General features: G+C 37.1%; 6 protein-coding genes and 3 pseudogenes across 17 annotated transcripts; 2 read left to right on the forward strand and 7 right to left on the reverse strand.

Moving 5' to 3' along the window:
* Positions 1–5,173: 5,173 nt before the first annotated feature.
* Positions 5,174–7,519, reverse strand: LOC137713078 (uncharacterized). The gene has a single exon (XM_068452329.2). It carries the CDS (start codon positions 7,283–7,285, stop codon positions 5,441–5,443), a length of 1,845 nt encoding a protein of 614 aa, XP_068308430.1. The 5' UTR covers positions 7,286–7,519; the 3' UTR covers positions 5,174–5,440.
* A 987-nt stretch (positions 7,520–8,506) lies between these two features.
* Positions 8,507–11,921, reverse strand: LOC137711882 (DNA repair protein XRCC3 homolog pseudogene; annotated as a pseudogene). Of its 7 annotated transcripts, XR_015955462.1 has the most exons (5): positions 10,013–11,911; positions 9,675–9,771; positions 9,300–9,429; positions 8,939–9,176; positions 8,507–8,811 (listed from the first exon to the last, which is right to left on the reverse strand). The product of XR_015955462.1 is annotated as a DNA repair protein XRCC3 homolog pseudogene, transcript variant X5 (transcript). The 7 variants fall into 7 exon arrangements; XR_015955459.1 differs by having other exon boundaries at positions 9,300–10,193; positions 10,474–11,921; XR_015955463.1 differs by having other exon boundaries at positions 9,300–10,621; positions 10,715–11,911.
* Positions 11,922–12,494: 573 nt separating this feature from the next.
* LOC137713187 (spermidine copper dependent amine oxidase 2) lies at positions 12,495–17,701 on the reverse strand. Its single transcript, XM_068452455.2, has 12 exons — positions 17,128–17,701; positions 16,023–16,132; positions 15,626–15,931; positions 15,364–15,476; positions 14,941–15,271; positions 14,650–14,865; positions 14,302–14,538; positions 13,779–13,964; positions 13,516–13,656; positions 13,113–13,381; positions 12,936–13,017; positions 12,495–12,828 (listed from the first exon to the last, which is right to left on the reverse strand). The coding sequence occupies exons 1-12, from the start codon at positions 17,357–17,359 to the stop codon at positions 12,694–12,696; spliced, it is 2,358 nt and encodes a 785-aa protein (XP_068308556.2). The 5' UTR covers positions 17,360–17,701; the 3' UTR covers positions 12,495–12,693.
* Positions 17,702–30,138: 12,437 nt separating this feature from the next.
* On the reverse strand, positions 30,139–34,411 carry LOC137712519 (DEAD-box ATP-dependent RNA helicase 30). Of its 3 annotated transcripts, none has more exons than XR_011065229.2 (10): positions 34,083–34,306; positions 33,332–33,939; positions 33,057–33,236; positions 32,802–32,963; positions 32,565–32,719; positions 32,085–32,177; positions 31,885–31,970; positions 30,989–31,793; positions 30,616–30,846; positions 30,139–30,519 (listed from the first exon to the last, which is right to left on the reverse strand). XR_011065229.2 is itself a non-coding variant. In XM_068451593.2 (10 exons), the coding sequence occupies exons 1-10, from the start codon at positions 34,136–34,138 to the stop codon at positions 30,413–30,415; spliced, it is 1,905 nt and encodes a 634-aa protein (XP_068307694.2). In that variant the 5' UTR covers positions 34,139–34,411; the 3' UTR covers positions 30,139–30,412. The 3 variants fall into 3 exon arrangements, 1 of the variants encoding a protein (XP_068307694.2); XR_015955702.1 differs by having other exon boundaries at positions 30,919–31,793; positions 34,083–34,301; XM_068451593.2 differs by having other exon boundaries at positions 31,567–31,793; positions 34,083–34,411.
* A 2,334-nt stretch (positions 34,412–36,745) lies between these two features.
* LOC137712348 (uncharacterized) lies at positions 36,746–37,342 on the reverse strand. Its single transcript, XM_068451443.2, has one exon. It carries the CDS (start codon positions 37,340–37,342, stop codon positions 36,746–36,748), a length of 597 nt encoding a protein of 198 aa, XP_068307544.1.
* Positions 37,343–41,679: 4,337 nt separating this feature from the next.
* LOC148691108 (uncharacterized) lies at positions 41,680–43,170 on the reverse strand (annotated as a pseudogene).
* Positions 43,171–53,908: 10,738 nt separating this feature from the next.
* LOC137712347 (ferric reduction oxidase 8, mitochondrial-like) lies at positions 53,909–54,932 on the forward strand (annotated as a pseudogene).
* Positions 54,933–56,050: 1,118 nt separating this feature from the next.
* On the reverse strand, positions 56,051–58,429 carry LOC137713506 (L-type lectin-domain containing receptor kinase S.1). The gene has a single exon (XM_068452808.2). The coding sequence runs from the start codon at positions 58,295–58,297 to the stop codon at positions 56,267–56,269; it is 2,031 nt and encodes a 676-aa protein (XP_068308909.2). The 5' UTR covers positions 58,298–58,429; the 3' UTR covers positions 56,051–56,266.
* An 8,603-nt stretch (positions 58,430–67,032) lies between these two features.
* LOC137713391 (uncharacterized) lies at positions 67,033–69,052 on the forward strand. 3 transcript variants are annotated; one of them, XR_011065299.2, is made up of 3 exons: positions 67,033–67,303; positions 67,433–68,243; positions 68,364–69,052. XR_011065299.2 is itself a non-coding variant. In XM_068452682.2 (2 exons), exons 1-2 carry the CDS (start codon positions 67,159–67,161, stop codon positions 67,954–67,956), a joined length of 669 nt encoding a protein of 222 aa, XP_068308783.2. In that variant the 5' UTR covers positions 67,043–67,158; the 3' UTR covers positions 67,957–69,052. The 3 variants fall into 3 exon arrangements, 1 of the variants encoding a protein (XP_068308783.2); XR_011065300.2 differs by having other exon boundaries at positions 67,043–67,303; positions 67,433–68,276; XM_068452682.2 differs by having other exon boundaries at positions 67,043–67,303; positions 67,433–69,052.
* Positions 69,053–71,177: the final 2,125 nt, after the last annotated feature.

The following is a 71,177-nucleotide window of genomic DNA, read 5'->3' on the forward strand; positions in this document are numbered from 1 at the left end:
TAGCAGATATTCACTTTCTGATCGAGCTCAAATTTTCCCACATGTATGTATATATATGGCAGAGTTTTATCAGGCATTCTTGCTTATAATTAAGCTCCATATTAGTTAAATAATGCATTTTTATATTAGTTTATGGTTTAATAATGGAAGGATGTATGGAAATATGAAGATAAGAATGGTTTGTTGGACTGTGATCTTAGGCACAATAAATGGGCAAAACTATTGTGTGGTAATCAAACATGGCCAAGTAGTATATCCAGTTCACTCATATTAATTATAATATATGAGTTGATGATTAATATTGAACTTGTGATTATGCACGACTTGATTAATTGTAACCTGTGATTATGCATGAGTACTTTTCAATACTTAAAACCCAATAACCATATTAATTGTAACTCGTGGTTATATATGTTACAATACGTAAACCCTAGTATAACCATATTAATATTGTAACCCGTAATTATACATAAATTGATTAATTGTAGCGTTATAATATATAAACACTTATGAATTCACTAATTTTATTATAGATGAACTGATTATACCACGTGATATGTTCTAGTACCATATATATAAAGGAAAACTAATGAAAAAAATTTCATAACTCTGAATTTTAACAAAAAAAAAATATTTATTAACTTTATTTAATAGTAAGAACATAAGAGAAAGTGAGAAAAAAATAAAAATAAAAAAGGGAGTTTTAACGAAAAGCCTGTGATACTGTTCACTTTAACAAAAAACCATATTTTTACACTAAAAAGTCAATCCTGGTACTATTCACTTTATCTTTTATTTTATCCTTATCGTTAAAACTCAAAGTTTCTAAACAATTTTCATTAGTTTTCTAATAAAAAAAACCTTAACTAAAAGCGCGTGAGCACACCAACCCCTTTACTTCTCTCTCCCCGTCGTCTCCAACATTTGCTGCACACCATCAGAGGAAATTACAGCCAGCTTGAAAACGAACGCGAAAAGCAAACAATGACTGGGCAATTAAGTCCTATGGTGTTTGCTGCTGAATCATGATCCATCTTTTTCTCCTTGTGTGGTTTCCACTATTTACGTCGTTGCTGTGTCTTCGTTTTCCATCACAAATAAAGTAAAAAGTGGAACAAGTTAAAGTGCAAGAGACCTATATAAAGGAGGATGGGAATCTGCATCTTCTTGTCTGCAAATATATTGGAATATTATAATTTAGTTATGATCATTTTGCAAATATATTGGAATCTACAAATGTCGGTTGTTTTGCAAGAAATTGATAATTTAGTTGTTCTTGTCTGTGTTTTGGAGGAGGTAAAAATGACTGGAAAGGTTTGGGAATTCCAATAGTTAACGAAATTAAAAATAGCTCCTTATGACGGTATTTATGAAACTAAACTAAGAAATAAATACTTTTTATGAAACTATACCAATTACTATACACTATTTATGAAACTGGACAAAAACTAGACACTCTTTTTAAAACATGACCAAGAACTAGGCACTACATATGAAAGTAGACCAAGAACTAGGCACTATTTATGAAACTCGACCAAGAATGAGACATTATTTATGAAACTATACCAATTTCTATACATTATTTATGAAATAGAACCCAATAATTAGACATTATTTATGAAAATGAATCAAGAATTAGACACTATTTATGAATTAGGACCAATAAATAGTGTAGTACCGTTCAGTTTAATAAATAGTTTTCAGTTTCATAAATAGTGAAGTATTTTAAGTTGCATAAACATTATAGTATTGTTCAGGCGCGGATCGCGCTCATCAATTTTTTTTTTAAAATTAAAATTGTGTTATTTTCATTAAAATTTAAGTTCTTTTGTTCTTTTTATTAAAATTTAAAGGTTTTTCATTAAAATTTAAAAATTTTTTATTCAATAAAGTTATAGCATGATTTTTTGTTAAAATAAACTTAGCTCAAATCTTTTTCATGAAAGCTCCCTATATATAAACTACCAACCCAAAAACATAAACTAATTATATAAGATAAAGTCTCAACTACTTTTCAAATGCTAACATGAGGTTAATTGCTACTTAATCCTCTTATGGCACTGAATAATTATTGAACTTTTCAGATTACGGTGGCGAATTTGTTGGAGGGTATGAATTAACCAGCTCAGGCAACATTTCTTTTTTTTTTTTGGAAAAATTGTATAGGCATGCTGTTGGAGACTGCAATTTCAAAGGCTACATAATTTGCAGTTTGGCTCATCAGTAATAGTAATTATGATAGGATTAAGATTAAACTTAATAAATTAGAACATAAAGTGCTTATTGCTTAATTCTAAAGCTTCATCATGTTCATAAATAGCTTCTCATCAAAGATAATTAAGCTAAAATTAATCTCTTCCGAGAGTCATCAGAGATAGTGGTGGTTTGATGTCTCAATTGGTTGCCACTTTCATGGTTTGAATTGAGGAGCAACTAAGGACACGCTTAATGATTGTCTGCTCTCTTCTCTGCAATAAGGTGGGTTAGAAATACGAAATTAGAATAGCTGTCCCTCTCAGTTTGAATAATTCGGGTTTTGTGGCATATATATGGCTTGGTTTAGACTTTAGAGAAGGTAGGTAGGTACAAGACTGGAACTGCAACTAGAATTTCACTTTAATTTGGTTAGTTCGAATCAATTAGAAGCCCAAAAAGTGCAGCTAAAAACCTCATAAGCTAGCATTGATCTTTTGCCTAACTACTACAGAATTTGAACCTCAAAGCTTCTTATACTGGAGAAGCTTATGAACTCTTTAACATTCGGAAAAGAAGTACACTACTAGTTCATATAGAGACTAAACGGGATCGAAAACCAAGAAGTGGGTTATTTATTAGCCAAGCATTCTTCTTACAGCTAGATCCAATCTCTTGGTCTCTGTAGAAAGGAAAAAGAATTTCACGTTCTTCCCTTTAGGAAGGGAGGATTAGGAAAGCCCTATAGATTGCAGCTTTCTCCAAACTTTGGGAAAAACATGAGAAAAAAAGTTCAAATGGTACAATCCTTTCGTCACCCCCAAAATTAAAGGGGCAATCTCGTAGTTCTTGGTCTACCACTAGTTCATATAAAGAAATATTTGGATATTTGTATAATCAATATTTCTACACTAGTTCGACAATCGAAACCATTTAGGCCTTGTTTGGTAGCCCGTATAACAGACGGATAAGATACCTAATATGGTTCTAGGTGTTTGGTGTTGTTTTGTACTAAATAATACCCAGACTAATTATACTAACCCCACACCTTTTATACGGTGTAGACCTGGTAAATTGTCCAACCAAAAAGCTCCTGTATTATTAGTCCGGTAGTCTCTTGCCCTCTCCGTTCCTCTCGTTGCTCGCTCTAGTCCTCTCACATCGCTTGCTCTCTCCTCTGAATCCAAGGTTCTTCCTCCTCTCTTTTCCTCCCTCCTATTTTTCTTGCAATTTTTCTTCTTCTCTCTTCGTTCTGCCCTCCGATTTTTCTTCCAACTTTTTTTTTTTTTTCAATCAGATTGAATCTGATTGTTGTTTTTCTCTCTAATTTCGCAATTGATATTATAAATTTTCAATTGCTAAAGAACCCATCTGCCTCCTTTGGGTCATATCCTTCAGAACCATTATACTTTTGCTGGGCTGATTTGTAGCTAAAAAAAAAAGAGAAGGATTGGAATAAAAAACGATGAGAATTTGGAAGGTGGGTTTTGCTGGGTTTCTTGTTGCTACCTTTGTGGTGGGATTTGGTTCAGGGGAGCAGACGAAGAAGAAGAAGAAGGGAGAGAAAGGGAGGGATTTGGTGCCGGGGGGGGGGGGGGGCGCGGCGGAGAGATCTGGGGAACAAAAGAGATATCAGTTTTTTTTTTAATTTTATTTTAAGTTTGATTCTCCTATCCGGTATAATACCAAACATAATATAAATAACACGGTCATTAGTTTAATATTGCACCAAACATCCGATTAATTTAGTCAGTACTATCCGATGGTTATTTATCTTATCCGATAAAAATAATCAGTAGAGTTCAAGCTGCCAAACGAGACCTTAGATTTTGTGCCACCATTTTAAGGTCACTATTTTTTTTTTGAAGAACTTTTAAGGTCACTATTTGATCATCTAAAATGTGCCAAAGACGCGGCTTGTTATATAAAGCTGAAACAAAAATACGAATAATCCAACAACTACCAAATTGTATGATTTAGCTGATTTTGGCATAAATACTTATAAGGGAAGGAAAAAGCTAAACGGTTCTGATCGTTGACACTCTATAACTAGAATTCTTATTTTTCTATAGGGTGGAGTTATCTGCACATCTAATTTTACTTCTCATACACCCCTTTCAATTTTCAACAATCAAATCAAATAAATAGAAGAAGATCAATAGACAAAAATTAACAAGTGTGTGGAGAAGTAAAAAATGGTGTGTGAATAATGCTCCCCTTTCCTATAACAAGGGCATCATCATCAATGTCGAAAGTTTGTCCAATGGATAGTCTAATGTACTCGTTTTGCCACTTAGTACTCTGGTCTAATGATATTCCCCTTCACTTGTGAGAGGTCTTATATTCAATTCTTGCCAAAATCGAATTTGAACCACATTATTGCTAGCCCATTGTGAGGTGTAGCTACTCCCCCACCCCTTTAGTATGGATAATATCGTTTGTAAAAAATAAAAATAAACAATGTGCCCGTTTTATTTTCTTTTTGTTGGATTTTTTTGGGGTCAATGTTGGATTATATATTAGCTCTTGCTCCTTTTGGATTAGGCGTTACTGGTTTCAGCAAACATTAACCATTTAGGTCTTTCATTCAATTACGTTCACGGAAGGGATCCCTCTACTTGCAGAGGGGTGATGAGGCTGTATTTCTCTTCCTCCCTGCAATTGAACAACAAAAGGTTGCCAAACACCCACACCAGAACTCAAGGTAGTAGAAATACTAGGGTAGTTTGGTCGTGTTAACGTATTAAGTGCCTGACGAAGAGCGTTATTGCCCTCAAGAAAATTGTTAATGATCCTGTCCGGGAGGCAGATTCAAGCGGTCTCATCATCATACGGGAGCGAAACCATTTGTACAGACAAGAGTTATGACTACAAGCAGCATTCCAATCTTGTAGAAAACTAGAACCTGATTACAAGTAGCAATCTGCTAAAGAAAATCATGTTGCTGCAATGAACATTGCATAGGCACGCTTAGAAGACGGGAAGAAACAAAAGTTTGATGCTTTATCGAAACAAGAAGATACCTATACCTTCAAACTATGTGGAACAGATTGCCGATACATGCCTAAACATCCACTCATCTAGTCAAATACAACAGCTGACACAGTTCTAGGGTGATCACACATCTATAATACAAAATAACTATTTCGTGCACCATTCAATTTTCGATTTGTTTTGGTGGCGATAAGTCAATTTGTCTATCTATGTTACAAATACAGGAAACTCACATGACAGAAACTGCAAGCGCTTACGGCATGAAGGTTTGCCTGTGGGGATGAGCTCCAGCCTGATAAAGAGTGAGATTGTGTATAGCTTTGGCTAACAAATCCCTCAAGTCGGGATATTGAGCTACAACAGAACGAGCTCCACCCTCAAGAGTATTCAATGCCCGCGCTTGTTCAAGAGCCTTGCTGTTGCCGACATGCAATGCTAGGTAGCATAGTAGTACTAAGCAATTGACATGACCCCGTTCATTAGTTCGATCAGTCGTCCGTAGCAATCTCATCAGAGAAGGAACGCCATCAAACTCAATAATCGTCTTGGAATGCTCCACACAATTGAAATTCTCCATACACACAAACTTCCCTAATGCATCGGCAGCCTCCGTTGCCACATCCACATCCACACTGCCAAGCCGAGCAACCAGAGGACCAACTATCCGGGTCTCCCTAGCAGGGAAAGTTCTTGCCAATGACCCAATTGCTTTAATGGCAGGAATTTGCAATTCCAGATTAGCCTCTTCCTGAATCACTCTCAAAAGCTGATCCAGAACCGCCTTTGCAGCCGGAGAGTTGAGCTTAAACGCCGCTCTTCTAAGGTCGGTATTGGACTCAGCCACTGCGGCTATTTCCATCACAGTCATCAAGCAATTGAGCTGCAATTCCCCTGCTTCCTTCTCAATAATCTTCGCCAAACAAATCAACCCTTTTGTCTCTGTAACTTTTCGACTATTCAACAAACACCCTTTACACAATTTCCACAATGCCTTTGCGCAACCGGCTTTCAGCTCAAGCTTCACCTCAGGATTGGACTCTGCCTCTCTCTCCCTCTCTTTCCGATGAAGACCGCCACCTCTACTACTACCATCCGAATGATAATGATTCGAAAAGGAAGACGAACGGCTATTCGGATTCAAACCACTTGCAGCTAACTGCTTATTAATCTGCACGAGATTATGAATGCTAGGCTTACCTGGTTGCACCTTCGGATCATCCAGAACCGTATCCATTGCCAGCAGAGACACCAACGGTCTAGTCACATTCTCTCTGCCGAACTCCTCCTGCGCCACCGGGTCAAGCTCCGCCATTTCCGACACCAATCTCACCACGCACACCTGAACCTTCATCGGTGAATCGCCCAAAACCGAAACAACAACGTTAATTCCCAACAAATCAATTATAATTCGGACCCTTTCTTGATCAGTGGCGATGTGAAACAGAGCATTAGCAGCCGCGATTTGGGCGTCCGGAGAAGAACCTTCTTTCAGAAGCTTTAGCAGCGGTGTCACGCCTCCTTCGTCGACGATTATCTTCTTGTTCCGGTCGTTGTCCCGAGCGAGTGAAACGAGAGAGTTCGCCGCGTCGACTCGGTCCCTGAGTTGACCCATTTGAATAGTCGCGATGTAGGACCACACCCAGCTCAAAATCGGGTCGTTGCTGGCGATCGGCGGCAGGGAGAGGTTGGCGCCGTCGGACTCAAACACCGAGAGAAGCCACTTCATGTCCCCAATCGAAGATTCCAGGAGGTTCGAGACTTTTCTGAAATCAGCAGTGGTGGTGATGGAGAACACCTGCCGGAGGACCCCACTGTGCTTGCATTTCCGGACCAGGGTCAACGCCCGCTCAAGGTTCTTCGCCACGTCGGCGACGATTCGGCGGACTGGCCGCTCGTAGAGGGACTGAGTGGTGGCGGCAATTCGGACGGCGGATCGGAGCATCTGGGAGAGGCGGTCGACTTGCTTGGCGAGGTCAGCGCAGTCGAGTTTGGAGGACTCGGCCTCCTGGGCCGATTTGATGACCCGATCGGCGAGGAGGATCGGGAGGGAGAGTTCGTCGTGAAGGGTCTTTTCGTCATTTTCCGGGTTCGCCGCCATGACTACGTGGGGAGTGGAAGACTTGTCGGAGGTCAGAGGGAGAAGGAGGCAACGAAAATCTAGGAGGTCTGGCGGGCGCAGAGGTTGTTGGGGTTTCTGAGAATCTGTGCCGCCGCGACGCTCGAATTTCAGAAAGGAATAATCGGCGACGCGGAATGAATGGTTGTGATTTAGCGCATCAGGGGATTTAGATTTTTTTTTTTTATATTTTAATTTCCACAGTACACGAAATATATATAATTCCACATTTCTGAGGCTTTCTTCTTATATTCTTTTTCTAAACTTTAGCCTCGAAATATGACGTGGCATGAGATTTTTGCAGTCTCAAACAAATTTATTTTTTTTCCTTTTCTTGTAAAAGAAATTTAGCAGCATTATCATTGTAATACAGTGACGAAAAACAATCATGTCTATGCATTTTGCTGCGAGTTCAATTCCACCGATTCCTCTCCACTCTAACAACTAACAATTTAACACGTTAACGCTATCGTGTCAGTTAAAAAAAATATAAGAGCCGCCCAATAAGTTTCTAATAAAATTTTGTTAGTGGGTTCCACCCCTAAGTTCAATATAATAATTGAAAACACATATCTCACAAATATAACAACAACAAAGTCTTTTCCCACTAAGTTGGGTCGGCTATATGAATCTTAAAACGTCATTGCGCTCGGTTCTATGTCATGTCCTCCGTTAGATCCAAGTACTCTAAGTCTTTTCTTATAGTCTCTTCCAAAGTCTTCCTAACTCTTCCTAATCACATCTTCTAACCGAAGCGCCAATAGAACTTCGTTGCACATCTTGAATTTGTCTCGATGATATTCCTTGGTGTACGTTTTTCGCAGACGATATAATGTTGATAAATGAAACTCAAGAAGAGTTAATTCATATCACAAATATAAAATTATACTTAAATGTAATTTTCAAAGAAAGAGTCGATATTATATAATCTATGATTAAAATTTCACTATATAAAGAATTTGGAATTATAAAATCGATCATAGTTGAAGGATTAGGCGAGAAAAACTTCTTTTATAGACTGACCTACAAAAGTAAAGCTTACTCTTTCGCTCGAACGTCGAACGGATGGAGAGAATTGAGACCCCAAAGCTGGGGAGGGAAATTTTTTCAATGTGATTGTTATACTGTAACATGATTTAGATATTCAATTTATTATATATATATATATATATATTTTTTTTTTTGGCAATATATTCTTATAGGTTATAGATCAGTTAAGTACTTAGTATTAATATTATATACCCTAATGTATTTATTAACACTAATGTGACAATTTAATATCTCCAATAAAAAGAATAGACGATCAAGAACAATTCAAAACCACACTCGTTCTGCAGCATTGGCCTCCAATTCACAAGCACTTGGTGGAAGATCCACCGCAGGAGCGCAGTTGAAAAATCTCCGAGGCTGCTGCATCCACAAACATCAACAACCGAAAAGGCGGCACCAAACGCTCGCACGACAGGCAGTCCTCTACCCGAGGTACATCTGTTGTTCTGAATACTCACCTGCAACCGTCACGAATACTTGTTTACAACTACCAGCTTAAACAGTTACATGTATACGACTCACACCAAGGAGGCAAGGAGGCAATTCGATATCATGGACATGGAAAACCCAAGAGAGGGCACAAACCAGAGAACAATGTCAGTTTCTTCCAAAGATCGATTATTCATAATCCGTGTGGCCAATCCATCACTAACACATGGATTTTAATTTGGAAACTATCCTCCAGTAATCATCTCATCGCGTGCATATGGATTGAACCAAAGATTGTGTCTTGGCATCATAACCAGCCAATGGCAAACGTAACCAGGTACGAGCTTGTAACTGTTAACTGTCCGGTCCTATTAACAGTTCATTTTCTCCTTACCTGGACCACAAACAAATTAATCAGTATGATCATGGCCAGACACAAGAACCACACCACATATCTAAACACTGAAGGAAATCATTATGCAGGACCAGCTGCAAAATCATGGTAACAATGTCTTACAATCCAATGGCGAGCCATCAAAGGATTACAGTCGCAGTGCCAGCAATTCAGTCCTGAGAAGTCTCTCTTCAGCATAAAATGCATTGCTGTGGACATTATTCTCCCCTGGTTGCTCATCAAGCTCAACAAACTACAATAAATAATTTGGAGGGAAAAAAAAAAGTTGATATAAGATTTGAACAGCAGAAAAGCATTTTGATCATTACAACTCTACGGAATAAAATTCCTTGGTTACAGCGTGCAAGAAAATGTTATGATCGGGAGCAAAAATGAGTAAAAAAGTTCTCAGTCACACTCTACAAAAATCTTGAAATTTTCTCGAGGAGTTCTAGAGATTTAAGCATCTGATAAGAGCAGGGGGTTGAACATACATACCTTCCTGCCTCACATCTTAGATTTCCAGGTTTGGAGGGGGATTTCACAGTTCCTGTAGAAAAAGATGTTTCTACAGGATAGGAAGCAGCTAGTAATCCTGGGGTAATGTACAACGCATCAAACTAAAACATAATTCACATTTATCATCTAACCAGCGATCTAATGGGTGCTCAAACATCCATCGGTTACTTTTATAATCAAAGTTGTAATATGCTCTGTCATTCACTTCGAAGGTAATTCAGCATGAAGGCATGTTCATGTGCTCATCTATAAGCAAGAAAACAGAGGCTATCAATCCAAAAGCACAATGCTTGATGGTAAGACATTAGCTAGCATACCTGATTCTAAGTTTTCCCCATGTTTACAATCAACAGTCATATTCATACAAGCAACAAAAAAATTGTTAATGAACTGGTGCGCACAGCCCACGTGCAATCACAGCAACATATTTTTAACTTCTCCAAGTTGCAGTGAACCCAAGCCAAGTATTAGTTTAACTTCAGCTTCAAACTTTCCGTCCTGCAAACAGCATAACATTAGCTTCACCAGTAGCTAATTACAACAGTGATAAAACAGACAGGTAGCTTATGAAAGATAAGCAAGTGAATACTGCATGGAAACCCTCAAACGGAGCTGGAACTGATGCTTAATGAGCAGAAAATGTTCACATCATACAGTTAGCAGATAATTTCAAATTCTCAAAGTATCCTAAAGCCATACTGTTGTGCCAATGACAGAGAATCATAAAATATTCATGACGGGAGAATCTAAATTATTTATCCAATAGATGCATTATTACCAAGGCCATCTTCCCCCACATCATTTTTTCTGCGATGTGAATCATTTGGATCTCCATATGGCACCCACCATTTCCACCGCTACAGCCTACAGGCCTTCGCCCTTTACTGCCATCAACATATGCCACATAATATATATCCAGTCTCTCCCTGCGAGTGAATCCAATAAGAGAGTTCCACTGCCAACCCTTCAACAACACATATATTTTTTATTTGGAAACTCTCCTCCAGGAAACATCTTACCATGTGTGTATAGTGTAACCCAAGGATCGTGTTTCAAGAAATCCTCCTTCCGCAAAAACTTGGCCTCAGAATAAATTGATCTCATGACAAGTGAATCTAAAACCAATGGTGTAGTAATCCAGTCTTCACTTTTTTTTTGGCGGAAGCCTACAGACAAAATGAAACACTAGAAATAATATAAGCAAGCACAGGGCCACTTCAATCAGTGTCAGATCCATATGCCAACTCACTCAACTCCAAATACTCCTTGTTGTGTGATGACAAATTCACACGATGCTTGGGGCAAATGAGGCACAAAAAGAATATCAAGTCGCCTCTTTGTTTGCCTACAAAAACCATCATCCAGCTCATTGCTATTCCCTTCGCCAACAACCATCTCATTTCTCGACAAGAACACCCTTGAATTCACGCAATTCGCCCAAGCAAGTCCCAGAGCAGGGCAAACCCGTCTTCCCAACGAGTGCAATGAGCCAAAGTTGCCCACTTTGACCCCATTCGCCCCATCACTTGCCCCCATAAAATCAACCACCTGGTTCGTCACCACCACCGCTGATCGGAACCTGTTGGCCAAAGACTTTAACTTCCCGGAAATCTTGAAAAACAGCGACGACCTCCGCTTAAGATCCAAAGGGGTGTTGTTAAATTCAGTCCGGAACAGCGCCGCGATGGAATCAATCACAATTAGCCTGACAGGCAACCGGGGTTTCTCGCTCTCAATAAAAGACTCTATCTTGGGCATTATATCAAGCATCTGGTGCGCGTTGTGCACAGCATCAACATACACATCTTCCCAGGGGTTAATGGCTACGAGGTTAGCATGTGAGGATCGAAATGCTTGGGAGAGTTGGTGGAGGCGGCGAAAGGGGAAAGGGAATTCGGTGTGGAGGTAAAGCGAGGAGGCGGAGAGGGCGAGTTGGAGGCAAAATTGAGTCTTGCCGCAACTGCTCTCGGCGACGAGCTCCGTTATTGAACAGCAAGGGAGCCCGCCGCCGAGGCGGCTGTCGAGGAGTGGGCAACCCAGCGTTAATTTCTCGGCGATGAGAGGACGGGTTAGGAGATTTTCCGATGTCATTGGTTTTTCGGTTGATCAATTTTTTCTCGCGCCTTGTTCGTCCGTGGCCAGCTTAAATGTGGAAAAGGGCGGGAAATTGAAAGGTGGGAATGAAATTAGACATATTTTAGAGCTTTTTCTAAACTTGGAACGAGCACATTTTAATGCTAAAATTGGAGAAAATTGGACTAAATTTTGAATTTTTACGTGATATTACTACTTTATATTTTTTTATAATACAAATATATATTTCAAATTATTTTTTTTAAATTGTGTTTTAAAGAACATTATTCTCTCCCGTCGTATAAAATTTTGAACTTTAAAATTTTCATTTAGGTTATGATATCGCTAGAATTAAAACTCAGCATCCAAAAGTAGGTTTCTACTCAACAGTAACTGTAAATGAAGGATTTAATTACATGAAAACTAAAAGTTTACTCAACTTATGTTAAAAGATTATTTACAGATTAAAGTCCTAAACCAAAAATACTAATGGAATGCAGTTTCATTCAGGAAGAGAAATCAAAATCCTATCACACCTAGGGTGATTTTCGGTCGGATCGGATCAGAAACAAGTATTTCAATGCCAATTAAAAATATTTCAGAATTTTGAATGATCGAAATTTATCAAAAATTTCGGAATCGAATTATGTTACACTCGTTATTATTATATATGATTAAATACACAAAATACAAAATAAAATATATCTAACAACATCACAATAATCATGATAAAATAAGATTATGCATAATTTTATTTTATAGTATTAAGTTTTGAGAAATTTCGGATCGGGTACTTACATTCCTATTACCATCCAAAGTTTTCGGAAATTTTGGGAATCGAAATATTCAGACTCGGAACAGAAAACTTAAAACCCGTGTAGCTCGATCATACTAAAAGATAATGCAAACAAGAAAACATGTTTTTTCAGAGCTTTGCTAGCAACCCGTTCTGAACGGGCTTGGCTACTCCGCTGTCTTTGACATCATTTTCCTTGGCTTCCAACTCACATGCACTCGGTGGAACATCCACTGCCGGAGAGGCGTTGAAGAATCCGTGAGGCTGCAACCACAAAAATCAACCACAATTGCGGGATCACAAAGCAAGACAATAACACGACAAACCGTCGAGCGTAAAAGGTGCGTAAACGAGATTTATCGCGTGAGTACCATGAGCATAAATCCAATGCGCTCCACCGGCATGACAGGCCAGTCTTCCAACCGTGGTACGTGTGTGATTCCGAATACATACCTGCAATCATCATCACGGTTAGTTGTTAACATCTACCAACTTAACAAGGCAAAAGATATGATCGTGGACATGGAGAAACTAAGACGGAAACCAACCAAAGAACTATGTCAGTTTCTTCCAGAGATCGATTTTTCTTAACCCAAGTGGCCAATCCTTCGCCAGCACGTGGATTTTGATTTGGAAACTCTCCTCCGGGAAACATTTCATCACGTGAATATTGTGTCACCCATAGATTATGCTTCAGGAAAGCTGCTCTTCGCAAAAACTTGGCCTCGGGACCAGCTAATGGCAAACAGTTTGAACCCGGTACGAGCTTGTAGCCTGTTAACTGTCCAGTCCTATTAACAGTTCGTGTGTTCCGTACCTGGACCATAAACAAATTTCAAATCAGCATGAGCATGATTAGACACAAGAATCACACCGCACACTCTAATCTTAAACAACGGAAGGAGATCATTAAGCAGGACCAGTTGCAAAATCATGGTAACGGTGCCTTACAATCCAATGGCGAGCTGTCAAAGGATTACAGTCACGCATTGCCTCTGATTCAGTCCTGAGAAGCGTCTCCTCAGCATAAAATGCATTGCTGTGGACATTATTCTCTCCAGGTTTCTCAACCTTAACATCCATCTCCACAACCTACAACACATAGTTAGGGAAGAAATATGATTTTAAGACTCGGGTTTAGAAGTGGATTTAACAGTTGCTATAGGATAAGATGTCTCCACAACCGGGGCAACGTAAGACCTTTGGCAGCATACCTGATTGAAAGTTTCCCCAGGCTTGCAATCAACAGCCATATCCATACGAGCAACAAAAAAGTGTTGATGAACTGGTGCATATAGCCCGGGTGCAATCACAGTTCCATATTTTCTAACTTCTCCAGGTTGTAGTGCTCCCAAGCTGAGAACTCCTGTAAGTTTAACTTCAGCTTCAATTTTTCCATCCTGAAAACAGCACAACATTGACTTCGCCATTAGACAGGTAGCACGTGAAAGACAAGCACGAAAACCCTCGAGAAGGATCTGGAACTAATGATTATACAGTTGGCAGATAATTCAAATTCTCTAAGCATCCTAAAGCCATATTGTTGTATCTATGACAAAGAACCATAAAATAATTATAAAGGGAATTGAAACTAATTATCCAACCAAACTTTTCTTCAGTCCTCCAGTTCAACAGGGATACTGGGCAAGTAAACATTAACTGAAAAGAACATTAAATGGAAAAGAACATGCACTACACTTGATCCTAAAAAAGGCGAGAAAGTTACGTGAAACTTGCCTGATAAAAGTGCCAAAAGAACCCATACTCATAATTAGCCACAGTACATACAAATGACACTGTTAGCCTTCTTGACCTGCGCACTTCTGCTAAGCCTGTTCTCCAGTCCTGATGCTTCCACAGAATTCCATGATCTTCTTCGTGCAAACATACACAATTTTCGATATTTTCAACACCTCCAGTGAAGTTCGTAAAGTGTGCATCAAAGTATTTGATTAAGCCCAAACAATCACACCCCTGTCATGGTGGTTTAATTTCAGCCCAACATGGATAAAATATACAAGAGATATGCAAGATATTAAGAAAACACTTATATACCAAAACTGAGCCAATAATTAGTCCTCAAACCTTCTTTAGAGAATGTGCATTTTTACCAAGGCCATCTTCACCTGCATCAAAAGCATTTTTTCGATAATGTGGATCATTAGGATCTCCATATGGCACCACCATTTCCACAAAACTCAACCTATGGGCTACAGGCCTTCGCCCTCTATTGCCGTCAACATATGCAACAGAATATATAACCAGTCCCTCCCTGGGAGTGAATCCAATACGAAAATTCCACTGCCAAACGGAAAGTTGAAATTCAGAATACAGTTCAAGAAAAAATATAATTTACAAAATCAATTTAAAATATACCTTCTGCCACTCCACAAAGTACCCATTAACACGAAAGCTTGGACCTTCGGGCTGAATAATTTGTAAAGGCTTCACATCACTTCGATCAACACCACCTCTTGTTTCTCCAGGAGTATAGTTCCTCAATGGATCAGCTGGAGGTAGGGGAACAAGCTTACGGTCTTCAAACTTTATCACCACCATGTTTTGCATATCAACAAGAATATAGATGCCCTCAACTGGGCGTGCGTAACCATTTTCCATTGGGCAGTCACTCTCAGTTCTACAGAATATCAATGGTTTAGCAAGTCTTTGCCTAGGAGCATCAGCCTCACTATGATAGCCGACACACCTGCAGCGTTAACACCAAAATTTATCTAGACAGTCATCGATTAACCTGCTGACATTCCACATGTACAGGAGAAATAAATGTAAATTACATACCAGGCATCAACCATCACAAGGTCCATGTCTTCAATACCTCTCTTCTTCATAGCTTCTCTAAATGGAGGATAGTCTTTCACAACTGCTTCACATTCTGCATATTCCACAGCATCCTGAAGTTCCAGAAAATAAAAAGTTATGAATTTACAGAAACATCATACAGCTATGCAACAACTGAAGCTTAGCATATATCGCAACATCAGGTCATGCAAGGGTTCAAACAAGTTCAAATGTCAAAAATAAACACGCAAAAGAAAAGTACCATGGGAGGCTGAACATCTGGAACAACTTCCGATGATATTACTTTTCCTCTGTGATGTCCACCTCGAGTAGCTGCATGTACTTCGGACAGCTCAACAATCCATGTGCTCGTCTCATTTGACTTCTTGTTGTAAACAACAAGTCGAGCTCGCCGAGGGGGGAGCTTGGTTGGGATTATAGGTCCACCTTTGGTTCTGGGAAGTAATGATGGTTGGAAAGGTGGAAAAAAGTACGCATCCGCTAATGCAACAACGTGTTTATCTGGTTCTAGTAGAACCACTTCAACAAAACGCATACCATCTCTAACCTGGAATGAAAATAGTGTTATATAGCCAACCATCTCAACCAAATAAGAATTCTATTTGTTATAGAAAAAATCAACAGTGAAATTAACTAACTTCAGGCGTCGCTCCAGCTGCCCTGACAGTTGCCACTGCCACAGAGATTTCAGCAGCAGATAAAGGGTCCAATGGATGCCTTGTTTGAGGCCTAAGCATGATTGAGATGCCTACATGATATTAGTTGAACCAACCAAGTGAAACAGAAACTTTCAGCGTCAAAAATCACTTAAAACAAACCATGAATATTGCAATACGATGTGAAAGTTTTCAGCTTCGCGCTCGAAATTCAACGAAAGGAAAACTAATGAAAATGGCTTGAAAACTTTGAGTTTTAACAATAAGGACAAAATAAAGGGTAAAGTGAATAGTACCAGGATTGACTTTTAGTTAAAAATGTGGTTTTTCGTTAAAATGAACAGTATCGAGAGCTTTTCGTTAAAGTACCCTAATTTTAATTGTATAACAAAAATTCATTTGAGAAAATGAAAGTAATGCTGTGCTCAGAGGTTCTAGACAATCGAAGAGGAGCTTGTGAAAATAAAAAAAATGTCCTACCATCTCCACTCCAGGTACTTTTATGGACTGAATTCTTTCCTTCGTTTTCCTAACGATTATGTTCTGCAACTTATATGAAGAAATATCCCGCTATCGAAAAAACTGACAATCTTTAAACAAGTTCATAATTATTTATTTACTTATTCTAAAACATTTCCTTATGATCAAATTCACATAACATCGACCTACTCAAGAAAAAGTTAAAGAAACAAATTAGCTTGTTCTACAAATTAGATTCGGCTTTCTCTCCCCGTCTTTTTGTTTAACTTCTACTCTTTCTGTTTTGGTTCAACCTCCAGAATTCTTAGTTCCAAGCAGCACACAAAGACAAACTAATCACAAGAGTGACACACAGAAGAGTCTCACCAAATTTAGAAACGAAAATGACGTATCGAAAATTAAAGAAAAATACAAGAGAACCAAGCAGAAACCTGCATTTTATGCAAACACAAATCGAGAATTCAAGAATTTTCAATTTTTCAAATCTCATCGGCAATACAGTATTCAAAGAATCATTATTTACAAAAATACGTATGCATATATATATATACATTATATATATCATATTTTACAAAAAATTAAATAAAATTCAGAAATGTGAATAGACCTGTAGTGGAGGCATTGGCAGAAGGTTCCGGAATCAAGGCCGCCATTGCGATCTTCTTGGGGCGCTGATCATCGCGCCGATCCTCGGCGCCGGCGACGCCAGTCCAATCTTGCAAGGCGGAGGCCGATACAACGGCGTTGGAAGAAGTCTGCGCCGCCTCGCGCGGAACGAGAGCCACCGAATCGGGGCGGAAGCAACGGGAAGGCGTCGTTTTTTTCGAAGCTGAGGCCATTGTAAGGGGTTCGCGAGCTCACCAATTCCACCTAAGTAGGTCTCTATACAGTCTACTGACATACAGCAAGTGCTGAAATGCTCGCCGCCACTCTCCCTCTTTCTCTCTCTCCTCCCCGCAACTAACCACCGCGAGAAACGCCGAGAAAGTTCGAGAAAAACGATCGAACGGTTGCTGAGAATTCAAAAATATATTCAACGGTTGCTGAAATCTTGGGATTCGAAATGGGGCGGGTGTTTGACTGAATCCTTGAGAGGGGGGAGCGAGCGAGACAGGGGGGCGCTGAGGGAGTGATCCGAGGCGGAAGAGAAGAAACAGAGAGAGCCAGCTCATGAAGGAAGTGAGGGAGGTAGAGGAAGGATCGTATATATTGGAGGCCACCGGCCACGTGCCTTCCTTCTTTTTTTTTCTTTTTTTTTTCTTTTTTCTTTTTACGAAATTCAATGGTATTGATTCGGTTTTAGCGTTTAAAATATCAGAATCGGTAAAAATATCTATATGTAAATTTATAGAAATATTAATCAATATGTCAAATTTGATATCGATTATTTTTTTATGGAAATGTTAGAAATTTAAAATTAAACTTTAGGGATTGTCAAACATTGATTTGGACGAAATAGAAGAGTTTCTCGATATTTAACAGCTGTATGAGAAATCTTGACGATATTTATCAATTTTAGCCTAAAATTAAGAGTTTATCCGATATCAACCATATCTTTCTCTCATTTATATCGGAAAAAAAAAAATTAAACATTAGTTTTTACTAGTGGTAGTTGTCTCCACTTGTCGAGATTGAAATATAATTATCACAAGTTAGATACCCTACTTGTTGAGAATAATCCATGCAACAAGATGTAAATTTGACGATATTTTAGGTCAATTACACATTAATACATCAAAGCTTTAAAGGATATGATATGATTTGATTGGTTTGGATTATTACCACAACGGTATTCTAGGGTAAAACCCATTGTATCCACTACGATATTATGAAAAATGTAAATATGAATATAGCATAAAAGTACATTGGTAGAAAACGTATCTTGGTCGAATAAAATCAACAAATTGATCCCATCAATTTATTAATCTATATTTGAAGATCAATCTTACAAAAAATCATTCGCGTTGAAGATTATTTAATCATTCAAACGAATCAAATAAACCAACGGTTCACATCAAATACTTGGGAATTTTGTACGGTCGTTATTTTTCGTACTCTCTTTTTTATGGATAAGAGTAAACGTCAATAGTGGGCTATAGTGAGAGATTTGGAGTTTAGAGCTTTTCTATCTTTATATAAAAGGGATGGGAGATGGGTTGTTAGCTGATGACTTATCAGAGGGACCAATGAGATAAGTTGGTGGTGCCGTGATAGGAGGATCTGCTGTTATTTGACAATTGGACATTCAATTGAGGCCAACAAATATATTTTGATATTTACCATGATAAGGCCATAAAGATTAGCATCTTTTCGTATAAGCACTCCTCCTTTTGGAATATCTCCTTTCCAACGGGAGATTTTTTTAGTGTGATTGGCACACGAGGTAGTATATAATATGCTATTGTATAAATAGTAGGATTTGTGTGTTAAAAAAGTTAATAACTTAAAAAATAAAATTTTCTACCACTTATATAAAAACACGTGGTATACCACCCGTATTCCCGTCACAATGGAAATTTTCTTCTTTCCAACCCCTTACCGTTTGCAAATTTCTCTAATGCCAAAAATAAAAACGCAAATTTGGAGTGTTATTATTGGCACATATGTCATTGTGAAATTTGGAGTGTTGTTATTGGCACATATATCATTTTGACTCACCACCTAATTGTTAGTAAACAAATCTATTTATTTTATTAAAATTTAATAATATTATTCTAAATCTACGTACCATAGATTCGAAAAATACCCATGGATTCGTAAAACAACATGTAATAATTTATCGAATCATAGAGACATTGAAAAATCTTTGAGTTCATGACACGACAAGTAATTAACTAGAATCTTTTCATTGAGAGCTTATGGTTTATTCTTTTATGAATCTGGATTATCGTCGGATCTCTCTTTGTGAGAATTCTGGAAATCCGTGAATCATATTCGTTCATCGTACATCGTGCGGTCAGAAATTATTTTAAATATTTTTATTTAAAATTAAGAGTAATGCTATGGAGGCCAAATTTTTAAACCAAATTGTGTAAATCAAATGATGTGATTATCGATTATTGAATTATTAATCAAGTGTCTATTAACGTGCTGATTTCTTACTAGTGACACATCATTTGGTTTGAAAATTTGATCTCCCTAGTATTACTCTAAAATTGAATGCAAACAGTACCTAATAAAAACTGACTGCACGATATACGATGAACGAACACAATTTCCAGATTTCCAGGATCCTGTTGGTTCTTTTATCTTTCACGTCACGCAGACCAGGGATGTAACTAAGTTTCTCACCTAATGATGGTAAAGTTTATATGTGTTAATTGCTTTTCTTTTCTCGAACTCATAAAATATCAGCTACTTAGTACTACGGTTTAGTATTATTCATTTTTACTTGTAACTAAGAGATCTTAAATTCGATTCTCGCCAAAAACAAATTTGATTGCATTATTATTAGTCTATTGTGAAGCTTAACTCATTCTCCATATCCTTAATATTGATGATATTGTAAAGTAATTTAATCGTGACCGGTTAAATATAAATAGAACGAATAATTCGAACGGTAGCGAATCCTTCTCAAAAGTTTGATTATATGGAGCTTAAATTGTGTTATTACATAAGCATAATAATGTTTGTCACGGGAGTGGCTAACCTAAACTCGTGACTTATCGGGCACACATGCTTCATGTGTTGTACACTTGTACGCTTCATGTGTTGTACACTTGTACGTACCTTGCAATATGCCTCCTAATCCTAATCCTCTATCCTTCTGGGAACTTGATTTGACCCTTTTTTTTTTCTTTTTTTTTTTTTGCTTTGAATATAAAGGATCTTAACAAGATAATCTAAACTAATCTTCTAGCCTTTTCTTTCGGGGAAAATAAAACAAGAGAGAAAGATAAGGTAACCCTAGATTTTATTTTATTTCCAATTTGAAAATGGACTCACACAAGTCAAAATTATTATGCAACTTTTTTTTCAAGGAAATTGATACATGCTTTGAGTTTGTAGTTTAAAGTTGTTATGATCATTTAGTTTTGCATCCGAAGTCATTAGTTTGATTTCTCTCTCTCTGACGAAAGAATATGAGATAATGAGTACGATCTGAATGTACAAACTTAATAAGGCCAAATGAAATCCAACTATTTAAGAAAACCAAACCAAATATGTAATCAAATGAAAAATATACCACATAATTTTTCTGAGGTAGTGCAGTGACCTTGGATATATACGTATGAATGAATGAATGGTGAGGGACGTGCGTCCAGTTTCTTGTTTTGTATAAATTAAATTGTAATGGAGAAGGCTAAAAATAAAAAAGCAAGAAGGTCTGATTGGTCTAAAAAATCAATCTCCAACTCACGATGGTTGGGCTATGTTTCTATAGAGCTCACCAAACCATTATTTGGTCAAAGGGGTATCAGGGTGGCTAGCCAAATGTAGCGCCCTCCCAGCTCTTTTTTGCAACCAAGCTCCTCAGTTGCAATAATTAATTTGAATTCAACAGATAGCAAGGTTCTAAAGGACGCTAGGCCCTAGTCGGGCAGTGGGCTAGAGCATATTGCTTAGGGAACTAGGCAGATTTAAGTGAATTTATTAATATATTGTTTAAATAAGTGTCTATTTATACTTAAACATACATAATTGTATAAAGTTATATAATAAACACAAGGGGAACAAGTATATAATGATTATTCTTCAAAGTATTCAACAAGTCTCTTACATTTTATTGAATAAAATAAAATGCAAAATGAAAGTTATCAATTTTCTGCCTAAGTGCAAGTCGCGACTTAGGTGGGTACTTAAGCGAGCAAGGCGGACGCGTAAGTAGGTCTATGCGCCATTTCTTAATTTTCAAACACCTAGGCGTTAATCGGGGGCGGTGGCCAGCCACTAAGGCTAGACATGATTTTTTAGAACAATGACAGCTAGATTTGAAAACAACCAACCATAATTTAATTAAACTAACCAATAAATTTAAAATATAAACTTAAAACTAATAAATTATTGAGGAAGCTATATCCATTTTATTAGAGATGGTATATGAATATAGTCTAACACTGTTTATTTAAAAATAATTTCTTACAATACTATAATTCTGGACATCTCTATATTTAACCGTTTCGGTTATTAAGGCCATCTCCAACTGAAAGTTGGCCAGATGACTCATTTTAGCCATCTGACCCTCCAAGAAATTAATATTTTAATGAACAGTACAAGGTCATATTTCTTACCATCTTCAACTAAGGGCCAAACATAATTTATTATTTAAAAACTATAACTTAAATTCAAATCCAACGCCTAAGTGATGTGAGCATGACTTCAGTTAGCCGTTAGATTTGAATTTTTTTGGGCTACAAATAGGGTGGATATTGGGCTATAATTCACACACCTTTGAATTCAATCTATTTCAATTCAAGTTTGCAATGAATTCCAACTTTGGATCCTCTTCAGATTCCAACTGGGGGTCATCACCCAATTCCGAATGGGATGAAAAATGGGTGCAAATGAGACGAAACACACAATATGTGGCAGCCATGGTTGCGGCCATGGTGTGTCAGTCAACTGAGTAACAACCTCAATGGGGTGGCTCTGTTGCTGGTCGCTCTTACAAACCACAAAACAGAGTGATGACTCATGCCAATCTGATGAACAACTACTTCAATCCTAACACGGTGTACACAGAAGAGGATTTTAGACGTCGCTTCCAGATGAGGCGTCATGTCTTCGAGCGTTTACTTCGTGATGTCCAACATGTCAATCCATACTTTCGACAGAAGCATGACCGAGCAAGCCACCCTAGTTTCTCACCTCATCAAAAGGTTGTTGTTGCATTCCGAATGATGGCCTATGGCTCCCCAGCTGATTCGATGGATGAAGCCCACGATATGTCTTAGTCTACATGCCTTGATACTCTTGCTAAATTTTGTGACACAATTGTTAAAGATGAATACCTCTACGAGCCAAATCAAGAAGATCTGGATCGGCTCATTCGCAAAGCTGAAGACCGTGGGTTTCCAGGCATGATAGGGTCATTAGACTGCATGCATTGGGATTGGAAGAATTGTCCCACCGGATGGCAAGGAGGCTTCAATAGAAGGTTAAAAAAGTCAACTATTGTGTTAGAGGTGGTTACCTCGTATGACACATAGATCTGGCATACTTTCTTTGGAGTCCCTGGATCTTAAAATGACATTACAGTTCTTGGGTGTTCACCCATCTTCAATAGCTTGACGGAAGGTAAAGCACCTCAACTTGACTACTACATCAACGATTGTCAGTACAATATGGGGTATTACTTAGCAAATGACATCTACCCAAAGAGGGCGACACTTGTCCAAGCAATTCCAAACCCTGCGAATGACGCCTAAAAGTTGTTTACCTTACCCCAAGAGGCATACCAGAAAGATGTTGAGAGAGCTTTTGGTATTCTACAAGCACGGTGGAAGATCATCAGTGAACCAGCAAGAGGGTGGAGTCGAGAAAATTTAGACTCCATCATGATGTCTTGCATCATATTACACACATGATTGTGGAGGATGAGTGAGATGTGTATATTGATGGAGAGTCTGATGATGACCAATACGATCCAAATAGGTTAAGAAAGGCTCATGCAAAAATATATGATGCTTTCAATCAAAGAACTAGTAGTATCTCTTTAAATGAGTATATGAGGCGCTATAGAATGATACGTTCCCATGCCACAAACAATTACCTACAATAGGATCTTGTTGCACATCTTTAGGCCAAAAAAAGCATGGAGTAGGTGTTTAAGTTTTATGTTGTTAAATGTTTTTAAAAATGTTATTTAAGTTTCATGTTGTTAAATGTTTAATTTTTATGTTGTTTAACGTTATTTAATGTTGTTTAATATTGTTTAATATTGTTTAATGTTACTTAATGTTATGTAATGTTTAATGGTTTAAGAAGTTATAAAGGGGAAAAAAAAGAATTTTTACAATTTTTAAAACAAATTTTGAAAAAAAAAACTGTAAAATAATAATAATAATAATAATAAATAACGGCTAGCTGACTTCAGCTAGTTACCGTTGGTTTTCAAATTTTGGCCTGGCCTCAGGTCGGCTGGCTCCTTTGGGCTTGCTAGTTGGCCCTTTGGCCATTTTTTGTCCAGTAGGGCCCACGAGCCTTTTGGTTTGATCCTAGGTTGGAGATGATTTTCGAACTATTTTCGATTCTCTGATCCTTTAAACCCTTCAGTTGGAAATCACCTAAGTGTTTCCCTTTTTGGCTGTATCATGGCACGTACAAAGTGTGAAGAAGGTCATCATTCACGAGTTGATGATCGGGTTTGAAGTTGAGGTGAGGGCCCAAGACCCACTCTGGAGGGATGGGACTCATCCTTATTTTCCTAATTATTATTTATGTTTTCATGGCCAATAATGCTTGTACTTTAGTTGATCATTGCTCTACAAACAACGAAATAATTCATTTCAACTTGCGCTCACTATATTCTTTACAAAGAAAATAGTATTGGCATGAAAGATTTGAAGTTCCACGTGGTCATGTTTTTAGAAGGAATAGCATCATTCAATATAAAAATAAAATGATTTCTACACATTATTGTTATTTTTATATTTACACACTCGTGTTAATTTCATCTTTTATTCTCTTTTGATTTATTTATCTAATATAAAAGTCATAAATAGGAAAAAGCATATAGAGAGAAAACCTTTTTAAAAAGCATGCAATTCATAAGAGCGTGATATTTGTCTTAAGTGAACTTATAATTTCTAACCATAAGAAGCATTAACCAATTTAACATTATAAGTAAATTGAAAATAAACTACATAGTCATGTTAAGGCAAAAAGAGAATTATTTAAACATAATCATAATGTTTTTTGAGTATATCGATATTTTTATACTAAGGTGAGAGGGAGTATTCTAAAGATCCAAAACACTTCCTCAACCCCAAAGCAAGGCTCTTCTACATATAAAAACTTAGGAAATCAGTATCTTGTCTAAAATAGGTCTCATAATAAATCTGAAAAATCAAATAAAATAATATATCTTATAATTACAATCCTATTCTGATTAAAACTTCAATTCTATGAAGATTCATTCCGTTGACTGGCCAGGACAGCATATAAAATGCCCAAAAAGATGTCAATGGAAAAAATAAGAAGTCCTCATCAATGTTGTAGAAGGAAATTTTTCACAAAAACGTCAATAACTTATAGCCCATGCAAGCTCAAAATGTTAATCTGCCAACATATTGCATTTGTCTTCATTTAATTGTCACGATCAAACGGTTAAGAATTAAGGGCCGAAAATTTAACACGATCAACTTCACTTCCTTAGGAATCAGTTCCAATTGAAATCACTCCAAATTTCCTTTGTTTCGTCACTTTTTTGAGGAAAAGTGTATTCCTCTTATTCTACAATCGAACACAAAAAAAAAGTATCAAAATTCTCTAAAAAAGCCAAATATAAAATATAACTAAGAATAGAATAAAATATAATATAATAATTACTCATAGGTGTGTGAAAATAATTTTTCTACTGAAAAAATGAACAATTTAATTGTTCTTAGGTGAAGGAGAGCTCTATAAATTGACGACAAATAGTATAAGATAAAGAATATATGTTAAGGTAGTTACATGTGGGTGTATTTTTGTTTATCACCTTTTTTATTGCTATTAGATGAGCTTAAATTTTGAGAGTTGTCACACATATTTTGAAATTAAAACTCATCTAACAATGATTAATAGGATGATGAACATCATCATCGCTTGAAGGTGGCGAACAAAAATATTCTTATGGTATGCATGCATGAAAGTGAAAGTGATCAGGAAGAATGTCAAACGTCAAAATGATCCGTTTACTTGTTTAATAACAAATGTTTACTTCGTAATGACCCTTGTTCTTTCGCATTATCAAATATTAATCATTCAATCTATCGACTTATTAATTTGGAGGTATGTTCTTGGTCTAGGTGGTGTCTGATAGACATCCACTTGATCAAGATGGCATGATGGCATCACCACCTCCTCCTCCTCCTCATATTACTCAAATGATATATAATCTGTAATATATATTAATTAGTCAACAACTAGCTATAATTTGTATGTTTTAACTTATTTAAATATAATGTTCAAGGGGTAGATTGCTGGCATGATGGCATCATCATCTCCTCCTCCTCCTCATATTACTCAAATGATATATAATCTGTAATATATATTAATTAGTCAACAACTAGCTATAATTTGTATGTTTTAACTTATTTAAATATAATGTTCAGGTGGTAGATTGCCCTAGTGATTAGGGTCTTCATCTTCATCTTGGTTGTTTTTGGACTTCTAGTTCTCTCTCTTCCCCTTAATGTAGATTAGTATAGAATATTGCTTATTCTAAAAAAAAAATATCCTTGAAAATTTTTTATAACCGTAAATAGCGAGAAAGAATAGATAAACGATTTTCAAACATTCATTTTTGTTTTCTACACACTTCTTTTAATTTTTATTCCTTAATTCTCTTTTAATTGTTCAATTGCCAAAAATAAAAAGAAATGTATAGAACAAAAAATTGAGGTGTAAAAATCATTTGTCTAAGAGTAAGACAGGTGGATTCACCATTAAAACTAAAGTTATGCAAATACTAATTTCTGTGTTTTATATAGCTCAATTATTTACTTTTCTGCGTCACATTTTACTTATTTTTAATTCTATTATTTGAACCACTAAAGATCGTGTTTGTTTATAATATGAATTCACAATGAGTGCATTCAAGATGATCCAATAGCTTATAACGATGACTGCAACGATCTACAACTATATTCACGCAATGAGAATTCGAATTGTAAAAGGAAATCAATAAAATTACGGTAACCTAGCTAATCATCTTCACCCCCATTAGCTTGGGAGCATCACACAGTCAACCCATGGACAGAAAAAAGATCTAGCGCACATTTGAAAGTACTTCAAAATGATTGAAAGTATTTTGGGAGAAAATGTTTTTGAATTATAAAAGCACTTGAAGTACTTTTTAAAATAAACACATAATATTGATGCTTCTTATGTGCTTCTTGCATGAAGTATTTCAAGTGTTTTTTTAAGATTCACTTCCGTTTTTACTAAGGATTGATTCCAAAAATATTTTCACCAAATATACTTTCAAAACGCTTCCAAACGAGCTGTTAGATATTAAAAAATATTTTTATATTATTGATTAGTCGTTAATTATTACTTATTAGGCATGTAATATTTTACTAAGAAGTCTTTCTCTTTCTTATATATGTGAGAGAAAAGCGATTAGGTAGTGGAATTATGGACAAAACAATATGAAGACTAAAACTGGGTCATTCCCCACTTTCTCCTAACAGTGTTTTGCTGCAACTAAAAGTCTAAAATGGTCATGTTTTCTTTTATCACGTATGTCATGTTTTGACATGTATTCTTCAACCAAATGACTCCAAATTTGAGCACTTCGCTTATCAGGCAATTATATATCCAAAGAGGCAAGAAACCTTTCTTGTATACTTGTACTTTGTTATTTTATTCAAACTCTCCATGCATGCTGTCCACAGCACACCCCACACACACATACGAAGACGAGAAGTGATTTGTGCACTCTTCTTTACTACATACTATAATCTCCTCTTTCGACCAATAAAAATACTATAATCTCCTCAATTTTTTATTTTATTTAAAGTCATCATATCGAAACAAGTCAATAAATGAAAGAGTGCAGGGGTTGAAAAAGAGGTCGACATAAATCACTTCGGGTTGATGATGCATCATGCATGATAGCCAATATGAAAAGTATTATTTTCCAGCTCATAATCCATTACTGACCCTACCAATAGGTCCAATGTATACCATTCAGAGAGTTGAGTTGAGTAGTGTGACTAGTGTCCATCCCAATGATCCCCTTCCCTTCACAACGAAGACTTGGCATGTATGTATATGGAGTGTTGGAAAAAAGAATCTAATTCGTAGTTAGGTATCACGCTTAAGTTTTTTCAATTTAAAGTTATGAGTACGTCCTAAGGCAGAAGGTGAGAGTAGCCAATCAAATATAACTAGGGTTTGCAGCAAGAAAAGACACATCCAGAGAAACAGACTGAAAAGCACTCAACATAAATAAGCACTAGGGAGACATCAGCCCTCAACATTAGGAAATATAGCTAGCTAGGGACCCCTACACGAGTGGTTTGGCTTGCCCGGCCACCAAATGCTACAAAACGTAAAGTTTGTTGACGTAAGCATGCACTGATGCACCACAACAAACCCTAACCCAAATCCGAATATGAAAATATTATGAATTTTAACGAAACATTTTTGGTATTATTCATTTTTAACGAAAATTATATTTTTACTTAAAAAGGTCATTCCTAGTATCATTCACTTACAACACCTTTTTGTGATTTTGATTAAAACTCAAAGTTTTGAAGTCATTTCAATTAGTTTTCTTGAAAATATAATTATATTTATGTGTGTGTGTATATGTATATTATAACAAAACAATATTAGTTCGTTGTCTATATATTGTAGAGATTTTTATGCTACTGATGAAGTTAAAACGATATTTTTTTAGTACGTTAACTTACTTATTACAAAGATAAATTGAATCAGTATTGAAATAATGATCAACGGTTCAAGGTATAAAAAAACAAGTATTTACTCCCTACGTTAAAGCACCGAAGAAAAACCCCAAGATTTGACATTACGTACAGATTTGAGGGGTAATTTTGAAGAAAACAAGGATATTTTTAATTAGTTTAGAAATCAACTCTAGCTATAGTTGTAGTGTTTATACAACCACCAAACCTTACCTACCCCTACCTGTCTCCTGATCAAACAAGTAGCTAGCTTGCTCAGGTAGTTGTCGTCTTTCTTCCACACCTTGTGGTGAGAACTGGCCTATAAACTTTCTCTCCTTGTACGTCCTTGTCCTTCCCAATTTTCAACCTTGAAAATTAAACCAGACCCCCCATCCCTGTCCGGCAGACGGATAGCCGTGTCACCGGGCTTCGGCACGCGTACGTATCACTAGGTTTATATGGTTTACACGTATAATCGGTCACACTTAAGACGCTGTTTGATCACCAATTTATTTTTTTATTTTGGTTTCAATTTTGTATTTAACTTGAAAATAATTATCAAACAAATTTTTAGTTTTCAATTTTTCGAAATAGTTATCAAACAAACTATAAGGTTTGGCCACCTGTAGACTTGAAGGAATTACAAAAGTATACAATTCTGCGGCAAGACTAATAATTTATGTACTGATATACATCTACTGACGACTAGAGTATTGACCCTTTTTATTCAAACATTTATAGGTCTACAAAATGAAACAAAACGCATGGCGCTAAGAAAGAAATACGAAAAAACATATACAATACGTGATGAGAGGTGCTTACACGTACGTACATATACACCCGGTAATACCAAAGTTTATGCTACGAATACCTGGGAACAAAACAAGAAAATTGCAGAGTTGACAACCAGCATATACGTGATCCAGACTGCGCAGCAGTCAACTTGCGCGCCTATTTTTTCATTTTCTGTGTTGAAATGTAGAACCCCCACCCCTACGTCCAATTCACGCCAGATAATTAGAACTGGACTTGCTCCGGAGGGAACTGTGGACCCCATGAAAGCACACACTCATATTTTGCTTCAATAATTCAACACCGGCCACCAAAATCAAACCCTAAAGTAGAACTTGAAACAAGTCTCCTTTTGGATCCACAACATTTTGTTAGACCAAAACTTATTTTCTGAGAAGGGGATTTTCTATGGTGCTAGGGGAGTACTAGATACTTTTGAGTTTTTAACCGTTAAATTTATGGTTAAAAAAAAAATATTAAGATCTAACAGTTAAAAAGTTCGGAATACAGTATACGCACCAAAAAGTTTTTATCTAAGAAAATAGTTCTTTCAAGCGAGAGGGATTGCATTCTAGTATCATTCCTTTCGGTGAAAGAGCCATCAAACTCATTTAGCCAACTTGCCTAGCTCGGGTATATTTTGGTGAGAAACCTCAAGTGCGAATAATGGTTTCGTCCTTGTAGTTTGTGCAAAGTTTCACTTCGGTCCTTAATAGTTTCAATTGTCAAGATTTAAAACCTTGTGAAAAATAGGAGAGATACTTTTATGAAACCAAACATGCCACATGGCAAGTATCTATGGATTAATTTGTTCAAATTTTTAGCACGCGATAAGCATCCACCAGGACAATGACGTTGTTATCACTACTATATATGACTTTTTTTGTTTTCATGCCCCATGATAATAAACGATGCACATCCTTTAACAAAGACGTAACCTTAGTTCAGACGTAGCTTTAGATCATGATATTCTAGCTTTAATTCTTGATATTCACGTTTTTATTTTTTTTAGTACATTGATATTTTTCTATTAAGAGGAGAAAGAGTTCAGCTAAACCATACAATAGGCAGCTTAATATGGTATCTAATTCACTATCCGCGAGATTCGAACCTAAGATCTCTTATTTCAAAGTGAAGAGAAATACCACTAAACCGTAATACTAAATAACGATATTCACATTTAAACTTGGATAAATTTTCTACTATCGTTCGTCCTTGGGATGTTCAAGAAGCATATTATTCAATAAAAAAATTGATACACCTTGAAATTGCAACAAAAAGTAAATTCTGCTTAATGAAGTCAGCATAATAACAATTTCAATTGTTTGCTCACAACTCGTCCCCAATTTTCTTCCAACTCGGTCCCTGTTATGTTCTCTCAGAGAAAGCAACAGGTAAACATAAACAGCTATTTGGTCTTGCATCACAAATCAATTATATCATTTGGGGAAACTACAAAAATAGCAAGTTTTCGACACAACTTTCTTTCAACGTTACAAAACTAAACATAAATTAGCCAGGTGAGTTGTGACACTACACAAACTACCAAGGTCTCTTGTAACCGATAGGAACGGTATTTGAACCAGAAATCATGCCCCGGTTCCCAAATCCTCCTCCCCGTCCTCTATTGCGGAAGTTCCCTCCGGATCCTGATGAAAAACCGAAAATAAAAAACAGCATTGTTCACCATCCCATAAAACTATGCGCACAAATGACACCGTATTCAAAGAGGAAACCGAGCCTACCTCCGAAACTACCACTTGATCGGGCCATTGCAGCCAATGCGGGGCTCACAACCTGACCTGCTTCTTGAAGGATCTTGATTAGATCCCTAGCGAATTTTGCATTTGCGTGCGTGAAAAAGGTTAAAGCAGTTCCTGTTGCTCCTGCACGTCCAGTTCTTCCAATCCTGTGGACATAATCCTCAAGGCTTGATGGAAAATCATAATTGATCACACATTTTATGTCCTTCACATCTACAACAAAACAAAGCACAAGTTAGGTAAACGGTACGCAAACAACAAAACACGGAGAAAACTGCGAACAACCTTATCCCTGCACCCCTGAGATCTCAAGATCAAACTAAAGACAACACATTCATCATGTAAATGTGCCCACCTTAACCTAGCAGGGATAAGGAGCAGCTTCACCACAACCACCACTTCCCATATCCAATCAAATGAACAAGCATGCATGAGTCAACCGGGCTGCGAGGATACCCAGCTCCGTAACCGTGGATGGGCGACAATGATTTCAACCATGTTACTTAGACACTTGAAAGGAGAAGCCAAGCCATTTCAGGCACCTCTAGTACAAATAATTGAGAACTTTCCTTACAGAGAGCCGTATGAATTATCAAATGCCCCATGTATATAAAAATAGAATTTCCAGACCAATGGAAGATACAGGCTTGCATTGCACAACGGCATACCATCCAGACTTAGGAAGTTAACCCGAGTCATACCAGTGAAACCTTGCTCCTTGTGTCCATGTAACATGAAATTCAAATAAGGTAAGCACCCAGAGAGTTATCACAGGGGGTATTAAACTGGTAAGAGTTATCACATGTGATGGCACCTGCCCTTCGCACCCAAACCACAAATTATATTCTCAGGAACTGGACAGCAGCCGGCCGACTCGTAATATTTCAAATTCAAGACCTAAACACCAAGGTTTCTAGCACACAGTGATCCTACCAAGACCCCGCGCAGCCACATCAGTGGCAGTCATTATTGGGTTCCTGCCACTTTTAAACTCAGCCAAGACCCAGTCCCTTTCGGCCTGGTTTTTATCACCATGGATGGATAGAGCTGGCCATCCATCCATCCTCAATTGTTTAGTAACGTGGTCACATCCCTTTTTCGTCTCCACAAATATCAGAATTCGGCTCCCAACCATCGCTTCTTTGAGCAATTTGATCAGCCTGCCAACAAAACAATTTGAAGTACTTACTATGAAAGCAAAAAAAAATTCAACCTTATCATGTAACCAGATGTCAAGCACAAGAGACAGACCTATTGTATTTCTCCACCTCCGTCACAACTTCAACAACTTGGTTTATGGACTGGTTTGCTTTAAGGCTTGCTGATCCAATGATTACCTAAACATAAAGAATTGATATAAGTTATATCACAATTTATTTCACAGACACATCTGCACAACCAAGCTGAATATCAATGTATCATACTGATATGGTTAAATCTACAAAAGAGACCTTATATGGGTTACGTAAAAACTGCCTTGCTAAACTTTCAACCTCCCTTGGCCACGTGGCGCTCCAATACAATGTCTGCCGATCTGGTCGGGTCTGCAAGAAAACTAACTTAATCAAATGCAATTCCTAAGTTCTTTCAAACAGCACTACAAGTGTGTACATTAGTTGCCAAATTCATATATACATAAAAATCGTGTCGGCAGAAACATAAAGGCTAACTAAAGAGCAGCTCTGCAAAGTCCCTCATGTAACAAAAGTTCATGTGCTCAAGCACATTAGAAACATCATAGATTCATAGAATATTTGACAAATTTGCATAACAAATATTCTAAAGAAGTCATCTGTTGTATTTAAATACTAATATTATTGTTCAAAAAAATACTAATATTATTGTTAGTCTGTTAGCTGTTTGACGAAACAAAAAATATAACTTTCAGCTGATTAGTGGTGAAGCAACCAAAATGATAAAACTTAACATACTTGGGAAACAATTTTCCTTATCTGTGGCTCAAATCCCATGTCCAACATCCTATCAGCCTCATCTAAAACTAGATAAGTGACTCTTCGCAAATTTGTATGCTGAGCTTCCAACATATCTATCAGTCGGCCAGGCGTAGCTATGACAATCTCAACCCCTGCCACATGGAAGACATTAGGACATTACTATATGTGGGGTCCTATTTATGCACTGCCAAATGAACATAAGCTAATACATACCTCTTTTAAGGTCGCGTATTTGGGGCCCTTTTGGAGCACCTCCATAAATGCAAGTACTCCTAATATTGGAACGTAAGCCAAATTTTAAAGCTTCTTCTTGAATTTGAACTGCCAATTCTCGAGTAGGTGCTAATACTAACGCAATAGGACCTTCTCCCTGCACTGAAGTTTATGGCAAAAGAATAACCAAATCAGGGTCAACTGCTAGGAAACAAATAATCGTAACTTAAAACAGGAATGGTAACCAATACTGACCTAACCGATGCTGCGCACTAATGTGTACCAAAGCCGGCAGCAGATAAGACAAGGTCTTACCAGAACCAGTCTCAGCGATGCCAATTAAATCTCTACCCTTTAATGCCATTGGCCATCCTTGTGCCTGAATTGGTGTTGGTTCAACAAAACCCAATTTCGCAATTGCCTCGAGGCAGTAATCTAACACATAACATTACACCAAAATAAGCTACAAGCACAAAAAGTAAACTTTAATAAGAAAACAAATACTGTAGCATTCATCAGCAAGGAAATACCAGGAAAATTCGCATCCTCAAACATTTGAATCGGCTTTGGGATGTCATGCCCTTCAACAGTAATCTCCCGCCTAGTACGATACACCATAACATCATGCTCTGACATTGCCCTCACTGAAGGACTTTCAGCATAGAAATTCTTTTCAAAAGGTACCAAGGTCCCAAAATCTTGCTTGGGAAGCATAATATTATCCAAGTCTCCTCTTGACGAGCCACCATGCCTACCTCCTCTTCCACCAACTCCACGCCCACCGCCGAAACCCGCACCTCCACCACGACTACCACCGAAGCTCCTACCGCCACCACGGCCTCCATCAAAACCCCTGCCACCGCCACCAAATCTCCCACCACGACCCCTTCCACCACCAACATGTCCATTCGACGCTCTTCCACCAAAGCTCCCATTACCACCACCTCGGCCGATATTGAACCGCTCGGAAGGGGGCTGGAACGGCGGGTACCCATTAAAGTCTCCTGGACCCTGTGCCGGTCCACCCACCCTTGCCGAATACGGAGCAACCGGAGGCGATGGGCCCCCATACGGAGCTGCCCCACCGCCACGGCCATAAGCGGAGCCACCAGCCGCAGGCGCTGGACCCATTAGGTCACTGCAAATTCACAATTACATAAAACCAAACACAAATGAAGAAACATTAAAACACAGAATTGAATCGAAATTTGAAAAAAGTTAGAAGCAGCGATCTGAATCGGAAAGCAATCGACTTTGAGGGTAATTGTAATTACAAATTACCTTCGGCGCTCACGGTAGGAGTTGACGTCGGCGTGTCGGTTGTCGTAGGCGTACATCAATGACGGAATTGCAGAGGTTGGATTGCAGTTCTAGGGTTTCTGTGAGCACAAAACCGGACGGGAGAAGAAAACCTAAAAACGAGCCAAATTGGAATTTGGATTTGAGTTTTCGCCGTGGTCTTTGTTTCGAAGGAGCCAAGTCTTCGATCTCCCAGCTCTTATCATGGTCTTGTCGGAGGGAAATTTGATATTATCAAGTACACGTGGCGGTTTAGATACCGTATAACACGCTTACAGCGATGCTAACCTAAAAGAAGAATTAACACACTTACTGCTACTTTAGTGATACCTTCACTTGTAAGTGAAAAATCTTAGGTTCGATTCTCATCAAAGGCGAATTTGAATTATATTATTGCTAGTTCATTATGAAACTAAGTCCACCCCCTCCTCCTAGTGTTGATAATATCGTTTATTCAAGAAACAAAAAATTAACTTGTCGCAGATGTTGCCACTTAGTACTACGATCTAGTGGTATTTATCTTCACTTGTAAGTAATATGCAGAAAAGAGAACATAGAGATTGCAGAAAAAGAAGGAGGAAACAAAGAAGGTTTAGAGAGAGAGAGAGAGAGAGAGAGAGAGAGAGAGAGAGAGAGAGAGAGAGAAAGAGAGAAAGAGAACGAATTTTCACTTGTATTTTCTTGAATGATTTCTAGTTACAAGGATACAATTGCTTTATAGGTGAATACTCAGCTAACTACCTTATCTGAATCTTACAATACCAACAATCCTAACTGCCTTATCTGTTTAACTAATGACATGTGTCATGATCCACACCTTCCATATCCTATATACTCTAGCATCCCCCCACAAGCTCATGGTTGTCCAAGCATGAGATTGTTGCAGTGAGTATTGAACAATGGTGAACTCAGGCCTTTGGTAAGAATGTCAGCAAATTGCTCAGAAGAAGAGAAACTTAACCAAGAAGCTTCTTGACAGATGACCATGGTATAAGATTGTCTCCATCCCATTGTCTCCCTCCCTCAACCTCATGGTTATACTATCAAAATATGAGATTGTTGCAAGGAACCAAGCACATTATCTTCAACAAGTGACAAGTCAAACTAATACCTTTGTCATCAACATCTTTAAACTTGTGCAGTTCATGAAGAACATACTTTGATATTCATACCGATTGAATTCTTCCAACCAGCTGCACAAGTAATCTAATTATAGCAACAAGAAATTCCAACTCAAATTGTAAAAGCCAGCTCAGCAACCCAGCAATTAAGAAGGAAGAAATCATTCTCAAAGTACATCCAAGATAAATGCTTATGAACAAAAACTTAGGGCCTCCACCTTTGTCAATAATTAGCATATGGTATGCTGGCTTAAGATCAACAATACTTGCACCATCACATAACCTAACCAAGGTATGCATTTCACCAAGTTTTCCAATGTTGTCATAGTCTTCTTGATAGTGGTAAGAGCATATATCTTATAAGGTATTACTTGTCTCTAGACGAATGCCACCAGTCTCTAAATTTCCCAAAGAGAATCGTGTTGATTTTTCATCAGTTGATTTGATGGTAATATCTGATTTGAGTGATGGAAGGTAACTTGTAGAATGGCACAAGGAAGGTGATATATCGATTTCATGATATGAGCACTGAAATGATGGTGTCAATGGAGCGCGGTGAGTGTGGTTTTGTAAATCATACAACTCCATGGACAAAATAGCTTTCTTTGTTGCCGATATTTCCAGCTTCTCACCAAACATGATTTTTATTCTTTCCTTATCAGCTCCTTCACTAGTCATGTCGTTAGTCGCACCATGTTCTATTGGAATATAATATCCCCTCCTGCCATAATCCTGATTACATCCACTGAAGCATCCTTCATTGGGCCAACAACATTCACAATATTTTGTCAGTGGAGGATGAGAGTCAAGAATTCCTTGAGATATTTTCAATGTACTTTGACATGATTCAGGGGCTGAAACTGAAAAATGAGGATTAGTATGTGATAACAATGAGCAGCAAAATGACCCTTCTATGAATTAGGATACGAAGATGGAGGTGAGCCAAAACTCCTAGTGAAAATTGAGGAAAAGACTTGTATGTATTAAACCTTGGACCATTATTGTAGTGGAATCGACCTTTACCACATCGCACGACATTAAATAAGTGAGATGGCATAGAAGATGGCATCGAATACGATTGGTATTGTCCAATGAAACTGGTATGCATAGCAGTCATTGGAGGTGTAGATGAATAGGTCCTATTTCTGTATAAGCAAGTGACAGCACTATGGTTCCTCCAATTACAGATTTGACATGGCTCAGGTGAATCAGTGATTTTGTAAATACAATTAGATGTATTATAACCTTGTTGAGCACACAATAGGCAAATGATTATAGAATAAGAAGCCCCATTGTTAAACTGGGAAGTGAATTCATGTACAACACTTTTAGGATTAGAATACCTTTGGCCGTGATTATATTGAAATTTGCATGTACCCCTTGATTTTGAGTTAAAGGATTGATTGTGTCCATTGCCTCCATTGCATCAAGGACTGGCATAGAAACTATAATGACCATTGCCTTGAAAACCCAGACTTTGTGTAGAGCCATTTGATGCAGATGATCCATGACCTTAATTGGCAGTTATTGAATATTTGGAACCCTGTCTTTGATCATGTGCCACCATAGAAGAGAGGAATGGTATTGATGAATTGTTTTTAACAAAAGCTTCCTCTGCAAGCAATTGGGATCGAAAATCTTTGAGACAAATAATTCTCTGCCACGGATCACACATCTAAAGGTGTTATACTCGGATGGCAAGCCATTAAGAGCAAGAATAATAATAATATCCTCATCTGCAAATGTGACTCCAGCAGCAGCAAGAAAATCTCTTGCTTCCTTGATTTTTTGCAGGTACTGAGTCACATAATCAGTGCCTTTCTTGATGGTATAAAGATTTGATTTCATTTGAAAGATTGCAGCCCTACTCACAATAGAGAATTGTTCTTGGAGCCTAACCCATAAATTCCTTGCACTTGTGCTACCAATAGCACAAGAAATTGCAGAAGGGGATAGGGTTGCAGTAATGAGATGCATAAGTGCCATATCATGCATTTTCCAGACCTTGTATTCATCTGTCTCAATTCTTGAAGATGAGACACCAGTCGTTACTGTAGAATCTCCATAATAGGTAGATGGAAATTGGGAAGGACACATATTTGTGCCATCAACAAACCTCATAATTCTGTGACCTTCAAGCATCAATTGCATCTGAAAAGTGCCATTGAAGGTAGTTGGTCTCATCCAACTTGAGTGAAACTGAAGTTGAAATGGATGAAATTAACCCCGTGATCGGTGAATGTAAGATCTGCAATTGACTCGCGGTAACCATGTTGATCAGTTTTCTCAGAGAACTTAAAACAAACACTTGGTGTGTAAGAACTTGCAGAAAACATAAGACATAAATGGGTAAGAATCACAAGCCAGAAATTCAGAAAAGAAATCACAGAAAGATTGTAGAAGAAAGAAATATGTAGCAGAAGCAAAGAACTAAGGATTGAAAAAGCTTGCAACGAAGCTTATTCGGCGATGATACCATGTTAAGCAATATGTAGAAAAAAGAACATAGAGATTGCAAAAGAAGAAGGAGGAAACAGAGAAGGTTTAGAGAAAGAGAAAGAGAGAATGCCTTAAGTTCGATTCTCGACAAAGGTGAATTTGAACCACATTATTCTAACTCATTGTGAGGCTAAGCCCACCCCTCCCCTTTAGTAGAAATAATATCGTTTGTTAAAAAAAATACTTATCGCAACTGTCATGTTTGTTTTGCCTCTTTGGTTACGATTAGTAAAGTGTAAGGATTGACATGGTTATTGTCTCAGTCGTTATTTAAAAATAAATCTTTCAGTGTGTCAAAAACACGGCTAACCAAATTTCCTTGTTAGTGAATATGGAAAGAGATCATTTCCAAATCCCTTCCTCCTAATCCACCAAATCAAGAGATCTGTGTCATTGAAATTTGATCCAACATCTAAAGTTATTATAACTTTTAAAGTAGACCCGTGTTTGTACCCATTAGATCAAATGCAATGACACAGATTCCCTAATTTGGTGGATTAGGAGTAAGGGATCCGGAGAGGATCCCTTTCCTGTGAATATAATCCCCTCAAACAAAGCATTGAAGGAAAGAGAAAGCTTGCATATTAGGCTTAAAAAGGATGCTGCTTGCATGTCAAACCTGAGAGAGGATCCTCGTCGAATCCTCTTTGTGAGGATCCCGGGGATTCTCCAGCCACATCTGTTCATCTTACATCGTGCAACTAGTTTTTATCATGTATTGTTTATATTCAATTTTAAATAAAAAAATTACAATAATTTCTGACCGCACGATGTACGATAAACGAATGTAATTGGAGGATCCGGCAAAGATCTTGACCCAGCAAGAAACTGAACGTGTCGCAGCAAAACAGAGACTAAACTGTAATTCCAATTCAAGATATTCTGAGCTAACAAACATCTTGAAAGTAAGTATGGGTGATTGAACTTTGAATTCACCATATATCATTGTTTTTGGACGGTAAAGATGGAATCAATATTTCATGATACTTGTAAATATACATACATATATATAACATATATATATATATATATATATATATATATATGCATATGAGATTAATTCACATTTGTTCTGCAAATTGTGTCATTTCAACTTCTTTCATATCAACTATATAATGTATAAAAGGAAAGGTTTATTATATTTCATCTCTTCCTTTAAACAATGAACAACCAACAACCAATGTGCGTATCATTTGTATCCAATGGATTTGCTCCTCAATTCAAATGCAATGTGACTTCTGGTTTGAAACACATGGCATCACTTCTAATGAAATTTCAATATTGCGTCAGGGCATCACAATGGTTTGAACTTGGACTCTTTTGGTTCGCTGATCTTTCATAACAATGCAATTGCTAAAGAAACCCTAGTACAACCCATATCCCAAAAACCCAAATTTGAAAACGGTTGTCGGTCCGTTCTTCAGCTTGGTGCGGCGGCAACCACTCTCTCCCTTCTAAAATCGTTCTTCCATTCATCCCCTTTCCCTCCCACCACCCCAACTTTCCCTCCCACCCATGCCTTCACCTCTGCCTCTGCCCCTCTCTTCTCAGCTTTCAGCGTCTTCTTTCCCGATTTCTTCCCTCCCACTAGTCCTCCTCTCTTCCCCACTCGTCTACTTCTTTTACCGTTACTTTTATCACATCCACCGCACCCCTTCCTCTCCACCACCCCACGCCTCATTGTTGTCGATGCTACATAAGGATCTGATGAGGGATGGTGGCAGGTTGGGGTTCATACAAGGATTTCGGATCTGCAGTGCAAAGAAGGTTCAATCGGTGTTGGGTTCATCTGACCTCCTTGCAAGGTGAAACTTGATTTGAGACTTGATCGTGGTTTTGGTTTGGAATTGTATTTGTTGGTAGGTCATTTACTTGAATCCACCTCTACGCTCTACGACTTTTGTTTCCATAAACGAATTGCTCTTCTCAACCGAATTTGTGACAGTGCCGACTTAACTAGCCCAATATATGGCGGCTCCACCTTGCTTGGCTCATGGTAGCTGTAGATCTCACTAGAAGTGGTACGGTCCTCGGTGGTCTTGGTCAGGGTATCCTATTAGCGATGAGATTAGTAAACAGGTGGTCAGGGTATCTCCACATGAATGTATTGATCACTACAATTTTTTCTAGTATTATTATTATTATTTTTTAAATTAAATGATGTATGGCAATCACCTTTATCACTATATAGATTATTCATTTTCAATTTCAAACGGTAAAAAAGTCAAAAATTAAGAAATATTTTTACGCACCACCCTTAAATGATGATGATGTTCACCATTAAATAAGTTTGATTGAATCTATTTATTGCACAAATTTCAAAATATAAACTAATCAAATGGTACATAATAGGGTAAAGAGCAAAAATGCACTCAAAAAATTAAGCTACAAATGAAATGACATTTCCTAAGCACTAGCAATGATGACAAGAGTATTGTACTAACAAGAAAATTAGTATATCGACTTAGGAAACTGTTATTAACACTCCAAAAATCTCAATCTACACTTCTCACAAATGTATTTTTCTTTCTAATTATAAAAAGTTTAGAGTGCAAAATGAGATTTTTGAAATGCCAATAACAATTTCCTTGACTTAAGGTCAAATAATAGAATTTATTTTTAATCTTATGCAAGAGATTATTCTAAATTTGAACTCAGGTAAGGATTATGATTTTTTCCTTTTGAACAATGGACAAATAATGCATTTTATTTCATGAGAATAAGTTGTAACGAGTCATAAAATATTTGTTTTGAATTGGTAGGTAGTTAGTATTTCATATGAGTTTCACTTCCTACCCAATCATATATGTCATGATTACTCTTTATACATATTACATAATATGGAATTCCTTTATAATCTAAATACCAAGTTTAGATTAAACCCAACCTTTCATCTCGTAGAATATAGGGTGTTTGATGACAAAGACGACGTTATTTGATTCAATGCTCAGAAATATTGTAATGAGGACTTGAGATTTTACTTTATTTTTAGTTTGTAAATAAAATATTGGAGGCAACTAAAAACTATAGGATTAAGATCCTCCATCACTTATTTGCGTTAATTTCAAATTCTAAGTTGATCTCCAATAATTGGCATAAGGCTTAAATTAAGCCTTAAAAAAAATCATCTCTAATGGTTGGCCCAAATCGGCAAGCATACTGAAAAGATAAGTCACATAAGCCTGGTTAGAGTGGTGGATTCCAGTATGTCAGTAGACGCTTTGAAAAAAGACACTATGACATCTTTAGGTTGGAGAGAATTTTTTTTCCACTTACTAGAGCAGAAAATCAGAAGACATGGATTCAAAAATTTGGTCTACCTGAAAAAAAAAAAAAAAAAAAAAAAACTAAGGAATAGGATAGGCGTATTTTTTTCTCTATCTGGGTGTTTGTTCAGCAAGGTTAAAAATTATTTGTTCAACCTTTTTTTCAGTATAAACATTAGGAAATAAAATCTTCTAGCTCTAATGTTTAAAACATCCTTACCATTTGAGGAGGTTTAAATGAATGTTAGAATTGCAAATTTGGATAATTTAGACCATCTTCAATGGAGAGTTGCTAATGTTAAATTTTGGCTTAATCCATGGCTTGTTGCCATGCCGGGTTTAGCTACTTGCCATTTCTTTTATTTTTTGTTAGTGCTTTAAGGATCCAAGCAACTAGAAGCCATTCAACATTGTAACACGACATTTTCAGAAGTAAGAGAACACAGGCCTGAACTATTTATATAAGTTTATGAACAAAGTTGTATGGAAATTAAGGAGAAAATGGTTGTTCTGATGATAAATATCTACAAATAGAGCCTGTGAAGTTTGTTAGAATTATTTAGACTCCCTTCTTTTCGCATAAAGTACTGTTTCACTTCAGTTACCAATATAAACTTCGACATGTTAATTAACTGGACTGGGAGTAATGCATCTTCAGCTTGCCAGCTTTCAAGTTGCCCAGTTTATATGTCATTAATTTGAGTATGTGGCCGTCCCATATGATCCGTAATGCATAGCCAAGTTTGTTTCATCTCTGTCACAACTTTTGCAGTTGATGCTTAAGAAATCTTGGCCTTCCCGTGCACTATCTATCCAAAAAAGTAGAGTGAGCGAGAGAGATTCATTTCAAAGATTAGTACTGCAAAACGTGATGGCAATATATAGCCTGTATATATACAGAAGTGAGAGAAAGAGATTCATTTCTAAATTGTACTTGCCTGGAAAGCATGAAAAAAGAAGGCTTCTTTCAAAGCGATCAGTATTTTCCGGCGTTGTTGGACCATTTACTTGCTGATTGACCTCCACCTTGTTGCCTTCATGAACGATGCTAATCTCACAAAAGTCCGGTGCATTGTTCTTAACAAACTCTCCTAACGACAATTGTTTTCTCGCTTGCCTACACAACATAGTTTAACCCCATTAATTGAACACCTAATTCACTCTACTTTGGATGTAATATATCTACTGAACACATTGTTGATCGTATCTCTCATATAAGTGACACCTACTAATAGACATGATTCCCACATGTCTCATCTTTATGAGAAATGCAGTACTCAGGTTTTACTTTATCTCTAAAATTTGTCGGGGAAATGAAATAACTGGCATATGCTACTACGCACCTTCAATGTCTTTTTATTCTTATGACAAGGTGAGTAATGCTAAGAACAGGAATAAGATGAAGAAATAGTTTTGCTGTGCAATTGCTCTCAAGGAGCATTGTCTCCACCGTTACCTGCAGTCACATTGAAAGCATAAAATTTCATCATCACCAATTCTATGGAATCTTGCTGTTTGGAAGCATAAACAACGCAGGGGAGTATAATCCACACCTTAGCATCATTGCACAAGTTCACGTATTTCTGCAAGAGGTTACTCCTCTTGTTACTCTCTTCATTAACTTATAATCGCACTTGATCTTCATTTAATTGGCTCTTTGTTAACCTTCCAGCTATCAATATTTTATGACAGGAAAGTACGAGATATAGCTTAGGATTGGTGATCAGGAAAAACAATTGCAGATGTTAAAGAAAAGTCTAAACCCTAATCACTGATCCGAATCCAAAAAAGATATTTGATGAATGCATGAAGTGTTTGATCAGAATCCCATAAATACAGTACACTGATAGGCAGACATGGACAAGAAAAACATGAACAGGTGAACTAGTTTACCGGGATGTGGCTGATCGGAGGGAAGAAGTGGACAAGAAAAACCCGAGTACTACCAGGGGAAGCAGCATTGTCAAGCGTCCAGTTCAGGACATCTGTGTCATCTTTGCCAACTGCAACATAAACATCGTTAAGGACTACATCTTTGCTAGTACTTTCTGTGACACTAGTACTCTTGCTATCCTCTTCTTGTATCTCCAGATTCTCCACAATCTCCGGTGACAACGCACCTGCTTTAATTTAAGTCTAGTAAAAATCCTTGGCTTCCACTAGAACATAATCTTCGTCTTCCATCGAGGCGTACATGACCAGAAGTACAGTGAGCACAAAATTGAAAATATGGAGATTGATAGGAAGCGAAAATAACAAGATTGGATGAAAGAAACATGGCAGTTTTATAGTGAAAGAGTCGTTGCTATCAAAGCACCAAAAGAAAAGGGAACAAAAGGGGAGGTTCTATTTTGTCAAGGGATATAGCATCATCCCTTTTGCTTAGGTGCCTTTTGGTGCAAAAGAAATCAAACTTTTTCGGTTTCTTTTTCTCCTCCATAGATTCTAGGTTTGGTATTGATCGACCTTGCATTTGGGGAACAGGGTACATTCTATGTGGCAATGCCTCCTCTTTTAGTTGACTTGTTCATGTTATGTCGTGTTCGTGTTAACTCATAGGCTAATAAACACACAAAATGAAAAGTTTATCAAAACATAAAATAATATAAAATAGTAATATAATATTACAAAAACTCACACCATTCATCATAAAAATATGAGAAGAGTTAAATTTTTATTAGTATAATATTAAACGAACAATGTTAATTATGTTGGCCTTTTATCTGTGTTGTGTTTAGGTCACAAATTTTCACCTCTTTGTATAGTGTGTGGATCATGTTTGAAAAAAGAGATGAATTTGATAGGCAAAGCAAATAAAGTACTTGCAGAGTTTGATCTTTTACTAGAACAACACAGAAAGCTGGTGCCATAGCAGATTGTTCAACATGCCTACGTTTTCACGACTCTATGTCTGGATATACATGCCTTTTCACACACATTTGCATGCATACAAACAGATCTGGTGCAAAAATTGAATGTGATTTATATAAAATATCAGACCCCTTCAACCTTATATATGCTACAAAAATATATTACTCGGTTAAAAATGCTATGAACCGCCACAGGTTGTAACTGTCTAACATGATTATTATTATTTACTTGGTTTTAGCTGTAAAATTTATATTAGCGCTCAAACGCTAACTAGTTAGTTTCTTAAACAATAAAAAAGATTTAAATATGCCCAAAATTGTTAGACACGTCTTGGGAGGGGAGAGATGCAACCCGATTAAATGAGTCAGTTTTCCTGTAAAAGGAATGCGTTAGCAATATGATCACTGAATGTCATTCATATAACATCTACTTAAATAAAGAGAATATATATATATATATGGTTTTCACTTAAACGAATTAAGCGACTTTAAATGACGTATACAGTTACCATTAGCCGCATTACAAATGAATTTTAATAAATTTATAATGATTTACACCTTTTCTAGTCATAGGATGCCACACCAAGGTTTTGACAACATTAGTTTAGCAATATTAAGTCCCTGATGAATCAGAACTTGGAAGCTAGAAGTTATTTTGAAAACGATTATTTATAAGTTTAAATACACACCAGAAAATTACAGCTGCAGCAACAAATGGAGTTTGTTCTTATGGTGCTAGGAGGGATTTAAATAAGCTTACATTGGGATTTCCTAAGTAAGACCAATCTTTATTGTAATTTCAAAACCATAAATTTGTTTTTTGAACAAACGATATTATCTACACTAAGAGGGTGGGAGAGTGGGTAAGTCTTACTATAAGCTAGTAATAATGTGGTCCAATTCACCTTTGCTGAGAATCGAACCTAAGAACTCTCACTTACAAGTGAAGAGGAATACCACTAAACCGTAGTACTAAGTGGCACAAAATCATGAACTTTGGATGCAAGAAATAGAAGTTTTTTTTTTAAGTAGTGAGAGGTCTTAGGTTCGAATCTCATGGATGACGAATTCGATATTACATTAGGTTGTTCATAGTGTGGCTTAGCCGAACTTCCCCTCTCCTTAGTGTAAAAATATCGATGTACTTAAAAAAAAAGAAGTCAATAAACCCTTTGATACAAGAAAATATAAAATAGTTAGAGTAAAATGTCGTTTGACCACCTGAACTACTATCCCAGTTGAAGTTGACGCCTTGAAGTATTTTTCTGGTAAATTAACTCCCTGAACTATTTGAAATTAGTCAATTAACCTCTCACCGTCAGATTCGATAAAATTTCATCTACTTTGTCGTCAAATACTAGCACGTGATTCACTCTTGAAGGTAAACTCGTGCCATATTTGATGGCAAATTGATAAAATTTCATTGAATCTGACGGTGAGGGGTTAATTGTCTGATTTCAAATAGTTCAGGTTTAATTTACTAGAAAAAGAGTTTAAAGGTCAATTTCAACTGGTACAATAGTTTAAGAGGTCAAACGACAGTTTATCCAAAATAGTTAGGTCAATTACCTAGGCTTGGCTTGGCTACTTTTAAAACTTCATCACCAAACTGCTCATCTCACTCTTTTTTTTTTTTTTTTTTGGTCAAACTAAAACACTTCCATTATATAAAAAGGCAAGTACAAGGAAAAGGCAGCCCACCACCTAAATACAAGCCCAATAGCAAATAAAAAAATACAGTAGATAGGCCCAAAAGTAGCCAGCTGAACAACAACAATAAAACCCCTAAGACTGGAATGAAAACCAGTAGCCACCAGATGTGCCTCCATTGCAATGCCACCACCACCACCAAGAGAACAAACCAACGGAACAACATGATCAAAGGAAAATGGGGGTGATCAAGCCACCCGCGCAGTGAGTGTTCCTATAATCCTACCCAATAGTGCTAAAAGCGCTTTAACAGCCACCAAACACCCAAAGAGAAGTACACGGGCCAAGTAACAAAGGCTAGTAGTAGAGGATGTGCGACAAACAGTATCATCGGAGCATCAGAGGGCCATGAAGGTTTAGATCTGAGACTAGCTCATGGGAATTGAGACAACGTTCAAAGAACAAAACTCAAGGGAAGTCAAAACCAACACCAAAAGAGAAAAAAGTGCATAAATTAAAAATAAAAAATAAACTTATTGCGCGGAAAGGTGTAGTAAGGATGAAGGAAATGAGGGGGCGAGGGAAGATGCAAATAGTGGAGATGGATGGGTAGAAGGAAGGAGGGGGAAGATGGGAAAAAAAGGGAGGGAGGGAATATGTAGAGGATGGAGAAGGAAGAGAAAGAGGGAAGGAAAGCTAGAAAGATATGGGAGTCAGGCTGCTACCAACCCCAAGCAGGAGCAAGGAGTAGCAGCTAGGAGGATTTTTTTTCTTTTTTTTTATTGAAGGCAGAGAGGAGGAAAGGTTTGAGAGAGAGAGAGAGAGAGAGAGAGAGAGAGAGAGAGAGAGAGAGAGAGAGAGAGAGAGAGAGAGAGAGAGCATTCACAAAAATTGCTCATCTCACTCTACAATTGAAAATGAAGTAGAAAATTTTGGTAGCCTTCCTGATTAGGTTTACTCTCACTGGTTGGGCTTGATTAGTGTCAAATTAAGTGAGATAATAATACAAGAATTTCATACTTTTTGAAATTGCTCTACGAATGACGTGATAAATATTTATAGATAGTGGTAAATTTATAGTAAATAAAATGGGATAGTTGACACAAGTCTTATTTTAGACATGTGTTGACATTCGTTATAAAATGTTCAATGTTGTCATTGATGACTCTTGAGGTCCAATTTGACATGCCAAGTGGTCTCCTTTGACATGCATCATGGTCTCTTTCACTTCCCATGGACGATCTTAACCCTCACCAAGGACATAGGGGAAGTTGTGGCTATCCTATGAACTTTTTTATTTCTTTTACAAACGATATTTAAATTTAAATTTAAATATTAAAAAGTGAAATTCAAATTCAAATGCAAAACGAAAGATACATTCGTTATAACTAAATATAATACATGCGTTTAATATTCGTCTTTAAATATATAAAGTTTTTATTGACTTAGTCTTGAAGATATAGTGCATGTCGTGCTCTATCGTCATCATTTTCTTTTAGACAACCACCACGATTTTTCATTTAGTTATGACTTGTTTGAATGTGCTTTTCAAATGATTGAAAACGCATTTAGAGAAAATATTTTTAGATTTCAAAAGCACTTTAAGTGTTTTCTGAAAGAAGCATCAGTTATGTGTTTCTTCCATGAAGTACTTTAAGTGTTTTTTTTTTCAGGATTTACTTGCATCTTTACTAAGGATTGGTTCTAAAAACATTTTCACCAAAAACTCTTTCAGTCATTTCAAAAACACATCCAAACGAGCTCTTATCTGCTTGATAACCCTGCACTAATCATGAGCACATACATGCAGGATGATATGCTTTGGATATCATATACAACTTGAATAATAACTTATATACCATATGGTTTTTTGGAGAAACCTATACCATATGGTTGGTGGAGGAATTATTAGATAACGACCACTTCGAGTTGATGGTACATGAAAGTGGGACATGGATTCTTTCCGGATCCAATTGTCCTAATCTTAGAGATCCATCAATCTGGACCGTTGAAATTTGATTCAACGGCTACAAACAGAGATCTACTTTAAAAGTTATAATAAATTTAACCGTTGAATCAAATTTCACCTGTCCAAATTGATGGATCCCCAATATTAGAACAATTGGATCCGGAGAGGATCCATGTCCATGAAAGTGAACCAAGAATAATGGGGGGTTTAAAATATAAAGTCATGTCGAGAAAATTAAAGTGGCCACATGACAGCTTCTAGCTCGATCGATGGAGATTTTACTTTAATCCTACTCTCAAGTCAAAGGTCGACTCTCGTCCTCCTGCTAAAAATAAATTAAATTTATAACATATAAAACAGATAGAATATCCATATTCACTCCAAAGAAAATAATGTATAAAAGACAGTGATGTGGGAATAAGAAACTTGCATCATGGAAGAATATGTACATATATATATATATATATATATATATATATATATATATATTTTTGTAAAAAATGATCAGTTGGTGATTTCGTCGTGGCAATTCACTTTTTCAGGATTGAGAATATTGTATATCCTTAGGGAGATTTGGAATGTTTGAGTGACATTTCACATAAGTAGTTGGCTAGTTGGAATATTTGATAAAATATCAATTGCATCATGGAAGAATATGTACATACATACATACATACATACATATATATATATATATAATTTTGTAAAAAATGATCAATTGGTGATTTCGTCGTGGCAATTCACTTTTTCAGGATTGAGAATATTGTATATCCTTAGGGAGATTTGGAATATTTGAGTGACATTTCACATAAGTAGTTGGCTAGTTGGAATATTTGATAAAATATCAATTGCATCATGGAAGAATATGTACATACATATATATATATATATATATATAATTTTGTAAAAAATGATCAGTTGGTGATTTTGTCGTGGCAATTCATTTTTTCAGGATTGAGAATATTGTATATCCTTAGGGAGATTTGGAATATTTGAGTGACATTTCACATAAGTAGTTGGCTAGTTGGAATATTTGATAAAATATCAATAGATTTCATCCATCAAGGGGAGTGACTAGCATTAAATTGAACAATTAAGAGAAGAATCTAACGGACATAATTAAGGAGAATATTGAAAGATAAAAGAGTAGTGTGGAAATCACTTTCCAAATTTAGTTGAGAAGGTGATGGGCTAAACAAGAAATCTTTTTATAATAATTGGTGGAATAAAAAAATCAAGCAACTTAGCCCGTGCGATGTTGCGGATCTAAAACCATGTTAAACATATAAAATATATTAAAATATATTTACTTCTATATCAAAATATATTTACATATTTATGATCAATAAAAAAACAAAAGATACATGTTTGTACAATATATTACAACACTCAGAGGCTCATGTCTTTAGTTCTCGTTATTCATACTTCCTCAGCAAATCAACCATTTGTTCTTTACCAATGTCCAAGGCCTGTTATGGAGAAGGCAAATGGAGTATAAATGTCAATGGGGCTACCAACATGTAACTTAAATTTGTTAAGAAAGTATATTAAATTTAAAAGCAAGAAATTAGAAGATAGCTAAATCATGTAGAAAGTCATAATAATAATCATAATATAGACGAAACACATGAAACTGGAGTGGTCTTAATGCATTTATATCGAATTCAAAATAGAAGAAAATTCAATTAGGCTGGAATGGAAAATTTAAAGCTTTTAACATAATAAATTCGTCGGCACGTACTTGGCACTCGTTAGTTTTCACCTATTACAAATGCAGAGAAGCACTACATTCCAAAGTTAATTTCAACAGGAAATACTACTCTCCAATGATTTTTCCGATCAAAGGAAAAGAAGTCTCCAATTATTAGGTGATGCAGCTATTAGGATGTACTCAGTTATCTTTAAGAATACATAACCTGCTACCTAAAGCCTATAATGTTATATCACCAACAATCATAGAGAAGAACCAAAATAAGCACCATAATCCAAAACACATGATTTTATCAAGCAAAGAGAGGGAAACAATTTCACCATAACAAAATCAAAGGAACCAAGTTTCAGCCAGCAACCAATAAAAATAACACCACACAAACACCAAAAGTTGCACCAATTCCACACAAAAATGTAAACTTGTACGGAAATTACTACGACTTGAACAAAATTCAAGCTACCCATCAACAACTAACAGAAATACCAATATTTCCAACAGAGAAAAAAAAGAAAAAAAAAAAGAAACCGCAAATAAAAAATCCAACATATTGTATAGAAAGATAGCAGCATTACCTCCCCGAAGAACAATAAATGAAATTTCAACACTTGAATTTGTTGGGTGGTAGCACGGGAATCAACTCTGTATTCGACTGTTCATTCTTGGCTTTTTATGTTATTGTTCAGTCCTCTTTATCTTAATAAAGTTTATTCCCTTTTTTTTTTAAAAAAAAGAAGAAGATTTTTAGTGACGGATTAAAACTAACATGTAATATAGAACTTCTGTGTTTCACTTTCTTATTGGTCCAAGGATCGAGAAAAGTATTTCATGAGCTGAAAAACATAAAAAAAAAAAAAAAAAAAGGTCAAGAAAATGAATATAGTTGTTCTATATCATCCTATTGAAACCATTAAAATAGTTTTTACATTATGCGAAGCAAATTATATGAAAGTAAAATTCAATTGAAATGTCAATTAACGGAAGATCTAAATTGTTCATATATTAAATCATCATATAAGCGGAGGACCTTTTTACCATAACTTGATCCACACTGTTAGCAACTGAAACAGTTTGATTCTTTATAAACAAATGGAAAAGGAAAAGAGAAAGACAATCAGCATTTGAAATCAAACGATCAGATTGAGATACAAAAACTTAACATGTGCTTACCCCCTCCTCTTGACTTTCAACTCCCCCTGCATATTTTTAAAAAAATTACAGATTACATTAAATAAAAACGATTCAATAAAATTAATCACAAATTTCATTTGAGTAATCATCAAAATCGAGAGTGTATATAGGTGAATTATGACAATTTACTATGGCTCAGTCAAGTAAGGACCAATTGTAAAAAGTAACACGAAGTCAAAGTGTAATGAAAGAAAAGAAGATGAAATAAAGATGGTAATATTATCACAAAACCAGCAGCATGGCTTATTTTAGTGAGCAAAGAAAAGCTAACAATTAACAAAGCATGGATTTATTTGAGAAAGAAAAAAAACAGGATGAAATAACGTTTATCTCTTTCCAAAAGAATATAAAAATACTACCAGGGATTCAAAAATATTAGTTAACACAAACAAACAGCAACAAAAGCCATTAGGACATAAGGAAAACTAATGGAAATGATTTGAAAACTTTAAAGTTTTAATGATAAGGACAAAATAAAGGGTAAAATGAATTGTACCATGATTGGTTTTTAGTGTAAAAATGTAATTTTTCGTTAAAATAAACAGTACCGTGAGTTTTTCGTTAAAACTTCCTTAGACATAAGGTAAAGTACCAAAAACTTGATCCAAGAAAAAAGAATGATTTACCTCTACGGCTCATGGTAAACTTGATCCAAGAAAAAAGAATCATTTACCTCTATGGCTTTAACCATGTGACGGGGGGAACTTCCTCTTTCCCATTTAAATGGTGGATTGAATGCCAAACATGCTTCTTTCCAAAGAGAAGTGCATGATGAAGATGAAAAAAAATATAATTCAGATTACATCAAAAGAAGTAATAAAGTGGATAAGAATGGCAAAGCATGAAAATTGAACACGATGAATTACTGGCACGATTAAATTTTTTATCTTCAACTCTCCGACTAATTTGATATAGCACAACAATTAATCGTTCGAAAGAATTGTGTAAAACATTATTGATTTTCTGAATTTGGTAGATGTCACATCTCGGCCCGGGGCGGATCACTTCTCGGGTCCGCTCCATCACCGTAGCATGATATTGTCCGCTTTGGACTTACCATTCCCTCACGGTTTTGTTTTTGGGAACTCACGAGCAACCTCCCAGTGGGTCACTCATCATAGGATTGCTCTAGCCCCATTCTCGCTTAACTTCGGAGTTCCTACGAAACTCGAAGCTAGTGAGCTCCCAAAAGGCCTCGTGCTAGGTAGGGATGAGAATATACATTTAAGGATCACTCCCCTAGGTGATGTGAGATGTCACAATCCACCCCCCTTAAGGGCCCGACGTCCTCGTCGGCACACCATGGCCAGGGTTAGGCTCTGATACCAAATGTCATATCCCGGCCCGGGAAGTGACATTTGGTATCAGAGACTAACCTTGGCCGTGGTGTGCCGACGAGGACGTCGGGCCCTTAAGGGGGGTGGATTGTGACATCCCACATCACCTAGGAGAGTGATCCTTAAATGTATATTCTCATCCCTACCTAGCACGAGGCCTTTTGAGAGCTCACTAGCTTCGTGTTCCGTAGGAACTCTGAAGTTAAGCGAGAAGGGGGCTAGAGCAATCCCATGATGGGTGACCCACTCGGAAGTTGCTCATGAGTTCCCAAAAACAAAACCGTGAGGGAATGGTAAGCCCAAAGCGGACAATATCGTGCTACAGTGGTGGAGCGGGTCCGGGAAGTAATTCGGCCCGGGCCGGGATGTGACAGTAGTCGTGCTACGGTGGTGGAGCGGGTCCGGGAAGTAATTCGTCCTGGGCCGGGATGTGACAGTAGACATACAATATCTCTTTGCTTCAGTAGTTGAAAAGAGAAATAGAGAAAGCGTGAATGTGTGTATAAAAAGTTGAACGTTATGGGGAGACGAAGAAATAACTTTACAGCTAGCAAACTATTAGAAATCCTATTTTCAAACTTACTTACGTTAAGATTAAACAAGGTAAGAGAAAAAGGGTACGTGGTTATCTTGAAATAATAGGGTTTAGCTTTCTGCTAATCAAACCTCTTAATCGGGAGAAAGATAAACAGTTGCTAAATAATTTTCTTGCAGGTCTTAATGTTGCTGTGGATACATTCCCTCCTATTGCTTTGCTGGATCTCTTTACTTGAATTTGAAGCCTAAGGAGCCAACAAGGAGGTTTAAAATGCATGTCGATCTCAAGATTCCAGTTTAACTTATACAGTTTTACTTTTGTGTTCATAATTTGGATAACAGAAAGGGAGGGGATGGATTGCTGGTTTCTCAAATCCAATCGTGGTGAACACCCTTGTTGATGTTAATCCACTCTAGAAATGCTAGCAGTGTTCTTGTTCATCCTCGTCTTACGGTCTTAACATGGAATTTTTACCCCCGAATCTTGAATGGTTTCAAGAACTTGAAGCCCTCTAAATCGCTAGCATTGAGTTCGTGAGTTCTTAAACCCGAAAAATTTCTATTTTTGGACACAACAAGAACTGCATCATGTTTCTTGCTTCAATTGTGCCTCGTTAGATGGCAACTCAAGTACTTAAAGGTGGCAACCCGGTTCAGTTTGCTAGCAGAAGTTTGTCTGGCTTTTCTTCTCTTCCCCATAGTAAGAGGGTTGGCCTTGTTTCAGGTTCTTGGCATCCAGTTTGAAGCTTCAATCAAATATCATACATGGCTCGGAACTGCAATGCTATTTTTTGCCACTTTCCATGGTGCAAGCACCTTGTTCATTTGGGGGGTCAGCCACTATATACAAGAAGATGTAAATTTTGTCAATGTTTTAGAGAGAGGTCCAGCAGTCCACTATTTCAAACACTACTATTATCACCAACTTTTTATGATCTTTTTGGTGCTTGCCTGTGGTGGGTTATAAATTGGTGTTATTAGTAGTGGAACCATTCATGTACATACGCATTTTAATTTGTCAAACTATCTGATGTGGCTTTTACATTCTTCAATCCTAGGCCTTTTTATGATCTTTTTGGTGCTTCACTGTTTAGTTTTACTGATGTTTTCGGTGTAATTCATTCAACTACAGACATGGAAGTGGCAGAACACCGGGGAGATTTGTCGAGTTACAGGGCTAGTAATTTGGATCACATCACTTCCTCAAATAAGGAGAAAACAGTTTGAGATATTTTACTGCACACACCATCTATACATGGTTTCCTAGTGTTGGTCTTGTTTCATGCTGGAGACCGCCACTTCTACGCAATTTTCCCAGGAATTTTTCTTCTTGGCCACGACAAGCTGCTTCGAATCATTCAATCTAAACCCGAGTGTATTCTTTTTGTCCGGATCTTCCCCTCCAATGCTATAGACTTTTCTCAACTCTGGTCAGAAACCAGAAATTTGCGTAAAAGTTTGGAGTAATCATATGAAACATTCACTTGTAATTACTTGCAGGACTCAAGTATACACCAACAAGTGTTATATTTGTGAAGGCACCAAGTATATCCAAATATCGATGGCACTCATTCAGCATTATTTCCAGCTCTAGGGTCAATGAGAACACAATGTCGATTTAATCAAATCCGAAGGTTCCTGGATTAGTTCTCTCTCAAATATGATCCAAACTAGGCAAGAAACGTATAGCGATCGGTTTAAGTACATACCTATTGCAGTAGAAGGCCCCTATGGACTTGTCTCCATGGACTCCTCCAGGTACATAAAAATTTCACTTTTCATGATAGTTTACTTTCTTAAAACTTTCTCATTGATCACCAAATTATAAACAAAATTTGATTCACACGAATGTGAGATCTTTGTGCAGATATGACAGCCTAATGCTTGTTGCTGGAGGAATTGGGATAACCCCATTTCTGAGCATCTTGCAAGAACTTGCTTCGTTTGAAAACAGTCAGCGTACATATATTTCTGCCAACAATACAACTTATTATGTTGTGGAGAAGTCCCAAGACATTTGTCTATTAAACTCAATCTCAACCTTAATCTTCAACCAGCCAGCTGAAAAGTGCCGTCTGAAAGTGTAAATATTTGTGACACGAGAGCAGTATGGTACAACAGTAAGAGAACTACCAAGCAAGTTTTCGCAAGTGAAAACAGTACAGGTTGGTACAAAGTTCTTGAATTATTCAATCAGTGGACTCGAAAGCTCGGCTTGGATGGCTGCCATAGCCAGAATCTCCTCCATCCTGCTTCTGATCTTTCTTACCATTTCCAATCACATTCTTGTTCCCTCTCAATAAATGGCCTCCAAAGCAACGAAAGAGACGGCTTATCCTATCTTCTTTCATTGTAATAATAACATGCAGCATTTTGTTAGCAGATGGAGAAGGATACAGAAATTGATTCCTCCTATCCTCCAAAAACATGGGAAAAACTTGGAAAAAATTGTTCAATACAAGCAAGTGATGCAGCTCTTGAGCAACATGAAATCTATTTTGGACGCAGGCCTAACTTTGATGGTACTTTTATTCCTTTACCCTTGTAATCTTTAACGAACTTGACTCTTTACAATTACGGTTAAATAGTCATCTCTTGTTACATGCAAATCACATACTGACACATATATTGAATTGACATTCAAAACACAAAAAGACGTCCACGCACTCATGTCAAACTGTGATTTGTACCCGCTACCTGTATTTTCCATCTTTAACAACTTTCTTGTTATGAGTACATATCTTTGCAAAGTTTTCAGATGAGACGGGTAGATCTGATATTGGAATGATGGTGTGTGGACGTGAGAATATGAAAGAATAAGTCGCAACAGAATGCCAGCAGAAGATGGGTGCTCCCTCAATTTCACCCTATAGCTTTGCAGGTCGGTGTAATTGTAAAACAAAAGAACAAATAAACTCAATCCGCTCTTGCATATAAGTTTTACATGTGAATTAAAAAAAAATTGTATTTGTTAATCAAAAAACAAATCTCAACCGAAGTTGTTAAATTGTACCATAATTACAATTTGTTCAAAGACGCCTTTCACCAACTCTGCGTTAAAAACCCCAATAAAATGTTGAAAACTTCTTATTTTGGTTCTATTAGAATTGGGAGGAAGTTGCAAATCTGATGTGCTAGACAAAGGTGATCCCACTAGTTGCATCTGAGATTATGTTTTATGCCTTAACCATTGTAGCCTTGACTCATTTTCTTGTTGGGGAAGTTGAAGAAGCAAAAAAATCATTTTAGTGTACCCCAATATCTTAATTAGCAAACATATATATTTTCATACTAATTTTATTGCATGAAAAATTATCGTGGTAAAAGTAATAACAGTGAGTCGAACATAGACGAGGGCTTTTAATTTGTTTTGAGGTGCATAACTTAAAATATGAGTTTTCAATGCAATTTGCACCTTTTGCAAATTGAATCCTTATGAATTTGACCCATGAGACTTCAAGAACACATTTATCCGACTCACATGTGTTTGAACCATTTAGGTTTTGTGATGAGAGTGAGCTAGGTCTAAGTTAATATTTAGGCCTTGGTTTCTTCACAAAAGAAAATTAAAGACGCAAAATAAAAAACGAAAGTGTAAAATAGTGTATCTTATTTTGCTCTTTGATATGGTCACCGACGTCGAGAATAAATTCCGTTATTCTATATTGTTGTCAGCAATTAGTACTTGGCCATACGGACACATAATATAAATCTAAATCGAGCGAAAGTCAAAACTTCAAATTTAAATGTAGAAAAACATCTCAAAATCTCCCATGGTATAACGTGTAAATCTCCCATGGTATAACGTGTAAATCGACCGACCGAAAGTCAAAACGTTGAATTTCAAAGTGAAAAAAATTGAAACCTCCTAACATTTTACAACAAACGCCAAACCTCATCCACAGATTGAAATGCAAAATCAAATTGTTCTATGCCTCACAATTTTTTTTTTAATTTCTTGAAAAATAATATAAAAAATGTAATTGAAAGGTCAAAAAAAAAAAAAAAAAAAACATATTCACACTAAAGGCTGCTGGAGTTCGGGTGGCGCCACTTCCATGGACAAATCATCACTACCGCCGTCTCCGCCGCCAATGCTACTATCACCCCTTGCCAATTCAGACAACAAATGGGCGGGTGCGGTGGCGGACGCGGCCTCACCAACCAAAACCGCCACAATTTCCCTCATGCTAGGCCTTCTCTGTGGATCAGGATGGCAACAAGCCAGCCCAAGCTTCAAGGCAATCTCCATCTCCGCCGCCTCATACTCCCCGTTTATTCTCGGGTCCGCCGCCTCCCCCACCCTCCCTCTAAAATACAACTTCCTCACCCAATCAACCAACACCACCTCATCCTCCGCCGCCTCCATCTCAATTGGCTTCCTCCCACACGCCACCTCCAACAACACCACCCCAAAACTATAAACATCACTCGCCGCCGTCGGCGCTGCCACAGTCGCCAGCTCCGGCGCCAAATACCCGAACGTTCCGACGACACGCGTCGTGTGGGGCACTTCCCCGTGCTGGTAGAGCTTAGCCAGCCCGAAATCCCCAAGCCGCCCTCTCATCTCCGCGTCCAACAAAATGTTGCTCGACTTAATGTCCCTGTGAATCACCATCTGGTCCCACCCGTGGTGGAGGTAATTCAACCCCTCCGCCACATCCGCCAGCACGCGCCGCCGCCTCTCCCAATCCAAAACCGTCTTGGGCTTGTCGAAAATCCACCGATTGAGGCTCCCATTGGGCATGTAATCATACACCAGCATCAGCTCGTTGGCCTTCCGGCACCACCCCCGCATCTGCACCAAGTTCTTGTGCTGCAGCCGCCCCATGCTGGCGATCTCCGCCATGAACTCCCTCAGCCCCTGCTTCGAGTCGTGGTTGACGCACTTGACGGCGATTTCTGTGCCGTTTGATAAGGTGCCCTTGTAAACCTTCCCGAATCCACCGGAACCCAGAAGCTGATCGTTCGAAAAACCTCCCGTCGCCTCCCTCAGCTCCTCGTTGGAGAATCTGTGCGGCCAATACTCCAGCTCCCAATCTTCGATCTCGTCGTCGGTTTCTTCGCCTTCCATCCTTTTCTTCCGCCAGTACAAGTAAAACCCAGATGCTAAAATCAACACAAAAACGACACAACCGATTGAAATCCCGGCAATCGCCGCACTCGATAGAGAAGACGACGGAGAAACCAGCTGGAAAATGGGCAGATTCGTCGTGTTAATGTCTCTGGCGACTCCGGTGTTGCTAAAACTCCAAGCTAAAACTCTCTGGGCTTCAATCCATTGCGTTTTCGAAGCCGAAAACCCGACAAACATCTCGGCCGATACATAGTTCGCAATCTTGGGGTCTATGTAAGTAAGCGTTGGCACAGAAGGACGGGACACATTGGCAGGGGCGACGGTGACGTTGAATTCGAGATTAGTCCCGTCAAATTCAATCCAGGCCCGGACGTTCTGCCCGGTCCGCATTTGGATCGGGACGAATCCGCCTGTCGAGTTGTAGTACCCGGCGGGGGTCGTGACGGCGGACTCGATGTTGTTAAGGTCGATTCCGATGTGATTCCCATTTGGGTCGTTGAATTCCGGGTTTTGACCCGTGTCGAACTCGACGGCAAGCAACGGGGCGACGAAGGGGACGGTGGCGTTGGTGAAGAGACCGAAGTATTGGCTGGCTAGGGCGTTGGGCGGCGAGGTGGAGTTAGAGAGGACGAAGCAGAGGCCGAATCCCGGGCTCGAGGCAATATCCGGGAGAACGGAGAAGACGAAGGAGGTGGAGAAGGAGGTGACGGAGGTGGAGTTGGAGGTGGGCTTCATGGGAATTTTTGTTGGGTAGAAGACGCGGCCGACGGCGAACTGGTTGGTGTCGTTTGTGAGGCGGATGGCGGCGGCGTCGAGTCGGGCGTCGTTGATGAGAATAAGGTCGGTGGCATTGGTGATATTGGAGAAGGAGTTGAACAGGAAATCGAGAGCGGAGGTGGGGGAGAGGAAGAGATGGTGGAGGAGGAGAAGGCGGACGACGGCTGAGAAGGGTCCCATCCGCACAGATGCCATTGTCGCCGGCGCGGGGGGGGGGGGGTAAGTTTGTGGGTGGATTAACAGTTGTTATGTTACTTTGTTTAATGAAAGATTATCATATCTTTGTACAAGTGGATTGGCATCCATTTCCATCTAATTCACCAATTTCATAATCTGGACCGTTGAAATTTAATCTAACGGTTACAAATAGAGAATTCTTTTAAAAGTTATAATTACTATAACCGTTGGATCAAATTTCAATGATCTGAATCCTACTTTATGGATTAGGGTGCTACTACTAAAACCAAGTCGTTATTTAATCATTTGGACTTATATGAAACATTATTCTCAATCTAGTTTTAATTTTCTTTCTTCTTTTGCAAATGATGTCGATTGTTACTTTTATATAATTGAATGGGAGGAAGAATCTTTATAATTTCGTGATATTGTCAAGTAATATTATCAAGTTATGTATTTTAATTAAGAGGATTTATACGATAACTTGTGTTCAATTTTCCTTTTTCATGTTGGCTATTTTATAAAAAATAAAAAATGACAAATTTGAACTACAATTTGGAATGTTGGTTGAATGCTTGTACTTTGTAGTTCATGTAGTTAAGAGTAACTCAAAGTTTTTCATTTTGAAAATTAATGTGACTGTATGCTTTAGAGCTTGTATCTAGAGCAAGTGAGGACCAAAATGAACGAGAAAAAAACGTTGACCTAGTTGCTCAACGAGTTTTGATATGACAGTTTGAAAGCATAACATAGAAGAGATAAGGCAGATGAATATCTCATTCAGATTCTTTTTGTAAGAATTCTAGAAATCACTTCTTTATAATCATTCATTATTCTATGAAGCTAGTTTTCGTCAGGTAATATTTATGTTTAATTTTAAATAAAAAAATCAAAATAATTTTTAACTGTTAGAATGAACAAGTGATCTCCAAAATCTTTACCATCAGAATAAAATCCTATTCAGATAAGGCAACACCACAGCCGACTTTGACTACCATGGTCCATGGATGTATATTATTAGGCAATTCATTACTTGAACGTGGGTTTGTTGGTTGGGTCTGTTTCCACGGGCTTCCAAATTACATCCTAACGACTAAGCAACGAGATAGAGAACCCAGGGATGTATTGAGTTTCCTCGGATTTGGATCCTCTCCTGCGTCCAAGAAGAGAATCTTCCTGACTAAACAGTATAGGCTGTTAGATTTTTATTCAACGATTACAAATAGAGATGTCTTTTTAAAATATTAATTATAACCATTAGATGAAAATCCAACAATCCATACTGTTTGGTCAAGAGGATCATCTCCTTGGGATCAAGAGAGGATCCAAATCCAGTTTCCTCACCCCCTTGTGAGTTTGGGTTATCATTTGGAGACCCCCACTTGCTTGTGAGTTTGGGTTATCATTTGGAGATCCAAATTACTCCACCCTAGAGTGCAGGGAGTTAAATAGGAAACCCTACCATTATAACCACTAACTTTACATCATCATCGTCATACCATCATCACCATTGTCACCACCATAACCATTGCAACCACCATAACCACAATCACAACCGCAATTTTCACCGCCGCCTTTACTACCATTATTATCTTTGTACGCCAACCACGCCCCAATGTTGACACCACCATCATACCCTCGCAATTGTCTTTTCCATCACCATCACTGCTGCCACCGCTGTTATTAACATCGCCCCCATTATTATGTCCATTTTATCATTGTGTACAATTATATCACGTTTGTATTAAAATTTACCAAATGCTTTTACATTGATTTCCATACTCAACATCATTTATAAAATAAAACAATCTATCAAACACTAAATTGCTTTATTTTACAACTAATTATTTTTAAAGCATAATATAAATAATCTTTTTTTAAAAAAACACAGCAATCCCAAATTCATCCTTAGACCAAATAATTAGGACTCCCACCTAATAAATCTTGGTCAACACATATGAGATAAATGGATGAGTAAAATCGAACACCACCCGACCACCCCCCCCCCCCCCCCTCCCCCCTTTTCTTCCCCCAAAACAAAAAAAAACTACAACTTTAATCTCATAATTTCATTATAGTGAAAAATCCGCAGCAGTTCCATCAAAATTCTTCCCCTTTGTATGATGCTACGAATTTAGATGTTTTTTGGATTTTTGTGCCAGGAGTTCAATACTAGAGAGTCGAACTACTCAGTCTAATTTTTACGATTCTCTTTATTCCATCCTACCGCCCCACGTCCAAAAATACTAAATTTTTGAACAATCCGACTCTCTTTCTTTTAAACGGTCTAGATTACCTAATCAGTCGGTCTCGCAACATAAAAATTCATAAAGAGTTATGAACCACATGTCATGTGGACCAATGCCATCACCTCCTTGACCATACACAAAGAATCTTACCTCCCCTTCGGCCTATAAGTTTTGAGTCTTTTGCCACCACAAGAATGCAGTGGATGGAGTTTGCTCCTCGCGTCCGAGGAAATCCAACATAATCCTCGTCTGATATTTTTTACGAGGATTTTAGAGATTCATAAATTATATTTGTTTATTGTATATTGTACGGTTAATTTTTATCAAATACATGCTTATGTTTATTTTTAAATAAAAGTATTTAAAATCATTTTTAATCGCACGATATGCAATGGCGATCCATGGATCCCGAGGATAGGCAATGATCCGGACTCTGAGCTAACTGTCCCCGGAACAGGATCCCTCGCCGGCTGCCTTGACGCCACGCGTCCCTCCACGTGTCCTCTCAATAGGTGTTACCTTCTGCGTGTCGAACCTTCTGTAAGATGGGCGTGTATGACGAGTAAACGACATACACTTTACTGTCGGAGATTGGACCCTTTTATTTCTTTCCACAAAACTGGAAAATTACAATCTTACGGATTCCTTTATGAGTAAATTGAATCAGACTAAATTATGAAATGAAATATTCATTGCTACAAATATGCAATTTGAGGTCTTAATCCGAACAAACCGGACGTCGGCCCTCCCTAGTCAACGTATACCAATACCGAACTTTTGTGCCTTTGCCTACTGAAAACATTTGGCCGAAATCAAATAAAATAATATATTAATCACGAACTGGTGGTCCAATGGTAAAAGCAGGATTACAAAGTTTTTTTTAATTTAAAATTTTGAGGTCTTGGGTTTGAAATTTGCTGCTGGTGTAGAAGTCAGACTTGTAATCAAAAGAAGATTGAAATGCCTTGAGTCTTTTCGGTATCCAAAATAAGTGAATAACCATAATTTATCATCAGTTATCCCCTTTAAAAAAATAAAATAAAATAAAAAGGTAACAGATTGGTGGTGGAACAATTGAAATGATGTCGATGCCCACGCTAGCTTTCATGCTTGTTACCGAAAAAACGTCCCAACATGTCACGTCTCCAAACGTAATGGGCAATTATGTTCATGGAACTTGTGCCCTTTGGCCTTGTTCTCCTTCTCCAATTGCCTCATACACGCCTATGTGTTGGAGAGGTTTCCATGCATGTATGAAATCACCTCAGAGACACCGTAGCGTATTTGACAGCTAGTACAACGTGATGGATACTAGGCATTTTGCGTATCGATTGTAGCTAACTCATTAAGTCTTTCGTTGGAGTATGTTTGCAAGAATTAAATTAATGGCTTAAAACGCCACGATAACAGTAAACTCGTTTAACATCTGTCATTCTATTTATATATAAGAGGAGTGTGAAAACTTCTTTTCTGTTGATCCACCTTAAATTTTCACACAAAAATGCACAAGAAGTTGGTATGACGTTTGAAATTTGAACTGATCGTCTAGGGTTTGGAGATATGAGTTTACTTGGAGAATTCGCCTGAATTTAGATGCATTTATGGAAAGACAAATCCATGTCAAAGCATTTGTTTCTTTATATGGAACCTTTCGTGGAGTATCCAACTCATGAAATTTTGAATGATCCAAAAGCAAATTATTGGGTATTCACAACTGCAGGTGAAGTTAATTTTTGGTACTATCCATTAATTTTCTATTTTATGAATGATTACACATGGTATACAATTTGAATACAGTAGAAGGTCGATAATTTAATACTCAATAAATTAATAACTTCGGTTAAAAAATATTTTTGGCCGGTTTTAACTTAGGGATGATGTGCTAAATTTATAACTCGCTAAATTTATAAGATAACACAATGTAAAAATTCATATGGGTCTCAGTCTCATGTAATATATAAATCAATACTTTTATGTTTCTCAGTTTTTTTTTTTTTTTTCGTTAAATGTTCATAAAAAATAATAATGTAGTACACTGAATAATGTTCAATCTATTTTTGAAAGAAATAATTAGTTCATGAATTTACTTGGTTAAACAGATGCATAAATTATAAATTCATAGGACGAGAAACTATGTACAATATTTAAAAAAAAAAAAATTACCACTCATTATGTTTCTATTTAATGAATGATCTCAAAAGTGGGATAGACTCTCCATGGATTCTCTACCACTTCACGTTTTTTGCACAATATTTTATAATGTTGGTACGAAAATTGACGTTAAATTATGAAATGACAGATAATCCATAAAAAATCTCCCTTTTAAGTGAATTTCCTTGATATTTCTCCATATGATAAAGACAATATGTACAAGTCAATGTTCATGCATGCACATATTTGTAGTAAAACCAAAACCACATCATTCTTACTAGGAATGAAACTAGAAGATTCTGGTGGCAAAAACGACGTACACGTTTGGAAGCGGAAGCAAAATAATGCAAATATTAAGTCTCAATGCATCGAACGTCTATTCGATTTGTACAAGTTAAGGAATAGGATTCCATAGAAAAAGTGATATATTTTGTTCTTGACGTTTATTCCTTTTGGACATCGTTGACACATAATGAAATATGGAATCTGGTAATCTTGATGCATGATATCGCATATTATCACTAATTAAGAGTCTAATGACTATAAATAGAGTGTGACAAGGCTAAAAAGCAAGCAGATAAATAGAGATCGTCGAGAAAGAAGACAGGGAAAAGTAACCGTGGTTTTTCTACTATATACTCTTTTGTTAATCAAAGAAACGTGATTTCTCTACTTAGAGAAATCACAATTAGACGTAGGCAAAAATTTTGTTGAACCAGTTTAGTCTTGCGTGTTTCTATTTATTCTCTAATTTGCTAAATTTAATTTATTGCCGAATTCAAAGAGCAACATTTGAAGGAGAATGAGAATTATAACTATTAGTTATTTAAGAACATTCTCTTTTTTATTATTGAATTCAATTTCTTTATCTTCCACAATTGCTCGTACTACCAAAAGATTCGATTTGACATTTTAAACCCCTTAGACTTGAATGAGGATCTTCTTTTGTGAGAATCCAAAAGGTCTTTTAATTTCGTCGTAAATTGTACAGTTAATTTTCATCAGATTTTATTTGTATTTAATTTTCAACATAAAATTTAAAATGGTTTTTGACCGCACAATATACGAGAAATGAACATGATTAAAGGGTAACAAAGAGGATCCGGAGAGGATCTTCGTTCCTTAGACTCTATTGTTACCAATTTTTTTGGAGTTATTAACGGTGGTACATGTACAGTGCAAATTCCTATTTAATGGGAGCAATCCAGTGAACCTAGTTTCTCGAAGTCGAAACGAGCTGAAAGTGAACTTCAGGTTCCGGTTAGCGAGTGAAATAGGCAATGGTGTTTAAACGAGGGTAGTTTTATCTACACACCTATTTGTACTTCTCATACATCTTTTTTAATTTTCTACCGTTGAATTGAATGAATTGAAGAAAATCCATGAATATAATCAAATGAATTGAAAAAAAGTTAACAAAAATGTGTGTAAGATAAGGGTAGGTGTTTGGATAGCACTATCTTTTTTTTTTTTTTTTTGAAAGAAACGATAGAGTAGTATTTCATTGAAATTTCACAAACAATTGCAGAGGTTGCCAATCGGGTGCATAAGCTCCACCAAGAAATTGATTTGGAGTAAATTTGCACAGTGTAAGAAACAATAGTAAACCCCTATATGGCTACCACAAACATTGTCCTATCCCTACAAAACGTCATCAATACAAATCTATTACAAAAACACGATAAACGTAACAGACTTATACCGGTGACCACATAGGGCAAAAATGTGAGGCCACATAAAATCATCCCAATAAAGCGAGACCATAAAAAGTCATTGTTAAAAGACGAGACCACGAACTCAATGCACAAAGCGAAGACAACTTCAACCACTGCAAACACCCGACCACAACATTCATAGGGCAAGGCAACAAAATCAAACACTACTCCGAGAAAGGACCACCGATTAGTTCATCTCAGCGAGCAAGACACGAATCAAGTAGAGTAAACAATACTCAAGTAGAGAACTGCGTCACTTCCGATGGAGGAGGGGTCTTGGAGTGTAAAGGGAAGGGGCGCTTGGATCCGCTAATATTTATATGGTTATACTCTTCGTCAATCTTTTTATTCACAATAAGAATGATGCATCTGTTAATCTAACGGCTATAAACAAGTTTATATTAAAATGTGAATTTGCATTGTAAAAATATTCGAAAAATGATCAAGTTAAAAGGATGATATAAGAATAAGGCTTCTTAGCCAAAATGGTCCCTAAGATTTGCATAACTCCTCACATTGGTCCCTGAGATTTCAAATCAATAGAAGTGGTCATTGAGATTGTCCACCATCCATCATTTTGGTCATTCCGTTAAAAACTCCGTTAAGTGTCCCGAAGCTCTTGGCCGAAAGTTTGGGCAATTTTCAAAGTTTCGTAACTCAATCGTTTCTTAACCAAATTCGATCCATAATATATCAAAATGAAGATAGTAAAGTGTAGAATAAGATTATACCTATTTGGAAGCCCAATGGTTGCTAGAGATGGTTGGAAAATAGCCTCAAAGTTGACTAGTTCGAGGGAAAACTGGAAAACTCGCCAAAAGCTAGGCAAACTTTAAATGTTCATAACTTCTTCAATACTCAACGAAATCAAGTGATTCAAAAACAAAAATCATACTTCTCGATGAGATGAAGAGAATCGTACATTTTTCAGCGGCTAAATCACCGTGGTTTGGCTAGAAAAAGGCTTGAAAGTGGCTAACTTGAGACCAAGATAGCCACTTTCGAGCCATTTTTCAGCCAAACCACGGTGAGTTAGCCACTGAAAAAGGTACCATTATCTTCGTCTCGTCTAGAAGTATGGTTTTTGTTTTTGAATCACTTTATTTCGTTGAGTATTGAAGAAGTTATGAACATTTAAAGTTTGCCCAGTTTCCGGCGAGTTTTCCAGTTTTCCCTCGGACTAGCCAACTTTGAGGCTATTTTTTGACAATCTTCGGCAACCATTGGGCTTCCAAATAGGTATAATCTTACTCTTCACTTTCCTATCTTCATTTTGATATATTATGAGTTCGAATTTGGTTAAGAAACGATTGAGTTACGAAGCTTTGAAAATTGCCCAAACTTCCGGCCAAAAGCTCCAAGACACTTAACGGTTTTTTTAACGGAAGGGCCAAAATGATGGATAGTAGACAATCTCAGGGACCACTTCTATTGATTTGAAATCTTAGGGACCAAAGTGAGGAGTTATGCAAATCTCAGAGACCATTTTAGCTAAAAAGCCTTAGAATAATATTGCACATCTAAATCAGTTCAATATCATGATATTTTTATTGGGTATTGTAATTCACACGCTCATTTTTATTTTTACACTCTCTATTGATGTATGTCTTTTAACCATCTTTAACTTATTCGATTCGAGGATCGAAAAGGTGTATAGAAATTGGATTCTTCTGTAGGAAGTTTAAAATTCTTAAGTGGAAGTCTAGGACGGAGAAAAGATTTCCACCAAAGCTTACAAATTAATTAATCCGAGCTTTTAAAATTTGATCAAACGGGGTAAAATTATTATAACTTTTAAATGGGCCCCTTGTTTGTAGCTGTTGAATCAAATTTTAAAGATCCAAATTAATTTATTAGTGAGTTTTGGTGAGAGAGATCCGGAGAACGGAGAAGATCTCTTCCAAAAGATTGCAACTTAACCATCAAATTAACAGTTGTCGGCATGTAAATAGATTACCAATTTCGTGATGATTCCTTTTGGACTTTTGGAGTCAGTGACCTCCGAATCAATTCGATTTAATTTCAAAACCACTTCCACTTTTCTTTTCAAATACGAAAAATAAATATTTTAAAAAATTAGTAACTTTATTTTTTATGATGACTCACTGGTCCCGCTACCTAAATGGGCCCAGCGATGCCCATTCCATCTTGCTTTGAGTAATTTTGAAAAGGATCATCGCCGGATTATTTTTTTAAGGATCATTGTTGGATATTTTTTCTAAGGATTCTAGAGATTTTGTGATTATATTGTGTGATTAGTTTTCATTAGATACTATTTATATTTAATTTTAAATTTTAGAATGATTTCTAATCGCATGATATACGATGAACGATCACAATTACGAAATTCTTATAATTCTCAGAAAAAGATTGGACTAGGATCCTTTTTCATTTCAGGCGGCCTTTTGTTTAACAACGAATGAGAAAAAAAGAAAAATAATATCCGAAGAATAAATCAGCGAAATTCAACAGCAAAGGCAAAGTAATTACTAATTACAATTAAATTACGACTATGAATTATAATTAGAGGAAACGACCGCGAGATTAGTATTCCTTCGTTAGCGCGTGGGCCTCTCGCTGACGTCACCGTCACTCCTCCCCATCTATAAATACTCTACAAAATCACTCCCTGGGGTTTGAACCCTTAAGCACCTCTTCTCCTCCAAAACCAAAACCCTTCTCTCTCCTCTCTCTCGCAGCTCTCTCTCTCTCTCTCTAACCAAACAGCGGCTTTTCTCTCTAAAACCGAAACAGTCGAAAAGCCATGGACCTCAACAAAGCACCTGAACCGTTGAAGATCCTCTGCAGCTATGGTGGTAAAATCCTCCCCCGCCACTCCGACGGCACGCTCCGATACGTCGGCGGCCACAACCGCGTCCTCGCCGTCGATTCCTCCATTACATGTACAGGTGGGTTCGATCGTCTTCGATTCGATCTTTTTCTTTCGATTCTTGCTTGATTTCTTGAATTTTTTTACTCGATTTCAGTTGCTTCGTTTGAATTTCGATGCTGATTTTGAGTTTTTTCTGTGTGTTCAGAGCTAATGGAGAAGCTTAAGGAGTTCTGTGGCTACTCTGTGGAATTGAGGTGTCCATTGCCGAACGGAGATTTGGAGACCTTGATTGCCGTAAAGTCCGACGAGGATTTGACGAATATCATCGAAGAGTACGATCGAGCTTCTTCTCTGCCTCGTCCTCTGAAGATCAGAGCCATTCTCGCGCCGCCGAAGTCCCCGAAGCAAATCTCGCCTCCGATGTCCACTGCTACGAGCGGCGGTGACTCGTCCCCTTCGAAATCGCTCTTCTCATCGACCGATTCGCCTCCGAAACGTTTCGTTTCGCCTCAAGTCTCCCCGCCGGCTGGACACCGCGCCGGGTATCAGAGAGGGTCCGGACGAGTCCGCTACTATCCTTGCCATGTCCACACTCAGAGGAGCAAGCCCTGCGACATGTCGTATGTTCATCATTATCAGCAATATCGTCACTACCACCACCACCACCACCACCAACACGTTCCTCACTGCGACATGTCGTATGCTCGGAGCTTCCCACAGAGAACCTAGATGACGTAATTAATCTAAAATACATTTTAAAATACAAATTACAAGGGGTGAAACTTTATGATTGGGTTTGTCGAAAGAAGGAATTTTAATTTTCTTTTTTTTTTTATTTTTTATTTTTATACATTTTTGAGGTGGTTTGGTATATAATGACAAGAAAAATACAGTAGTACTTGAATTCGTTGCGCCAATCGTTTGGATTCCGTTTGTCGCCGTTAAGTCAGCGCTGTCTTGTCAGCAGCATGCCCTCCGTGCGTGCCACGTAGTGCTCACAGTTTGTTCAGAACAAGGTAGTCCAATTAAAGTCGGTCCGCCGTTGACACGTAACGTTTCTGTTACACCTATTTTGTTGATAATATATTAATATTTGATTTGCTGTGCTAATTATTGTTTATCTCTTTAATGTGCAGGTGGTTGTGGCGTTTCACATGGAACCAGATGTCGTTTTGGCTGCGGGCCCGTGAGGAATATTCCCAAAACGCATGCGCGCTGAAATTAAGGGGAATTGGAATGAAAATTAAGAGTCATAATACGGCCTTAAAATGAAATTAAATAATTAATGATAATTAGGAGATGAACCTTCTTAGCTGTTGCCAGGAAAGCTAAAACGAATATATCTTTATTCAAACTTGGCTTGAGGGCTGGCCAGTCGGTCCTCAAGTAGGAGGAATGACTTTTAAAAGGGACAACTTGGCTTGAGGGCTGGCCAGTCGGTCCTCAAGTAGGAGGAATGACTTTTAAAAGGGACAACTTGCCTTGAGGGCTGGCCAGTTGGTCCTCCTAAGTAGGAGGAATGGCTTTTAAAAGGGACAACTTGCCTTGAGGGCTGCTTCACATTCAAGTGTCCCAAAAATTGGAACTTTGTGAGTTGGAGTAACCTTTGGAGGGCTTCCAGAGCCTAATATCATATAAGCGTTACACGTCAGAGTACGGTAAAATATTGATTTAACAAGTAATTTCAGGAAATTGATAACTAAGAACAGATTCTCGCTAAACATGAATTTAAACTATATTACTGCTAGCCAGGCTAATCCCAACATCTTCACTTAGTGTAGATAATATCATTTGCTCAAAAAAAAAAAAAAAAAAAACTAAAGAACATACGATGTTTTTGTGTTGTTTTACAGCAATCTAAATTGTCTAATTTTTAAGTCTCCATTCATATATCATCCTTGTTAAATGATCAATTCAATGCAGACAATTCACGCATTTAATTCACGTCATGAAATTTTAGCGTTTAGAAACGTTGTGTTGGTCAACTTATTTTGTTAAATTAATGTCTCAATCACCTTTGATTTGGCCAAAATTTTGCACAAATAACCTATGAATTGAAACTTAGTGTTGATCGCTTAAATATAGAGTTGGCCAACAAAGGGTTCTCATCTACCTTATCGGCTTCGTAAAAATAAACACTAAAATAAAAAGTTTGTTTTGAACAATATTAGCACTTGTTTGATTATATAAATCTTAAGTAGAAATAAATTAAAAATTCTTCGAGGTCTATAAGATCTTTCCTATTAATTTTTGTATTATTTAGAGAACAAGTTACTCTCTTTCCTGTCCTCCATTATTCTCTATGCCGCTACCTTCACAACGAAGTTGATATTTAATAAGATAATATTGTTATCACGGAACTTGGATACAACGTTTTTGGAATAGAACAACTCAAAATAAGTAATTTATTCCCACCAAACAAAAATTTCGCTTTATTATATTGCCATTTGCAAATTGAATAAGAATATGCAATGCATCAAATTTTATGGAACTGTTATTAACACTCTAAAAATCTCATTCTACACTCCTCATAAGTATAATTTTATTTCTAATTATAGAAAGTTTGGAGTGCAAAATGAGATTTATGGAGTGCTAATAGCATTTCCCAAATTTTAATACAACTTTACATTTACACGTAAGAAAGCGAGGCAATAGATTAGTATCGTGCTCGTCATTTACAAGATTCAAACATAAAAACTCACTTATAAATAAAGAAAAATACTACTAGGCCATAAGTAGTTCCAGCAAATCAAATTTTATTTACAAACATAGTTTGGCAAATGCGTCGTGCTTGTTGTGTTCATGTCGTTTTCACATCATATTCGTTATCTTAACAGGGCTTGTCATGTAAAACCTGTTATCTTAACGGGTTTTTAGCAGGTGACACAATAACGTCTCGATTTGTTAATGGGTCGTGACATTTCGTTTCGGATTAATAGGTCATACAAGAAATTACCTTGCCTAATGTCTAGATCATGCAAATGATAATGATATCTTGTTGGGTTCTTAATAGGAAACCCGAAAACAACCAACATTAACAGGTTATCCGATAATGACCCGACTCGTTAACAAGTGACCTGAAACTCATTATTTTCATGTCGTTTTTTGTCGGATTAATGATTCATGAAAAAGATTGTCAGGCTAGTCCAACCTGTCCCCACAAAAACAACAAAAATAAAATTTCCAGGATCCACCCATGGACCTAATTTATTGCAACTCCATTAACATATACTAGCCTCCATGCACGTGCTCACGCACATGCAAAAGACATTGTTTGAATCACGAAGTGCTATGTGCAACTTACACGTTCTAAATGTATATATATGTGTAAATTGACAAAAGGAAAGTCAAATATTTGAAGTAAATGAATAATCTTAGATCAAGCTAGAAGAAACCCCTCATAAACCAATTAAAACAGTTGAATTCACATAATAAAATCGGTCTCTATAGAATTTATATTAAGAATTGATAAAATAATATTTAATAAACAATTGATTGAATCACATTATTGCTAGCCCATTGTGAGGCTGAGCCCCCCCCTTTAGTATTGATAATATCGTTTGTTAAAAAAAAAAAAACAATCATTTAACAACTAATTTAATCGCATTATTATCCGCATGCGAAAGACCTTTTTTTATAACCGGCATTACATGCATCTTAAGATGTTTTGAACATGTTTAAAATAGAGAAAATAATATTAATAAACGACTGAGTGATCATTGTTGCTAGCCTATTGTGAGGCTAAACCCGCCTCCCTTCCCCTTAATATAGATAATATCGTTTGTTACAAAAAAAAAAAAAAAACAATCATTTGACAACTAATTTAATCACATTATTATCCGCGTGTAAATGATTTTTTTTATAACATGCATTACACGTCTCTTAAGATGTTTTGAACATATTTAGAAATAGAAAAATTGAATCAAATTATTACTAGCTTTTTTTTTTTT

Source organism: Pyrus communis, chromosome 14, assembly GCF_041283825.1.
Source record: "Pyrus communis isolate YQ-2024b chromosome 14, ASM4128382v1, whole genome shotgun sequence".
In the NCBI taxonomy this organism is placed as follows: Eukaryota; Viridiplantae; Streptophyta; class Magnoliopsida; order Rosales; family Rosaceae; genus Pyrus; species Pyrus communis.

What these genes read in the sequence shown, in the direction of transcription:
- LOC137713078 (XM_068452329.2), bottom strand. Translation starts at nt 7,285, where the DNA reads ATGGCGGCGAACCCGGAAAATGACGAAAAGACCCTTCACGACGAACTC.
- LOC137713187 (XM_068452455.2), bottom strand. Translation starts at nt 17,359, where the DNA reads ATGGCCTCAGCTTCGAAAAAAACGACGCCTTCCCGTTGCTTCCGCCCC. An exon ending in TGCCAATGCCTCCACTACAG is followed by an intron (nt 16,133 to 17,127) that starts GTCTATTCACAT and finishes AATATCATGTAG; the next exon opens with GCATCTCAATCATGCTTAGG. An exon ending in CAGATGTTCAGCCTCCCATG is followed by an intron (nt 15,477 to 15,625) that starts GTACTTTTCTTT and finishes CTGGAACTTCAG; the next exon opens with GATGCTGTGGAATATGCAGA.
- LOC137712519 (XM_068451593.2), bottom strand. Translation starts at nt 34,138, where the DNA reads ATGTACGCCTACGACAACCGACACGCCGACGTCAACTCCTACCGTGAG. An exon ending in TCCTACCGTGAGCGCCGAAG is followed by an intron (nt 33,940 to 34,082) that starts GTAATTTGTAAT and finishes GTGAATTTGCAG; the next exon opens with TGACCTAATGGGTCCAGCGC. An exon ending in TAAGGAAAATTGTTTCCCAA is followed by an intron (nt 32,178 to 32,564) that starts GTATGTTAAGTT and finishes GTTTTCTTGCAG; the next exon opens with ACCCGACCAGATCGGCAGAC.
- LOC137712348 (XM_068451443.2), bottom strand. Translation starts at nt 37,342, where the DNA reads ATGAGGTTTGTTGATGGCACAAATATGTGTCCTTCCCAATTTCCATCT.
- LOC137713506 (XM_068452808.2), bottom strand. Translation starts at nt 58,297, where the DNA reads ATGGCATCTGTGCGGATGGGACCCTTCTCAGCCGTCGTCCGCCTTCTC.
- LOC137713391 (XM_068452682.2), top strand. Translation starts at nt 67,159, where the DNA reads ATGGACCTCAACAAAGCACCTGAACCGTTGAAGATCCTCTGCAGCTAT. An exon ending in TTCCTCCATTACATGTACAG is followed by an intron (nt 67,304 to 67,432) that starts GTGGGTTCGATC and finishes CTGTGTGTTCAG; the next exon opens with AGCTAATGGAGAAGCTTAAG.